The sequence below is a fragment of the Phascolarctos cinereus genome, unplaced genomic scaffold (genome assembly GCF_003287225.1).
Source record: "Phascolarctos cinereus isolate Bilbo 61053 unplaced genomic scaffold, phaCin_HiC Scaffold_2;HRSCAF=192, whole genome shotgun sequence".
Classification (NCBI taxonomy): Eukaryota; Metazoa; Chordata; class Mammalia; order Diprotodontia; family Phascolarctidae; genus Phascolarctos; species Phascolarctos cinereus.
The window spans coordinates 386171270-386243358 of record NW_027555625.1 but is presented as its reverse complement, the minus strand read 5'-3'; the positions used below and the strand labels follow the sequence as shown (position 1 = coordinate 386243358).

The 72089-nt window shown below is 36.0% G+C and overlaps 1 pseudogene; it reads right to left on the bottom strand.

The window, feature by feature from the left end:
* Positions 1 to 14239: 14239 nt before the first annotated feature.
* On the bottom strand, positions 14240 to 67185 carry LOC110202328 (eukaryotic translation initiation factor 3 subunit F pseudogene; annotated as a pseudogene).
* Between the last annotated feature and the right edge of the window lie 4904 nt (positions 67186 to 72089).

The window sequence follows — 72089 nt, the reverse complement described above, 5'->3', positions numbered from 1 at the left end:
ATGGGTCTCCCAGTGCCTTAGCAAAAATAAGGGAAGCAGCACTGCAAAGGGCCCCAGGTGGATAAGCATCCTGCAGCATTCATCTGAAAGGATCTGAAGAAAGCAACCTAGAGTCACCCTAAAGTTCCAGCCTTGCTGATTCCAGCCCAACACCAGGTAAACTGTCCAAAGCCTACAGCCTTCAGCTGCCAACCAGGAGCTCCTGAAGCCCAGGTGGTACAGCAGGCAAACACCAACACCTGGACCTGTGAGAGCATCAGTGAGGACAGGGGAACCAGGGGAAAGAGCTCAGAAAACCACCAGGTGCCTCAGTACAAAGGTTTAGGAAAAGAGGAATTAGGAATTTGGTTGTGAGGGGTGAGGAAGGGGGTTTGGATTAAGAGCAGCATGAGTTCAAGGTCAAATAGACAATTACGCTGATAGTTTTTCTAATATTGAACCAACACTGCATTCCTGGTATAAATCTTACCTGGTCATAGTGTATTATTCTTGTGATAAGTTGCTGTAGTCTATTAGCTAATATTTTGTTTAAAAATTTTGCATCTATATTCATTAGAAAAATTGGTCTATAATTTTCTTTCTATGTGTTGACTCTTCCTGGTTTAGGTATCAGCACCATATCTGTATCACAAAAAGAATTTGGTAAGACTCCTTCTTCACCTATTTTCTCAAATAGTCTATATAGTATTGGAATTAATTGTTCTTAAAATGTTTGACAGAATTCACATGAAAATCCATGTGGCTCTGGGAATTTTTCCAAGGGAGTTCATCAATGGCTTGTTCAATTTCTTTTTCTGAGATGGGGTTATTTAAGTATTTTACTTCCTCTTCTGTTAATCTGGGCAATTTTTATTTTTTGTAAATAAGTATCCATTTCACTAAGATTGTCAAATTTGTTGGCATATAGTTGGGCAAAATAATTCCTAATTATTACTTTAATTTCCTCTTCCTTGGTGGTAGCTTCACTTTTTTCATTCTTGATACTAGTAATTTGGTTTTCTTCTTTCTTTTTTTAACTTAATTTAACCCAAGATTTATCTATTTTATTGTTTTTTCTTAAAACCAGCTCTTAGATTTATTTCTTTAAATGCTTACACAAATAAAATAGAAAAAGAGATCAATGAATGAGTTGTACGATTAAAAATACTAGAAAAAGAATGAATTAAAAAAAACACTGAAGTAGAAATGTTGAAAACCGAAGGAAAAATTAATAAAATTGAAATTAAGAAAACTATTGAACTAATAAATAAAACTAAATGTAAATATAAAGCTTCACCTAAGAACTGCTTTTGCTGCATTCTGTAAGTTTTGGTATACTGTCTCATTATTGTCATTCTCTTAAATGAAATTATTGATTGAGCTCTGGTCTTTTTATCAGGAAAGTTTGGAAGTCCCCTATTTTGTTGAATATCCATCTTCTCCCTTGAAAAATCATGCTCATTTTTGCAGGATGGTTGATCCTTGGCTGCAATCCAAGCTCCTTTACCTTATGGAATATCATGTTCCATGCCCTGCATTCTTTTAATGTAGAAGCTTCAAGGTCCTGTGTAATCCTGACTGTAGCTCCATGATGTTTAAATTGTTTCTTTCTGCCTGCTTGCAGCACCTTCTCTTTCATCTGGCAATTTTGGAATTTTGCTATTATATTCCTTGGCATTGTCAATTTGGGACCTCTTTCAGGTGATGAGCGGGATATTCTTTCTATGGTTATTTTATCTTCTGCTTCTAGGACTACTGTGGAGTTTTGCTTTATGATTTCTTGAAAGATACTGTCCAGGCTCTTTTTTTTCATCATGATTTTCAGGTAGTCCAATGATTTTTAAATTATATCTCCTGGATCAATTTTCCAGGTCGGTTGTTTTACCGATGAAGTATTTTAAGTTTTCATCTATTTTTTTCATTTTTTTGTTTCTGTCTGACTGATTCTTGCTCTCTCATAGAGTTATTAGTTTCCATTTCTCAAATTCTAGTTTTTTACAGATTGTTTTCTTCTGTTAGTTTTTGTACTTCCTTCTCTAGTTGGCTAATTCCTGTTAAAAACACTAGAAAGCATAGATATAAATGGAGTCTTCCTTAAAATAATAAATAGTATCCATATAAAACCTTCATCAAGCATTATATGTAATGGGGACAAGCTGGAAGCATTTCCAATAAGATCAGGGGTGAAACAAGGATGTCCATTATCACCACCGTTATTCAATATTGTACTGGAAACCTTAGCTTTAGCAATAAGAGAAGAAAAAGAAACTGAAGGTATTAGAATAGGCAAAGAAGAAACAAAGCTATCACTCTTCACAGATGATGTGATGATATACTCACAGAATTCTAGAGAATGAAGTAAAAAACTCCTTGAAACAATGAACAAGTTTAGCAAAATTGCAGGCTATAAAATAAACCCACATAAATAATTAGCATTTCTATATATTACCAACAAAGCCCAACACCAAATGATAGAAAGAGAAATCCCATTTAAACTTAATGTAGACATTATTAAATATTTAGGAGTCTACCTCCTGAAACAAATCCAGGAACTCTAAGAACAAAATTAGAAAACACTTTTCACACAAATGAAGTCAGATCCAGTTGCTCATGGGTAGGCCGAGCTAATATAATAAAAATGACAATCCTACCTAAGCTAACTTACTTATTCAGTGCCATACTGATCAAACTACCAAAAAAATATTTTGTAGAGTTAGAAAAAATAATATCAAGATTCATTTGGAAAAACAAAAAGTCCAGAATATTAAAGGAACTAATGAAAAGAAATGCAGGGGAAGGTGGCCTAGCAATTCCAGATCTTAAATTTTTATCATAAAGCAGCAATCATCAAAACTGCTTGGTACTGGCTAAGAAATAGAGAGGTGGATCAGTAGAATAGGTTAAATATGCAAGACACAGTAGTCAATGACTATAGTAATCTATTATTTGATAAATCCAAAGACCCCAGCTTCTGGGATAAGAACCCACTCTTGGAAAAAACAACTGCTGGGAAAACTGGAAAAGAGTATGGCAGAAACTAGGCATAGACCCAAATCTCACACCATATACCAAAATAAAATCAAAATGGGTTCATCATTCAGATATAAAGGCTGATACTACAAGAAAACTGGGAGACCAATAAATAGTTTATCTATCAGATTTATGGAGAACAGAAGAATTCATGATGAAACAGGAGATGGAGAACATTACAAAAATTAAAATGGGTAATTTTAATTACATTAAATTGAAAACTTTTGCACAAACAAAGCCAATGCAACTAAGATTAGAAGGAAGGTAGAAAACTGGGAAAGAATTTTTATAACCAGTCTCTCTGATAAGGGCTTCATTTCTAAAATATATTGAGAATTAAGAGAAATTTATAAGAATACAAGTCATTCCCCAATTGATAAATGGTCAAAGGATATGAACAGACAATTCTTAGATGAAGAAATTAAAGCCGTCTATAGTCATATGAAAAAATGCTGTAAATCATTATTGATTAGAGAAATGCAAATCAAAACAACTCTGAGGTACCACATCACACCTATCAGATAGGCCAACATGACAAAACAGGGAAATGATAAATGTTGGAGAAGATGTGGGAAAATTGGCACACTAATACATTGTTGGTGGAGTTGTGAAATGATCCAACCATTTTGGAGAATAATTTAGAACTATGCCCAAAGGGCTACAAAAATGTGCATATCCTTTGACCCAGTCATATCACTTCTAGGGCTATATCCAAAAGAGATCATACAAATGGGAAAAGGACCCAGATATACAAAAATATTCATAGCAGCTCTTTTTGTGGTGGCAAAGAATTGGAAATTGAGAGGATGCCCATCAGTTGGGGAATGGCTGAGCAACTTGTGGTATATGAATGTAATGGAATACTATTGTGCTATAAGAAATGATAAACAGGCTGACTTCAGAAAAAACTGGAAAGACTTATGGTCTGATGCTGAGTGAAATGAGCAGAACCAAGAGAGTGTCATACACAATAATAGCCACATTGTGTGATGACTAATATTGATAAACTTAACCCTTCTCGGCAATACAAGGATCTAAGACATGTTTAGAGGCCTAGTGGTGGAAAATGCTATCCACATCCAAAGAAAGAACTATGGAAGTTGAATCTCTATCATTTTTTTTCTCTTCTGTTGAGCTTTGTTTCCTCTTTCTGATGCTTCCTACTATTGGTTCCAATTTTTACGTACAATTTCACTAATGTGAAAATATGTTTAATAGGAATGTAAATGTATAGCCTATATGAGATTGTGTGACATCTTGGGGAGGTGGTGGGGAGGAAGGGGGAGAAAAACTTTAAACTCGAAAACATATGGAAGTGATTGTTGATAAATTAAAATAAATTAATAAAATAAATACAAAAAAGAAACTTTAGATTGTTTATATTATTTGTTGTTTGATCTAATCATTTTTTAGGGTTAGATTGTTTAGTTTCCAATTGATTTTTAGTCTATCTTTCCAAGGTCCTTTATTATATATAATGTTTATTGCATCATGATCTGAAAAGGATGTATTAGGATTTAATATTTCTGCCTTTCTGCATTGGATTGTGAGGTTTTTATGCCCTAGTACACGATCAATTTTTGTGTATGTGCCATGTGCCACTGAGAAAAAAAAGCACATTCCTTTCTATACCCATTCAGTTTTCTCCAGAAGTCTATCATACCTAACTTAATCCACTTATTTGGATCCATTTAACTCACTTGATTAGATTTTTTTTAATCATTACATCAAAGTCAACTAGTATCTACCCCCTTTACATATACCTCTTTAACATGGTGTAATAACAATACAGTTCTCAGGAGCTGCAAGTGTCATCTTCCCTTGTCGGAACATAAACAGTCCGCCTTTATCAACAACATACTGTATCTTTCTGTGCCATTTACCTTTTTATGTCCTTCTTGAATCTTGTACTGGAAGATCAATTTTTTTGTTGAGCTCCAAGCTTTTTATCAGGAAGGTTTGGAAGTCCCCTATTTCGTTGAACATCCATCTCCTCCCTTGAAAAAATCATGCTCATTTTTGCTGGGTAGTTGACCTTCGGCTGCAATACAAGCTCCTTTGCCTTTGGAATATCATGTTCCTTTACCTGCAGTGTTTCAATGTAGAAGCTGCAAGGTGCTATGTTATCCTGACTGTGGTTCCATGATATTTAAATTGTTTCTATCTGCCTGCTTGTAGCACCTTCTCTTTCATCTGTTAATTTTGGAATTTTGTATTATATTCCTTGGTGTCTTCAATTTGGGATCTCTTCCAGGTGGTGAGCGGTGTATTCTTTCTATGGTTATTTTACCTTCAGGTTCTAGGACTTCCGGGCAATTTTCCTTTATGATTTCTTGAAAGATACTGTCCAGGCTCTTTTTTTCATCATGATTTTCAGATAGTCCAATGATTTTTAAATTGTCTCTTCTGGATTAATTTTCCAAGTCAGTTGTTTTACCGATGAAGTGTTTTATGTTTTCATCTATTTTTTTTTTGTTTTTTTTGTTTCTGCTTGACTGATTCTTGCTCTCTCATAGAGTCATTAGTTTCCATTTGTCTAATTCTAATTTTTAATAGATTTTCTTCTGTTAGTTTTGTACTTCCTTCTCCAGTTGGCCAATTTCATTTTTAAGGGATTTGTTTTCTTCAATGTACTTTTTTTCCATTTTGCCAATTGTGTTTTTTTAGGAAGTTGTTTTTTTCAGTGTACTTTTTTTCTAATTGGCCAATTGTATTTTTTAAGGACTCTTCTACCTCTCTCATTAGACTTTTAAAATCCTTCTTGAGCTCTTCTAAGAAGGCTTTTTGGGCTTCAGACCAGCTCATACTCCCTTTTGATGTTGCAGATGTGGGTTTGTGGACAATATTGTGCTCTTCACAATTTCTGTCTTGATCTTCTCTATCCTCCTAATATGAATCTATGGTGTGTTTCTTTTTACTCATGGTTTCTTTATTCCCTGGCCTTTTAAAAAAATTGAGCTCTCTTGCTGGGGAACAGGGGGCCCTGACCCAAGCTTCTTGTGTTGGGAGCCTAGGTCCTGGTCACTGGCTTTGTGTGCTGGGGCCTCTTGTGTTGGCAATTGGAAGCTGCAGGATTCTGGCAGCTTACCTTGTGTTGGGTTGGAATCAGCAAGCTGGAACTTTCAGGCAATTCTAGGTTGCCTGCTTTTCATTTCCTTTAGCTTTCTTCAGCTCCTTTTAGATGGGTGCTGCAGGGTGTTTATCTGCCTGGGGCCCCTCTCAGTGCTGCCTCCCTTGTTTCTGCTAATGCACTGGGAGATTCCTTTGAGGTATAGTGCCGAGGCACCTGGTAGTTTTCTGAACTGGTTTCCAGTGGTTCCCCTGCCCTCACTGAGGCACACTGGGAGGTCCAGGTGTTGGTGTTTGCCTGATCTATCACCTGGGCTTCAGGATCTAAAACATCTCCAGAGGCCTCATGATGGAAAATGCTATCCCCATCCAAAGAAAGAACTATGGGAGTTGAATTGCTATCTTTTTTTTTCTCTTCTCTTGATTTTTGTTTATTCTTTCTGATGGTACCTCCTATTGGTTGTAATTTTTACTTACAACATCAGTAATGTGAAACTATGTTTAATAGGAATGTAAATATATAGCCTATATCAGATTGTGCGCCATCTTGGGGAGGGTGGTGGGGAGGAAGAAGGAGAAAAATTTTAAACTCAAAAGCATATGAAAGTGATTGTTGATAAATCAAAATAAATTAATAAAATAAATTTAAGTTTTCTTTCCTCCCTTGTCAGGCTGAGATTTTTTTTTTACCTTTTTTTGTATCCACAGTGCTTAGCATAGTGCCCAGCACATAGTAGGTGCTTAAAAATGTTTATGATTCATCTTGTGAGTAGTGCTTATAAAATATATTTGTCCAAATATAAATCTTACTCTAACATAAGATGTCATGAGGTATTTGAAAGGAAAGTACACCCATGTCATATATGTCTATAAAAATTAAAAAAAAACCTTTGGTACACTGTCATCCTATCTGTAGAGAGTTTGGTGATTATAGGTAGAATATGTTGAATATGATATTAGAGACAGTGCCTGCATACTTTAGTTTTGCATAACATTTTCTTCATTAAATTGAAAGGTTCTATTGCATGTGGATTTAAATGAACATATTGGTAAGTGACTGTGTGCCACTTACATATTGGTACAATTGCACATTGGTACATCACTTGTGTGTCACAAAAGGCATCAATAAAATATACATATTTTTGAAGGGTGAGTCATAGACCATATTCAAGATTTATCCAGGGTGAACCTGTGGTCTTGAGGCTACATGTGGCCTTCCAGGACCTTTTGACTGAGTCCAGGTTTTACAGAGCAAATCCTTTCATTAAGAAGATTTGTTCTGTGAAGTTTGGTTTTAGTCAAAGGGAAAAACTTGCAGAGCTAGAGTGCCATATGTGGCCTTGGGCCTGCAGGTTCCTCACTCCTGGTTTATACAAATCACATTTGGGGAAAAACTGCTGTCTAGATTCAGATCAATTTGGTGAAGTTCAGCTTTCATGTCTTTCTACCTCCTTTTCATCATCCCTCAGTCACAAGCAGCATTTAACACCTTGCCCAGAGTTCCCAGTGTAACCCACCCAGGCCCATTCTGTATTGATTTCTCTCTCATACTATGCCAGTGTGTACGTATATCCCAATACAAATACATTTTTCATTGAATTCGTGAATTCAGAACTCAGTGGACTTTATTGACCCCAAAGACACTATCTTTCCTTTGTCAATGAGTTCAGTATCTGGCTCACAATTTTTCTCTCCACCTACCCTCATACTAGGAAGCATCAGCATACATACTGATTTTCCCTCAAACACTCTGGCTTCTCAGTTCCTCAATCCACTTAGCTTCCACAACTAAATATTTTACCCTACCTCAGCTAGATGTATAGATGGTCATACCCTTCATGTATGATGCTTCATTTCCTGATTCTTTTGCTTCACCTGATTTCCATGCATGGAATATTTTTCTTTTTATCTCTACCTCCTAGATACCTTTGAGACTTAGCTCAAATATAACCTTTTTCAGGAGACATTTCCTGACCTTGACATACCTTTCCATCACCTTGGAAGACTTAGCAAGCCACTATGGTGAAATAGTAAATGAAGAGGGCTAAGAATTAGGTCTTGCTTCTGGTTCCAATTTTTTCTACTTATTTTCCATGTAACTTTGGACAAATCATTTAACATGTCATAGGATTTTTTTTTGCTTATTTTTTAAATTTAGTTTATTTTTTTCAATTAACAGCAATTTGTTTTCTCCCCCCACCCAATATTGGAAAAACAGAAAAAAAAACCCTGTGACAAATATGAACAAAAAAACAAATTCTTGCATTGGCTATGTCCAAATCATATGTCTCCTTCTGCACATTGAGTCCATCACCTCTTTCAATAAGTGAGTAGCATACTTCATTAACTGCCCTCTGGAATTAGGGTTTAGAGTTATTCATTGAACAGAATTCTTAGTTCAAATCACATCGAGTCATTAAATATTTATTATAGGCACTGTGCTAAGTGCTAGGGATACAAAGAAAGACAAAACAGACCCTGCTCTCATGCAACTCACATTATAATGAGAAAGTCAATGTGCAAAACAATTGTGTACATGCAAGATATGTACAGGACAAATTGGAGGTAATTTCAGTGGACTATGAAAAGTTTCCTGCAGAAAATAAGATCTGAGCTGAGACTTGACCAAGTCAGGAAGTAGAGATGAAGAGGGAGAACATTTAAGTCATGGAGATAGGTTGGTGCTAGAGAAAAGACACAGAATCTGGAAATGGTATATTCTTTGAGAAGAACAATGAAAAGACCAATATCACAGGATCATAAAGAATGTGGAAGGGCTAAAATGCAAAAAAAAAAAAAAGACAGGAAGATTAGGAATGGGACCAATTTGTGAAAGACTTTTAAATGGCAGATAGAGGAGTTTACATTTGATCCTGTAACCAGTGATTGACATGACCAAATCTGTGCTTTAGGGTATATCTTTAAAATTTTGGTCATTATTGTTCATGAAATGAAATGACATACTGTTTCTGTGATTTGTACTTTGACCTATAAATTCATTAAGATTAGAGGTGTGAACTCCTTGAAGGCAGAGATTATCTTTGCTTTTTTGTATCATCAAAGCTTAGCAGAGTTCTTGTCATATATTAGGTACTTCATAATGATTCTTGACTAAGTTATTTAATCTACAAATAATTTTATTTATTTCTTCAACAGCCCTTTATTGAATATAATTTAATTGCATTTTCTTGTTTCCTTTTTTGATTTATTTTTTAAACTAATTTATTTTTAGTTTTCAACATTCACTTCCACAATATTTGAGTTCCAAAATTTCTGCCCATCTCTCCCCTCCACCCCAAGAAAATGTGCATTCTGAATACACCTTCCCCCAATCTGCCCTCCCTTCTATCACCACGCCCTTCTCTTGTTCTCTTCCTCTTCTATTTTCCTGTAGGGCAGGATAGATTTCTATACACTGTATAGAAATCTCTCCTGTATATCTCATTTCCCAGTTGCATGTAAAAAACAACATTGCTATTTTTAAAACTTTGAGTTCCAAATTCTCTCCTTCCCTTCCTCTCACCCACTCTCATTGAGAAGGCAAGCAACTCGATACAGGTTATACCTCTGTAGTTATGCAAAACACTTCCATAATAATTATGTTGTGAAAAACTAACTATATTTCCCTTCATCTTGACCCACTCTACATTTATTCTATTCTCTCCTTTGACCCTGTCCCTCATAAAAAGTGTTTGCTTCTGATTACCCCTCCCCAATCTGCCCTCCTTCTCTCATCCCCCTTCTCTTATCCCCTTCTCCCCTAATTTCCTGAAGGGTAAGATAGATTTCCATACCCAATTGAGTGTGGATGTTATTCCCTCCTTAAGCCAAATCTGCTGAGAATAAGTTTCACTCATCCCCTCTCACCTCCCCCCATTTCCCTTCCACTGTAAAAGCCTTTTCTTGTCTGTTTTATGTGAGATAATTTACCCCATTCTACCTCTCCCTTTCTCCTTCTCCCAGTATAATCCTCTCTCACCCCTTAATTCTATTTTTTAGACATGGTCTCTTCATCTTTGACTCACTCTGTGCCCTCTGCATGTGTGTATGCATATGTATGTATGTATGTATACATATACACATACACGCATATGATTATATACACACATATGCGCATATATACATACACATACATATACACACATACAGACACATATATACACATAAACATACATAGATATACATAAACATACACACACACACACACACACAAATATCATTTTTCCATGTAGGAATGTAAACAGTTCAACTTTAATAAGTCCCTTATGATTTCTCTTTCATTTTTACCTTTTCATGCATCTTTTGAGTCTTGTATTTGAAAGTCAGATTTTCTGTTCAGCTCTGGTGTTCTCATCAAGAATGCTTGAAAGCCTTCCATTTCATTTAATATCCATTTTTTTCCCCTGAAGGATTATGCTCAGTTTTGCTGGGTAAGTGATTCTCGGTTGTAATCTCGGCTTCTTTGGACTCTGGAATATTGTATTCCATGCCGTCTGATCCTTTAATGTAGAAGCTACTAAATCTTCTGTTATCCTGATTGTGTTTCAACAATACTTGAATTGTTTCTGGCTGCTTGCAATATTTTCTCCTTGACCTGGGAACTCTGGAATTTGGCTCTAATATTCCTAGGAGTTTTCCTTTGGGAATCACTTTTAGGAGGTGATTGGTGGATTCTTTCAATTTCTATTTTACCCTCTGGTTCTAGAATATCAGGGCAGTTTTCCTTGACAATTTCTTGAAAGATGATTTCTAGGCCCTTTTTTTGATCATGGCTTTCAGATAGTCCAATAATTTTTGAATTTTCTCTCCTGGATCTGTTTTCCCAGTCATTTGTTTTTTCCAATGAGATATTTTACATTGTTTTCAATTTTTTCCCCATTCTTTTGGTTTTGCTTTATAATGTCTTGATTTCTCATAAATTCATTACTTCCATTTGCTCCATTCTAATTTTTAAGGAATTATTTTCTTCAGTGAGATTTTGAACTTCCTTTTCTATTTGGCCAATTCTGCTTTTTAAGGCATTCTTCTCCTCGTTAGCTTTTTGGACTGCTTTTTTTGCTTTTTCTTTTTAAATATAAATTTATTTATTTTTATTTTTATTCACTTCCACAAATTTTTGAGTTCCAAATTTTTCACCCCATCTAACCCCTCCCCCACCCCAAGATGGCATGCATTATGAATATCCCTTCCCCTAGTCTGTTCTCTCTTCTATCTCTCCCCCCTACTCTTATCCCCTTCCCCTTCTATTTTCCTGTAGGGCAGGATAGACTTCTGTACACCATTTCCTATATTTCTTATTTCTCAGTTGCATGTGAAAATATTTTTTAAAAAAACATGTGTTTTTAAAACTTTGAGTTCCAAATTTTCTCTCTTCCTCCCTCCCCACCCACCCTCATTGAAAAGGCAAGCAACTCAATATCGTTTGTACACGTGCAGTTATGCAAAACACGTCCATAGTAGACATGTTGTGAAAAACTAACTCTATTTCCCTTAATCCTATCCTGGCCTCCCATTTATTCTATTCTTTCTTTTGACCCTGTCCTTCCTCAGATGAATTTACTTCAGATTATCCCCTTTCCCAATCTGCCCCCCTCTCTATCATCCCCCTGCTCTCTTGTGCCCTTCTCCCCCTATTTTCCTGTAGGGTAAGAGAGATTTCCATACCCAATTGAATGTGTATGTTATTCCCTCCGTAAGCCAAATCCTATGAGAATAAGATTCACTCATTCCCTCTCACAATCCCCATTTCCCCTCCACTGTAAGAGACTTTTCTTTTCTGTGAGATAATTTATCCCATTCTACCTCTCCCTTTCTTCTTCTCTGAGTATAATCTTCTCTCATCCCTTAATTTTATTCTCCAGCTATGACCCCTTAATCTTCAACTCACCCTGTGCCCTCTATCTATCTATATATACATACATAAAATTTTTTTCCTCCAACTACCCTAATACTGACAAATGTCTCATGAGTTACAAATATCATCTTCCCATGCAGGAATGTAAACAGTTCAATCTTAATAAGTCTCTTATAATTTCTCTTTCCTGTTTATCTCTTCATGTTCCACTTGAGTCTTGTACTTGAAAGCCAAATTTTCTATTCAACTCTGGTCTTTTCATCAAGAATGCTTGAAAGTCCCTATTTCACTGAATGACCATTTTTTCCCCTGAAGGATTATACTCAGTTTTGCTGGGTAGGTGATTCTTGCTTGTAATCCTATCTCCTTTGCCCTCAGGAATATTATATCCCATTCCCTGTGGTCCTTTAATGTAGAAGCTGCTAAATCTTGCATTATCCTGATTGTGTTTCCACAGTATTTGAATTGTTTCTTTGTGGCAGCTTGTAATATTTTCTCCTTGACCTGGGAACTCTGGAATGTGGTTATAATATTCCTAGGAGTTTTCCTTTGGGGATCTCTTTCAGGAGGAGATCAATGGATTCTTTCAATTGCTACTTTGCCCTCTGGTTCTAATGCATCAGGGCAGTTTTCCTTGATAATTTCTTGAAAGATGATGTGTAGGCTCTGTTTTTCATCATGGCTTTCAGATAGTCCAATAATTTTTAAATTCTCTCTCCTGGATCTATTTTCCAGGTCAGTTGTTTTTCCAATGAGATATTTCACATTGTTTTCTAATTTTTCATTCTTGATTTCTCATAAAATCACTAGCTTCCAATTGCTGTATTCTTATTTTTAAGGAAGCATTTTCTTCAGTAATCTTTTGGACTTCCTTTTCCATTTGGCCAACTTTGCTTTTTAGGGCATTTTTCTCCTCATTGGCTTTTCGGACTTCTTTTGCCATTTGGGTTAGGCTGTTTTTTAAGGTGTTATTTTCTTCAGTATTTTTTTGGGTCTCCTTTAGCAAGCTGTTGACTTGTTTTTCATGATTTTCTTGCATCACTCTCATTTCTGTTCCCAGTTTTTCCTCTACTTCCCTTACTTGCTTCTCAAAATCCCTTATGAGCTCTTCCAATGCCTGGGACTGATTCATATTTTTCTTGGAGGCTTTGGATGTAGGAGCTTTGATTTTGTTGTCGTCTTCTGGTTGTATGTTTTGATCTTCCTTTTCACCAAAGTAAGAGAATATAGTCTGACTCCTTTTGTGCTGCTTGCTCATGATCCCAGCCAATTACTTGAGTTTTACACTCTTTGTTAAGGTAAGAGTCTGCTTCCAATGTGGAGAATGTACTGTCCCAAGTTTCATGGGTTTGTGTAGCTGTTTTCAGAGATACTTGTAGGTACCTGTAAATTTTCGATTCTTCCAAGGTGGTATGATAAGGGGCGAGGTGTTTACTCCTTTCCTGGCCTGTGAGCACAAGTATTCCTTTCTGTCCTGTAACTGTGAGGAGGGGTTCCTCTCCACAACCACTCCAAGCTCCACCATGCCAGCACTCCTCAACCCAGCACCGCTGCCCGGAAATGTGACCCAGATCCAAACATGGGCAAAGAAAGAGATTCCTGCCTCAGCACTGGCAAAGAGATCCCTGCAATCCTCTCTGATCAGCCACTGGATTCCTCCTCAGTCTATGGGTCAGAAGCTTGGGAAGCAGCTGCCGCCCCCAGGGCCATGCTCTTGGCGAATGGAGCTGAGATCCCCCCTTCCTGTCTCAGCACCGCAGAAACACTTTTCCCACTGACCTTCTAAGTTGTCTTTGGCATTGGTGGATTGAGGAGTCTGGAAACCTCCACAGCTGCCCACAATTCAGTCCTCTAAAGCCTGTTCCAGTTTCCCTGTGGCTGCCCGCCCATGCTCATTGCGCTGTGCTTCCAGATCATCGTGATATATCTTTCTGATCAATCATCCAGGTTATCTTGGGCTGGAAATTTGTTTCACTGTGTCTTTTTGTGGGTTCTTCTGCTTCAGAATTTGTTTAGAGCCATTTTTTATGAGTATTTGAAGGGGTTTGGGGAGAGCTCAAGCAAGTCACTGCTTTCACTCCACCATTTTGGCTATGCCTCCTGGACCTCTTTTGCCATTTCAGTTAGTCTATTTTTTTTGTTTGTGTGAAAAGGTATGTCTGTGGTTTATTTGGAGTTATAAATAGCTCATCTGCAGAAACAGGCAATTTAAAAATGACAGTTCAAGAGAATCCACTTTTCTTCTGCTCCAAGGGAGAACTCACATCAGGTGGAGCTGCTGGCTGTAGTTGCTGCTCACTGGTTCCCTCACAGGTTTGCAAGTTTCTTGTTGAGAGCAATTTGTGACTGGCTTAGGGTGACAAGGTAAGTCACCATCAACAGGTCATTTTTGTTGTTGGTCAGTATAGTCTCGAAGTCCTCAGGGGCAACCTTGGGAACTTGGTTAACCAGGCCCATCAGGAAGTGGCCCAGTCTTGTCAGCTGACACCTTTCCAAACTGCACATCTTCAACCTTCTGCCGCACTGTACTTAGAGCATCCTGTATCTGGGCTGATGCCCCACCAACTTGTTGCAGATCACTGGAAAGGCCAATCACATAGTTGGGGCTGAAACATGTCTTCATGATCAGGTTCACTCAGTATCATAGTATACATAATTCACTGTCAGTGGAGTGAGCATCACTGCCATCATTTTTCCAGAAGCACCCTTGGAAGCAGTAACATAAGCTTTGATGCTCATTCGTCCATTCTGGAGGTTGGTGTCCACAGTAAATGAACAAGTTTATGGGCCTCTCGGCTGCAGTATGCGTGACTCAGCACTGTGGGTTCAGTGATGTCATGACCTGTGGCATACTAGCCCAGAATGAGCTTGTTTGGAGAGACTTTCTTGTTCAATTCATATATATTCTTAGCAAATTCCATGTCCACAGCAACTTCTTTCTCAGACTCATCATGTGGTACCAAAAAGTATTTAGTGACTTCTACAGAGTGCTTGTCAATTGTTGCCAGCAGAGTGTTGATGACTCAGCCTACACCCTCATTACGATGCTCGTAGCTGTCTATGATGGAGGCGAGGATTACTGGACACTGCCAGACCATGTGGCCACCAGGGAATGGCCTGGGAAGCCCAGGCCTGAGGGAGGCTCTTGCCAGTGCTGTCCTGGAGTTGGGACAGCTGGTGGAGGCACCGACACTTGAGCCTGGCCCTAGGCCTGTGGCTGGGCCAGGGCGGGAGCTGAGGTGGAGGCTGGGGTGGTATCTGGGGCTGACACCGGGTTGGGGTTGGGTCCAGGGTCAAAGTTGGGGAGGAACCTGAGACTGTGGTCACAGTCACCTTGTTGCTGAAGAGTGAAAGCTAGTCTGTTTTTTAAGGTGTTATTTTCTTCAGTATTTTGGGGGCCCTTCTTTAGCAAGTTATTGACTTGTTTTTCATGATTTTCTTGCATCACTCTCATTTCTCTTCCTAGTATTTCCTCTGCTTCTCTTACTTACTTTTCAAAATCCTTTTTGAGCTCTTCCATGGCCTGGTACCAATTTGTATTTTTCTTGGAGGCTTGGGATGCAGGAACTTTGACTTCGTTGTCTTCTTCTGGTTGTATATTTTGATCTTTTTTTTTTGGCAGTTGGGGTTAAGTGACTTGCCCAGGGTCACACAGCTTGTAAGTGTCAAGTGTTTAGTCTGAGGCTGGATTTGAACTCAGGTTGTCCTGACTTTAGAGCCAGTTCTCTATCCACTGCCCCATCTAGCTGCCCCTATTTTGATCTTCTTTGTCACCAAAGTAAGAATCTATGGTCCAAGTTTTTTGTGCTGTTTGCTTATGTTCCCAGCCAATTATTTGACTATAACTCTTTGCTAAGGTAGGGCTCTCCATTGTGGAGGGTATACTGTCCCAAGCTTTGGGGATTTTGTGCAGCTGTTTTCAGAGATACTTCTAGGGATCTGTAAATTTTTGGTTCTTCCAAGGTGATATGATGAAAGGTGAGGTGTTTACTCTTTTCCTGGCCAGTGCTCTGGTCTATGAGTGACCACAAGCACTCTTTTTTGACTTGGAACTGGGAGGAGGATTCTCTCTTCACTACCACCACAAGCTCTACCATGCCAACACTCCTCCTCACCCCAGGACCACCACCCAGGACTGTGACTCAGATCCAAGCATGGGCAAAGCAAGAGAATCCTGACTTGGCGCTAGCAAAGAGATCCCTGCAATCCCCCTCTGATCAGCCACTCGATCCCCCCCACTGTCTGTAGGCCGAGAGCCCTGGAAGTAGTCACTGCTCTGAGGCTGCACCAGGACTGGGGCCAGACTGTGCTTCTTTCTTACAGAGGTCCAATGGATCTTTCCTACTCAACTAAGTAGTCTTTGGTGTTTGTGGGTTGAGAAGTCTGGAAACCACCACAGCTCCCCTTGATTCAACCTCTTGAGGCCTGCTCCAGGTTCACTGAGGCCTGGTCTTTGCCTGAGCCACCCACACTGATCTGTGCTCCTCTTCTAGCCAGATGCAATAGACCTTTCTAATCAACCATCCAGGTTATCTTCAGCTGGAAATTTATTTCACTCTGTCTTTTCATGGGTTCTGCTGCTCTAGAATTTGTTCAGAGCCATTTCTAAGGCTCTAAGAGGTATTTGGAGGGGTTTAGGGGAGAGCTCAAACAAGTCACTGCTTTTACTCTGCCATCTTGGCTCTTCCCCTGCATTTTCAGTAAAGGGTAACTTTTCCTATATTTATGAAGTTTTTATGCCCCAATTCATGGTCAGTTTTTGGAAGGATGACATCCACAGTTGAGAAATTTTTACAGTTCTATTCTCATTTAATAACTGCCAAAAAAGGTATATCATATCTAACTTTTATGAAATTCTATTCAGGTCCCTGACTTTTGTTGTTGTTATTGTTTTGTTAGATTTGACTAGACCTGAAAGGAATTCTTTGAATTCTCCCACAGTTTACTCTCTATTTTCTCTAGAACTAATTAGCTTTTCTTTTAAGTATTTAGATTGTATGTTATTCATTGCATATATATTAAGCATTTATGTTAATTAATTGCTGTGGTACCTTTTAACATAATGGAGTTTCTTCATTTTTCTTTTTTATTCACATGTATTCTTTGCTGTTGCCTTGAGGTCATTATAGCTGTCCTTGCTTTTTTTTTTTAATTTTGTTTTATAATAGATTTTGCTTTAGCAAATTATTTGAACTGTTTGTGAATCTTTATTTTTCAAGTGAGTTTCTTGTAAAACAAAAACAAACAAAAATATATTTTTCAGTTGTGCTTTGTTTTACATTCTGGTAGCTTTTATGGATCAGTTAATTTCATTTCACATTCACAGTTATAGTCATTAATTCTGTATCTCCTTTAATCTTACATACTTTTTTTGCTCCCTGATTCCTGTCCTCTCTTTACAAAGAAGAGGATTCTGAAGGAGTAATAGTGTGCTCAGCAGTAGTGCTAAATGCTGGATCCAATCTGCTTCTACTTCCTTGCTCATTTTCTTTTCCCCTTACCCAGAACCATAACAGGCCCTCATTCATTATTTTATTTAAAACTACTCTTTGTGATCCACTCACTGATTTAAGTGTTTACTTGCTTATGACTAATTCTCTCTGAATCTACCCTAATCATTATTTTCTCCTCTCCCTATTCCCTCTTGTTTTCCTGTTGAGTGAAATGTGTGTCTGTATACCACTCCAACCAATTCAGATGAAAGGGAGATTTAAGTGTTGCCCACTAACCATGCCTCCTTTTTACATAGTCTTCTACTTGTGCACCCTAATCATGTGAAATTATTTACTACACTTCCTCCTCATTTTCCCTAATATGTTCCTTTGCTCCTTCATTTCCTTTCTTCTTCTTTTTAATAATCAAACCCTTAAAAAACCCCCCAAAAACAAAAACAAAAAAAAACAAAAATAAACAACCCCAAAAAACAAAACCCAGTCTCAGGCCCTGTGTCTTACTTAAGTCTCTAAATCACTGCTGATGCATGATAGAGCATTTATATCATCTCCCCTATCAAAATATGAAAACTCTGTCTTTGTGTATTTTCTTCCTGTTGCTTACTTGTATTTGCCTTTTTGTGTGTATGTGGTTGTTCTGACTTTTGTGTTCGCATTTTAAAGTTTCTGCCTAGCTTAGATATATTCATCAATAAGATTTGGAAGTCTTATTTCATTATGAGTCCATTATACCTTGGTATGATTACAGTTAGTTTTTTTTGGCGAAGTCATTTTTGGTTATACGCCTTTATGTTTTGCCTTTCAGAATATACTATGATGGGGCACTTGCATCATTTCCAGCATCAGAATGTGAGTATTCAATCTTTGTGTATTCTCTTCTTTTTGCTCTTATTGCCCAACTTCTTTGAATTCATCATATTCATTAGTTCTTATGGTGCCATCATATTTGTGTCATGAACTCTTTCAGCAGGTTAGTGAAATGTATGTGAATATTTTCCCCATGAATTCTGTGAATGTTTTTAAATGAATAAAATAGAATACATAGGATCACAAAGTCTCAGTTTCTTCATTGGTGAGATGAGGAGGCTGTATTCCAGAATCTCAAAAGACCTTTCCAGCTTTAAATTCTATGTTGTCAGGTGTCTTCAAATGCCAAAATTCAATGTTCTGTAGATTTCTTTGCTTGCCAACATTCCATAATCAAAGTTCTTTCCAGATTGCATACTCTATGTTCTAAAGTCCTTTTGAAATTTAATATTCTTTGATTTTGTAAGTGATTGGTGTCCAATTTCCCCCTGCTTTTGGCATTTGTGTAGTGCTCAAGGCTGACTTTTACAAACTAAAGTATCAAAGAAGAAATAAAATGACTGTATCTAGCCCATTTTAGTTTCTTCAAGGCTTGAGAAACAACGACAGTTTTAGGTGATTTAGGAGACATAGGAAACACCTCCCCACCAAGATATCACTCTGAAGTGAGTCTGAAAATGAGAGAAGCATAGCCCACATTATACCCATGACTTTTACAGTCATTTTTCTAGTGCATCAGTTAAATCCTAGAACTAAGAAGAGTAAACCAGCACAATTCCAAAATCAGGTAGGTCAGAAGTTTTTCCAATTCTCTCTTCACAGCAGAATCATAAAAACCCCACATCACTGTCCATTTTAATCCAGTGTTTCCCACTAACTTGCTGTCTTACCTGTAAAGAAACACATGAATCACTAGTCATTCTATTGAATAAACAAAATTTTTCCTCGTATCATGTCTTCATGTTACTTAGTCTTCCTTCTCTGGCTGAATTCTCTTAACTCCAAATAAGGAGAATATTTGAATGGTTAGAGTGGGAAGGACATGACCATAGTTTTCAGATACCTGAAAGGTGATTATAGGGAAGATGGATTAAACATGCTCTAATTGACCCCCAATGATGGAGGGGCGATGGGCAGAGTTTAAAGAGAGAAGGAAGTTTTAACTCAATCTATAGAAGAACTTCTGATGATTATGCTATCAAACAATGGAATTGGGAGGATTAAATTAATAGTAGGTACCTCATCCCAGAGGTATTCAAGGAGAGGCTCATTGATAGTTGTTGAAAATCTAGATCATGGTCTCCTAAGTCCAAGACTAGTGTTCTCTTTGAAAGGTAATGTGGTATAGCACAGTGATGTCAAAGTAAAATAGAAACAGGGGCCATTAAACCATATATATGAATTCTTGCAGCCTCATGCTGACTTAGAAAACCACATCTCAAAATTAACTATGTTCTATTAGATTTCTATTTATTTTGTTTAATATATCCCAATTACATTTTAGTCTAGTTTGGTCATACTTGGGAATGTTGCATGTTTGACACCTCTGGTATATCACACTGTATTTGTATTAAAAATAAAAACAAAAACAAAAACAAAAAACCCCCCTATTTTCTTGTCTTGTAAAATGTAGAAATTAATCCTTGACTTGCTTCTTTGAGCCTTATCCAGGGATGTTTTGCAGATCAAATAAGAAAATGTTTAGGAAAATGCTTTGTAATTTGTAAAACCCCGTACATAACAGATTAAGGGATTGGTAAATGATTAACCATTCTCTTTGTCCTCGTGAATCTGAAAAAAATGCATGGCTTTAGTACATACTGATTGTTACCAATCCCATGTGGTTAATTCAAAGTCATATGAATTTGAGTCATTCTTCATAATATTTAAAATTGGTAGGTTACATGAAATAGTCTCAAAGATCTCTCTATTCTGATCTTCTGTGTTCTAAGGTTTCTTCCAGGTTTATTATTCCACCATCTGAAGACCTCTGTAGCTCTAATATTAAAACCTTCATGTTGTAAATTTTCTACTGGCTTAGGTTTCTCTCAGGTCTAACAGCCTATGTTCCATAGTCCCTTCCAACTTTTACAGTGAGTATTATATGTTCTAAGGTCCATGTGAGCTTTGGCATGCTCTGCTTTGTAGTTTTTATCTTCTTTCCAACTTCAACATCCTAATCCTATGAGTCTAAGTTCATGATTTTAGGAGACATCATTTTTAAGATTTTTGGTATGAGAGCTCAAGCTGCTGAAACATGCAGAAATATTCCTGTTTGCTCTGCAACTCATATAATGACAGATTGCTAGACTGTTCCATTCTACTTAAGAAAGAATATGAATCCCTGTGTCATCTTGTAGCATCCCAGTGTACAGTAGCAACACATTGCTAAGACAGCTGAAAGATTCTGTTTTATCTCAGTTCTATAAACCTCCAAATTTCCCTGAAAAAAACATTAAGTACAATTTTGATTACAAAAGAGTCAGTTAAAATGGTATTCTGGTTTTTCATATTTATTCTCTCATGTTGCATTCTGTCTGAAATTGATCCCAGATTCCAAAATTATCATAATTTACTTACATAATTGACAGTGATATCCAGTCCATGTCTAGTGGTAAAACTCTAAGGTGAGCCTTTCTTTTTTTTTTTTTTACTGTACAGGTTCTAGAATCACCTGCCCCATTACTTCCATCATTTTTATGCCTTTTGTTCCTACATAGCTTTAATTTCTGAATATATCCCTTCTTTTCCCCACCCAGAAAACCACACCTTGAAACAAAGGCTTTAAAAGAGAAAAAAAGTTCAACGAAACAAACCACCACATCAACTGGGATCATGCATGTAACATTCTGTATCCTTAGTTCCCCACTGCAGCAAAGAAAGGAAGAATGTGGATTTTCTCAACTCTTCTAGAGTTTCATTCATAATTATAACTTATAATTTAGTTTTTAAATTTATTTTTCATTTCTGTTCTATCTATATTTTATAGTGATTGTATATACCTTTTCTTGGTTCTGCTTGCGTCGCTGTGCCAGTTTATCTAAGTCTTTCTCTGATTCTATGAATTAGTAATATTTTTCGTCTCCCATAGTGCAGTTAATGTTCCATTGCTTTTCTGTACCACATTTTGCATTAATAAATGCAAGTCTAATTTTTTTCTCAATTCTTTTCTACTACAGAAAATGATGCTATGAAGATTTTGGCAAATATTAAGATGTTTTTCTGCCTTTGGTGAGTTTGGGGTATGGATCTGGCAATGAGATGATTTATGTGGACAAAAATGTATGGGCATTTTAGATACTAGTTTAAATATAGTTGCAAATTGGTGTGCAGAATGTTTTAGCTAATTAACTCACATCTCTACTGAATATGAGCTAGTGTAATAGTCTTCCAATAGGCCCTCCTCCAGTAATTACATCCATCTTGCTTTGTCCATGCTTAGATCTGGGTCACAGTTCTAGCTTGTGGTTCTGGGGTGAGGAGGAGTGCTGGCTTGGTAGAGCTTGTCGTGGTAGTGTAGAGAAAATCCTCCTCACAGATCCCAGGTAGAAAAGAGCGCTTGTGGTCACTCACAGACCAGGAAAGGAGCAAACACCTTGACCCTTATCATACCACCTCGGAAGAACTGAAAGTGAAACTCAAGTAATTGGCTGGGATCATGACCAAACCTCACAAAAAAAGAGTCAGACCACAGAATCTTTTTTTGCTAACAAAGAAGATCAAAACATACAACCAGAAGAAGACAACAAAATCAAAGCTTCTACAGCTAAAGTCTCCAAGAAAAATATGAATGAGTCCCAGGCCTTGGAAGAGCTCAAAAAGGATTCTGAGAATCAAGTAAGAGAAGTAGAGGAAAAGCTGGGACTAGAAATGACAGTGATGCAAGACAATCATGAAAAACAAGTCAATGGTTTGCTAAAGGAGACCCAAAAAATACTGATGAAAATAACACTTTAAAACATAGCCTAACCCAAATGACAAAAGAAGTCCAAAAAGCCAATGAGGAGAAGAATGCTCTAAAAAGCAAAAGTGGCCAAATGGAAAAGGAAGTCCAAAAGCTTACTGAAGAAAATAATTCCTTAAAAATTAGAATAGAGCAATTGGAAGACAGTGGCTTTATGAGAAATCAAGACACTGTAAAACAAATCCAAAAGAATGAAAAATTAGAAAACAATGTGAAATATCTCATTGGAAAAACAACTGACCTGGAAAATAGGCCCAGGAGAGATAATTTAAAAATTAGTAGACTGCTTGAAAGCCATGATCAAAAAAAGAGCCTAGACATCATCTTTCAAGAAATTATCAAGGAAAACTGCCCTGATATTTTAGAACCAGAGGGCAAAATAGCAATTGAAAGAATTCATTGATCTCCTCCTGAAAGATATACATACATACATACATACATACATACATACATACATACATACATAGATAGATAGATAGATAGATAGATAGATAGAGGGCACAGGATGAGTTGAAGATAAAGGGGCGATATCTGGAAAATAAGATTAAGTGGTGAGGGAAGATTATACTGGGAGGAGAAAAGGAGAGGTAGGATGGGGTAAATTATCTCACAAAAAAAACCAGAAAAGATGGGGGAAGGTGAGAGGGAATGAGTGAATCTTATTTTCATCAGATTTGACTTAAGGAGAGAATAACATACACACTCAATTGGGTATAAAAATCTATCTTACCCTAGAGGAAAATAGGGGGGAAGGGGAAAAGAGAGCAGAGAGATGATAGAAGGGAGGGTGGATTGGGAGAGGGGGTAATCAGAAGCAAATATTTCTGAGGAGGGACAGTGTCAAAAGAAAGAGTAGAATAAATGGGGGGCAGAATAGGATTAAGGGAAATGAGTTAGTTTTTCACAACATGACTATGGAAGTACTTTGCATAACTGCACATGTATGACCCGTATTGAGTTGCTTGCCTTTTCAATGAAGGTGAGTGGGGAGGGAGGAAGGGAGAAAATTGGAACCCAAAGTTTTAAAAACACAAGTTTAAAAAAATGTTTTCACATGCAACTGGGAAATATGAAATATATGAAATGGGGTACAGAAATCTATCCTGCCCTACAGGAAAAAAGAAGGGGAAGGGGATAAGAGAAGGGGGGAGAGACAGAAGGGAGGGCAAACTAGGGGAAGGGATACTCAGAATGCATGCCATCTTGGGGTGGGGGGGAGGGGCAAGATAGTGTGAAAATTTGGAACTCAAAATTTTGTGGAAGTTCATGTTGAAACCTAAAAATAAATAAATTTTTAGAAAAGAACTAATCAGGACCTAGCAGTAGTTCCAAATTGTTTCTCAGAAGGGTTGGATCAATTCACAGTTCCACCAACAATGCATAAAGATGTCATCAGAAATATTTTCCTGAGTACAAACTGCCTACAGAGAGTTTCCTTCAATTTCTGACCATGGAAGGGGAGATGCTTTATTTTCTTTTTATTCTTGTATTTTATGTTTAAGTTTCAATTATTAAAGTAATTTTAATTGGGAAAAAAAGAAGGAACCTTAGAATGAAGAAAATAGGATATTAGAACTGGAAGAGTCTGTAGAATGCAGAGCACAGAAACTTAAAGGTAGGAAGAATTTTATCATCTCAGAACAGAAAAAATAAAATCTTGAAGCACCTTTAAGTAGAGAACACATAATTTCAGAACTAGAAGAGACCTTAGTACATAAAATATTAGACCTTGGAAATAGCTTATCGTGTAAATAAATGCCATTATTTTACAGAGGAGGAAACTAAGACATGAAGGGGCAAGTGACTTGCGTAAGGCTACATACAGTTAGTCATCACACATTAAAGTCAGTGGCAATGTTGGAACTAGAATCCAGTCTTCTGACTATCTCCCCCCACCCCATATAATGCATTTTCCAAACCACATTGTTTCTTGCAGAGCAGAGGATAAATAGTTGTTTTCAATGTACTATATTTACTAGGTAGGTAATCTTGGGTATTACCTATCCTTCTCTGGACCTATTTCTTCTCTAAAAATGAAGGACTTCATCTAGATGTCCCTTTGAAGTCTAAATCCTGTGATCCTAAAAATAGGTAATAATAATATTATATAAGGCCTTAAATGTTTCTGTCTGCTCTAGCTAGTTCAGTACTACAGTTAAAACTACTCATTTCTCATGAATATTCTTAGTATCCTATGTCTATCTGATTGGAGGGCTGGAGAGCAGAGTAAAGAACTCCCCTAGTTTCTATTTAAAGAGGGCTCTCAGATTAGCTATATCTTTATTTTCCACCAATTTGCACTCCTTGCAGTGTATTCCACATACTACTGTGTATCAGATATCTTCTTTTCCTACTTATGTATCTTATTTTCCATCCTAACTTCTCCTTACCCCCACTTTTCAGCTTTCTTTTTGCATGGTGTCTTCCACACTTAGAATATAAGCTCCTTGAAGGTGGAAGACAAATAACCAACTTTCTTTTCTCATATTTGTATCCCCAGGACTTAGTTGAGTGCCTGGAACAGAGTAAGCAGTTAATAAATGTTTATTGACTGACTGGAGAAAATTTAGTTACTGTTACTGCTCTGTACAAAGAGCTCATGTTCAAATTAAATAGTGGATTTTTATCATGCTAAGATGAATTCTTATGGTGCTACCATCATTCTGAGTTTGTGGAGTAAACTATGGAACTCATTATTTCAGATCTCTTATTATTAATGTTGATATTATTAAAGCAAGAAATTTCATAATTCAGTGGGCACTCGATAAATGCTTGTTGAGTGTTTCAACTGAATTAAATATTAGACTTTTATGACAACAAATGTTACCATTCTGGCTAGCACTAGCAGATAGAATTAGAATGATTATCTTCTAACGGAAAGAGAAATATTTAAGCCAAACCACTATAAGACTCCCACATTCTTTTTGGTGGTATATTTGACTTTCACACTGGGAACTTCTTGGATAAGTGAACCAATTTCAGCCTGCATTATCTATATTGGATCAGTTTAGCTTTATTAGGATTGTGGCTTCATCAGTAATATGAAGATACTTAATTATGTTTTAAATAGAGCTGATTCTCAATGAAATTGTGAGTCAATTAAGCAATCAACAAGCATTGTTAAAATGCTTACTGACATCTAGAAAAGAAACAGCATATTGTAGTAAGAAGAGAATATTGAATAGAGAATGTCAGCTTTGGAAAGGACCTTAAAACAGAGTATTGAATCTGGAAGGGAGCTAACAATAAACATTCTGGCATTACAAGGGACCTTTACACATAAAATTTCAGAGTGAGGAGAAGTCTTAGATATTATTTAGTTCAATCCCTTAATCCTTCAGATCAGGCAATTGAGATACAGACACAAAGGGAGACTTGTTTGAAGTATACAATTTATGGCAGATCCAGGACTCACATCTAAGCTTTCTGATTCCCAGTCCAAGATTCTTTCTACTACAACTGACCACCCACATAATCCATAAAAGAAAAATGGATATCAACAAAAGATTTAGATTTTCAGATTGCTATGTTGGATCCAAAAATTGGCTTCATCTCTGTTACTAAATGTACAAACATAGCTTTGGTATATTTGAAATCTCATTCAGTGAAGAAGAATGCAAATAGGCAAAAACAGTTCAATTTAAAGGATTTTGCCACCAACTCCTTGTGTAACCTTGGAAATATTTGCATCTCTGAGTTGTAGCTAACTCTTCAACTATAAGATGAAAGCCTTGTACTAATGGCTCTTAAAGCTCTAATGACTGATTATCTATAGTGTAGCATCTAAGTACTGCATGAACTTTCCAATTAATCTCTATAAGGCCTGGAATTCCCCTGACTGAGGAACTCTATACCCCTCTCATAACTGTGGGGTGAATTTGATACCAAAGGAAGAGGCCAAGAAACTCCAGACTGATTATAGCAATTTAATCAATCATTATAAATACTTACAAACAGAGGCAATCTGGGGCAGCTGCCAGACAATTCAATGGATCTCCACAAAGATCCCCCCAAATCTCCTGGATAATTAAAAAAATCAGGCAAAGGGAGGAGGAACCATAGGGTCCTTCATAGCAAGCTGGTGGATATTTTGGGTTTTTCTGCTTAGTTAGTGTTTTAGCAAATATTTTGGCTTATACTTAGTGTTGAACTCAGTTCCTAGACATCAAAGCATTTACCCAGCACTGTTGGGTAAATGCCCAAGCACTCAAGGTGGGTACTGGTCATGTACCAGTCATGTATGAGTCACGGTATCTGAGTTATGATTTCGTATCTAAGTTATGATTTTATTTTAAAAGGTCAACATGTCTGGACTTCCACCCTTCACAGAGTTTAAGTTAATGGCTTTTCACTTCTTACTGTGTATTATGACTGTTCCCCATTCTCTATAATCTCATTCAATTCAGTTCAGTTAAATTCAATAATCGTTAAATGAGTTTCTATTAGAAATACACAGTCATAGCATATGGGAGACAGAGATTTTAGAAGTCATCTTGTCAAGTCCCCTAAATATTACATGAATTTTCTTTAGAAGAAACCAACAACTGGCCTGATTGAAGTGCAGATGCTGCCTAATCAGCAAACCACAAACTCTGGGGTCAACTTCATAGGTGGCAGCTTCACTTCAGGAACTCAGATAACATGGGGGTCAGGTGGCGGAGCAGAAGAAGATTGCAGGGCCCTTCACTAGCTATCAGACTTTGAAGTATTCTTGAGGAAAAGACCAAAACTGAACAGAAAATGTGACCTACAAGAATGAGTGGAAACATAAGAAGATAAATATGAAATACCAATTGCAAAGGGTTTAGTAAGGTCAAACTGTTCACTTCTTAAATGAGAAAATGTTATCTGTAACTCATTGCCCTCCTCCTTCAATTAGTAGCATTTAGTTTTTTCCCCAATTACATGAAAGATAGTTTTCAACAATCACTTTTATAAGATTTTGAATTATAATTTTTTCCTCCATTCCTCCCCCCCTTCCCCAAGATGGCAGGCAATCTGATATTGGCTATACATGTACAATCATATTAAACATATTTCCACAGTAGTCATGTTGTGAAAGAAGAATCAGAACAAAAGGAAAAAAAAAGAAAGAAAAAAAAACAACAAAAAAGAGAAAATAATAAGCTTTGATTTACATTTAGACTCCTCTGGATGGGGATAGAATTTTCCATCATGAGCCTTTTGGGATTGTCTTAGATCATTGTATTTCTGAGAAGTGCTAGGTCTATCAAAATTGATCATCGCACAATGGTGCTGTTACTTGTACAATTTCTCCTGGTTCTGTTTACTCACTCAGGATCAGTTCTTGAAAGTCTTTTAAGGTTTTCTGAAATCTGCTTGTTCATCATTTCTTAAAGAACAGTAGTATTCCTTAACATTCATATACCACAACTTGTTTAGCTATTCCCCAGCTGATGAGCATCCCCTCAATGTCCAATTTTTTGCCACCACAAAAAGAGATGCTGAGCTATTTTTGTGCATGTGGGTCCTTTTCCCTTTAATGAGATATCTTTGGGCTATAGACCTGGTAGTATTATTGCTGGATCAAAGGGCATGCACAGTTGTATAGCATTTTGGCATAGTTACATAATTGCTGTTCAGAATGGTTGGATCAGTTCACAACTCCGTCAACAAAACATTAGTATTCCAATTTTCCCACATCTTCTCCAACATTGATCTGATCAATCACAGTCAGACATACTAAAACTTGACTCTAGCATAGAGATGTCCTTTGGTCTTCTTTGAGAATGAAGGGAAACCACCACCACCACCACCACCACAATATTAGCCAGTGCCAAATAGTTTTGATGATTGCTGTTTTACAATATAGTTTTAGATCTAGTACAGCTAGGCTACCTTCTCTTGTGTTTTTTCATTAATTCCCTTGAAATTCTTGGCTTTTTGTTATTCCAGATGAATTTTGTTACTAGTTTTTCTAGCTCTATAAAATAACTTTTTGGTAGTTTGATTGGCATGGCATTGAATAAGTAAATTAATTTAGGTTGAATTATAATTTTTATTATATTAGCTCTGCCTACCCATGAGCAAATAATATTTTTCCAATTATTTAAATCTGATTTTATTTTTGTGAAAAGCATTTTGTAGTTATGTTTGTATTGTTCCTGGTTTTGTTTTGGCAGGTAAAAAAATTTTATATTGTCTACTGTAACTTTAAATGGAATTTCTCTTTTTATCTCTTGCTCTTGGGCTATGTTAGTAATATATAGAAATGCCAATGATTTATGTGGGTTTATTTTATATCTTGCAACTTTGCTAAATTTGTTTATTATTTCAAGTAGTTTTTTACTTAATTCTCTAGGATTCACTAAGTATACCATCATGTCATCTGTAAAGAGTGATAGATTTGTTTCCTCATTGCCTATTCTAATTCCTTCAATTTATCATTCTACTCTTATTGCTAAAGCTAAGATTTCTTGTACAATATTGAATAATAGTGGCGATAATCAACATCCTTGTTTCAACCCTGATCTTATTGGGAAAGCCTCTAGCTTAATCCCATTACATATAATTCTTGCGTATGGTTTTAGATAGATGCTACTTATCATTTCAAGGAAAACTCCATTTATTCCTATTTTCTCTATGCTTTTTTTAATAGGAATGGGTGCAGTATTTTGTTAAAAAACTTTCTTCATCTAGTGAGATCTATTATGATTTCTGATGGTTTTATTTTCGATATAGTCAATTATGCTGATAGTTTTCCTAATATTGAACCAGTCCTGCATTCCTGGTATAAATCCCACCTGGTAAAAGTATATTATCCTCATGATAAATTGCTGTAATTTCTTTGCTAATGTTTCATTTAAAATTCTTGTGTCAATATTTATTAGGAAAATTGGTTTGTAATTTTCTTTCTCTGTTTTGGTTCTTCTATTTGTATCATAAAAAGAATTTGATAGGACTCCACCTATTTTTCCAAACAGTTTATACAGTATTGGAATTAATTGTTCTTTAAATGTTTGTTAGAGACTTCTGCTTCAGGGAGCAAAGATGATGGAGTAAAAAGGTAGTTGCTCTCACTCTCCCCTGACCACCTCTGAAAACCAAGAAAATATCACCCCAGAGAAAAACCCTGGGACAGCTGAACTAGAAGAAAGACAGGGAGCAGCAGTGCAGCAGCCCATCAAATGGGTCTCCCAGTGCTTCAGCAAAAATAAGGGAGGCAGTCCTGTAAGGGGCTCCAGGCAGATAAGTACCCTGCGGCATTCATCTGAAAGGAGCTGAAGAAAGCAACCTAAAGTGTTCCTAAAGGCCTGGCCTGCTGGTTCCAGCCCAACACAAGGGGAGCGGTGAGAGCCCTGCAGCCTCCAATTGTCAAACAGTAAGAGCTCTTGAAGCCAGGTGATAGAGCAGGTGAACACCAACAACCGGACCTCCAATTGCCTCAGTGGTGGTGGTGGGGGGAACTGGTGGAGGCCAGCGTGGAAAACCACCAGGTGCCTCAGCACTCTACATCACAGGAATCTCCCAGTGCATAAGTAGAAACAAGGGAGGCAGCACTGAGAGGATCCCCAGGGAGATAAATACCCATCTAAAAGGATCTGAAGAAAGATAACTGAAAGGAAAAGCAGTTAACCAAGAATTGCCTGAAAGTTCCAGCCTTGCTGACTCCAGCCCAACACAAGGTAAGCTGCCAGAACCCTACAGCCTCTAATTAACAACGTAAGAGGCCCCAGCACACAAAGCCAGTGACCAAGACCTAGGCACCCAACACAAGAAGCTTGGGTCAGTTCTCTCTGCTCCCCACCAGGAGAATTCAATCTCTTTAAAGGCCAGGGAATAAAGAAACATCATGAGTAAAACAAAATGTACCATAGATACATATTATGAGAAGAGTGAAGATCAAGACAGAAATTCTGAAGAGGACAACATTGTCAACAACTCACATCTGCAAAGTCAAAAGGAAATATGAACTGCTCTGAAGCCCAAAAAGCCTTCTTAGGAGAACTCAAGAAGGATTTTAAAAGTCAAATGAGAGAAGTAGAAGAGTCCTTAAAAAATACAATTGGCCAATTAGAAAAAAGGACACTGAAGAAAACAAGTCCGTAAAAAGCACAATTGGCCAATTGAAGAAGGAAGTAAAAAAACTAACAGAAGAAAACAATCTGTAAAAAACTAGAATTGTATAAATGGAAAGTAATGACTCTATGAGAGATAAAGAATAGGTCAAACAGAAACAAAAAAATGAAAAAATAGATGAAAACGTAAAATACCTAATCGGTAAAACAACCGACCTGGAAAATCAATTCAGGAGAGACAGTTTAAAAGTTATTGGACTACCTGAAAATCATGATGAAAAAAAGAGCCTGGAGAGTATCTTTCAGGAAATTATAAAGGAAAACTGCCCAGAAGTCCTAGAAGGTAAAATAAGCATAGAAAGAATACACCACTCAACACCTGAGATATCCTAAATTGAAGAAGCCAAGGAATATAATAGCAAAATCCCAAAATTACCAGATGAAAGAGAAGGTTCTGCAAGAAGCCAGAAAGACACAATTTAAATATCATGGAACCACAGTAAGGATTACACAGGACCTTGCAGCTTCCACATTAAAAGACTGTGGGGCATGGAACATGGTATTCCACAAGGCAAAGGAGCTTGGATTGCAGCCAAGGATCAATTACCCAGCAAATATAAGCATGATTTTTGAAGGGAGGAGATGCATATTCAATGCAATAGGAGGCTTCCAAACCTTCCTGATAAAAAGCCTGGAGCTCAACAAAAAATTGGATCTTCCAGTACAAGATTCAAGAAAGACATAAAAAGGTAAATGGGACAGAAAGATACAATATGTTGTTAATAAGGGTGGACTGTTTACAGCCCTACAAGGGAGGATGACACTTGCAACTCCTGAGAACTGTATTGTTATTATACCATGTTAAAGGAGTATACATAAAGGGGGTGGGTATTAGTTGACATTGATGTAATGATAAAAAAAAATCTAATCAAGTGGGTTAAATGGATCCAAATAAGCTGATCAATCTGATCTTAGAAAATGTACTGAGGAAGGAGGAGGCAGACAAGGTTAAATTACATTACAGGAAAAGCCACAAAATCCTATTACAAGAGGGAAAAGAAGGGGGGGGAGCATTGTTTGGCTCAAGAAGGGCATAACATAATCAGTTAGGTATAGAAATCTAACTTGGCCTATAGGCAGTAGGAGGTAAAAGGGGAAAGAAAAGAGAAGGGAGGGAAGAAGCAGTAAGGGTAAAAGGGAAGAAAAGGGAAAGGGATAATAGAAGGGGGGAGGGTCTGAAGAAGGCAGTGGTCAAAAGCAAAACACACTAGTGAGTGGGGGAAAGGAGAAAGGAGAAAGAAAAGCATAAATGGGGAGGAAAAGGATGGAGAAAAAGACACAGATAGTAATCATAACTGTGAACGCAAATGGGATGAACTCTCCCACAAAATGGAAGCAGATAGCAGAATGGATTAAAAACCACATTCTTACAATATGTCGTTTACAGGAAACTCATTTAAAAAAGAGTGACACATACAGGGTCAAGGTAAAAGGCTGTAGCAGAATATATTATACTTCAGCTGAAGTAAAAAAAAAAAAGCAGGGGTGACAATCCTGATCTCAGACAAAGCAAGAGCAAAAATAGATATAATCAAAAGAGATAAGGAAGGAAACTACCTTCTGCTAAAAGGCACCATAGACAGTGAAGTAATATCATTACTAAACACACATGCACCAAATGGTATAGCATCTAAATTTTTAGAGAAGTTCAGAGAGTTATAGGAAGAAATAGATAGCAAAACTATTCTAGTGGGGGACCTCAACCTCCCCCTCTCTGTACTAGGTAAATTTAAGCACCAAATAAACAAGAAAGAAGTTAAGGAGGTGAATAGAACACTAGAAAAGTTAGGTATGATAGACCTTTGAAGAAAACTGAATGTGGATAGAAAGAAATATCCTTTTTTCCCGGTAGTACATGGCACATACACAAAAACTGACCACATACTGACCTCACAATCCAATGCAGAAAGGCAGAAATATTAAATGCATCATTTTCAGATCATGATGCAATAAAAATTTTATGTAATAAAGAGCCATGGAAAGATATACTAAAAAAGTAATTGGAAACTAAATAATATAATCATAAAAATGATTGGATCAAACAACAAATCATAGGAACAATTAATAATTTCACTCAAGAGAATGACAATAATGAGACAACATACAAAAACTTGTGGGATGCAGCTAAAGCAGCTGTTAGGGGAAGTTTTATATCTCTAAATGGTTACATAAATAAAATAGAAAAAGAGGAGATCAATGAATTGGGTATACAACTAAAAAAAAAAAACTAGAACAAGAACAAATTAAAAATCCTCAATTAAACACCAAATTAGAAACATTGAAAACCAAAGTAAAAATTAAGAAAATGGAAATTAGAAAACTATTGAACTAATTTAATTGATAAAATTGAAATTAAGAAAACTGTTGAACTAATAAATAAAAGTAAGAGCAGGTTTTATGAAAAAAAAACAATAAAATAGATAAACTTTTGGTTAATTTAATTTCAAAAAAGACAGAAGAAAACCAAATTACTAGTATCAAGAATGAAAAGGGTGAAGCTACCACCAAGGAAGAGGAAATTAAAATAATAATTTGGAATTATTTTGCCCATCTATATGCCAACAAATTTGACAATCTTAGTGAATTGGATATATATTTACAAAAATATAAATTGTCCAGATTAGCAGAAGAGGAAGTAAAATACTTACACAACCCCATCTCAGAAGAATAAATTGAACAAGCCATTGATAAACTCCCTAGGAAAAAATCTCCAGGGCCAGATGGATTTACATGCGAATTCTATCAAACATTTAAATAACAATTAATTCCAATACTGTATAGACTATTTGGGAAAATAGATGGAGTCTTACCAAATTCTTTTTATGATTCAAATATGGTGCTGATACCTAAACCATGAAGAGTCAAAACAGAGAAAGAAAATTGTAGACTAATTTCTTTCAAGAATATAGATGCAAAAAATTTAAACACAATACTAGCAAATAGATTACAGCAACTTATCACAATATTTATGCCAGGAATGCAGGGTTGGTTCAATATTAGGAAAACTATCAGCATAATTTAGCATATCAACACCAAAAGCAACAGAAACCACATGATCATCTCAAAAGATGCAGAAAAAGCTTTTGACAAAATACAACACCCATTCCTATTAAAAACACAAGAAAGCATAGGTATAAATGGAATCTTCCTTAAAATAATAAATAGCATCTATCTAAAACCTTCAGCAAGCATTATATGTAATGGGGACAAGTTAGAAGAACTTCCAATAAGCTTGGGTATGAAACAAGGATGTCCATTATGACCATTGTTATACAATATTGTACTGGAAATGTTAGCTGTAGTAATATGACAAGAAAAAGAAATTGAAGGTATTAGATTAGGCAAAGAAGACACAAAGCTATCACTCTTTGCAGATGACATGATGATAAACTTAGAGAATCCCAGAGAATGAAGTGAAAAACTAGTTGAAACAATAAACAACATTAACAAAGTTGCAGGCTATAAAATGAACCCACATAAATCATAAGCATTTCTATATATTACCAACAAAGTCCAACAGCAAGAGATAGAAAGAGAAATTCCACGTAAACTTACTGTAGACATTATAAAATATTTAGGAATCTACCTCCCGAAACAAACCCAGGAACTCTATGAACATAATTACAAAACACTTTTCATGTAAATAAAATCAGATCTAAATAATTGGAAAAACATCAGTTGCTCATGGGTAGGCCTAGCTAATATACTAAAAATGACAGTACTACCTAAGCTAATTTGCTTATTCAGTGCGATACCAATGAACCTACCAAAAACTTATATTCTAGAGTTAGAAAAAGTAATAACAAGATTCATTTGGAAGAACAAAAGATCCAGAATATGAAAGGAACTAATGAAAAGAAATGCTGGGGAAGGTGGCCTAGCAATTCCAGATCTCAAATTGTACTATAAAGCAGCAATCATCAAAACTGCTTGGTACTGGCTAAGAAATAGAGTGGCAGGTCAGTGGAATAGATTAAATATGTAAGACACAGTAGACAATGACTATAGTAATCTATTATTTGAGAAATCCAAAGACCCCAGCTTCTGGGACAAGAACCCACTCTTGGAAAAAAAAACAACTTCTGGGAAAACTGGAAAAGAGTATGGCAGAAACTAGGCATAGATCCAAATTTCACACCATATACCAAAATAAAGTCAAAATGAGTTCATGATTTAGATATCAAGGCTGATACTCTAAGCAAACTGGGAGAACAAGGAATAGTTTACCTATCAGATCTATGGAGAACAGAAGAATTCATGACCAAACAGGAGATAGTGAACATTATGAAAAGCAAGATGGATAATTTTTATTACAATAAATTGAAAAGGTTTTGCACAAACAAAGCAAATGCAACTAAGATTAGAAGGAAGTTAGAAAATTGGGAAAGAATTTTTACAACCAGTCTCTGATAAGGACTTCATTTCTAAAATTTATAGAGAATTATGACAAATTTATAAGCCTACAAGCCATTCCCCAATTGATAAATGGTCAAAGGATATGAACAGACAGTTCTCAGATGAAGAAATGAAAGGTATCTATAGTCATATGAAAAAATGCTCTAAATCATTATTGATTAGAGAAATGCAAATCAAAACAACTCTGAGGTACCACATCACACCTATCAGATTGGCCAACATGACAAAACTGGAAAATGATAAATTTTGGAGAAGATGTGGGAAAATTGGAACACTAATACATTGTTGGTGGAGTTGTGAACTGATCCAACCATTCCTGAAGAACAATTTGGAACTATGCCCAAAGGGCTATAAAAATGTGCATACCCTTTGACCCAGCAATAGCCCTTCTAGGGCTATATCCCAAAGAGATCATACAAATGGGAAAAGGACCCAGATATACAAAAATATTCATAGCAGCTCTTTTTGTGGTGGCAAAGAATTGGAAATTGAGAAGATGCCCATGAATTGGGTAATGGCTGAGCAAGTTGTGGTGTATGAATGTAATGGAATACTATTGTGCTATAAGAAATGATAAACAGGCTGACTTCAGAAAAACCTGGAAAGACTTGTATGGTCTGATGCTGAGTGAAGTGAGCAGAACTAAGAGAATTTTGTACACAATAACAGCCACGTTGTGCAAGACTGATATTGATAAACTTAACCCTTCTCAGCATTACAAGGGTCTAAGATATCTCCAGAGGCCTCGTGATGGAAAATCCTATCCACATCCAAAGAAAGAACTAAAGAAGTTGAATCGCTATCATTTTTTTCTCTTCTGTTGAGTTTTGTTTTCTCTTTCTAATGGTTCCTACTATTGGTTTTAATTTTTACTTACAACTTCATTAATGTGAAAATACATTCAATAGGAATATAAATGTATAGCCTATATGAGGTTGTATGCCCTCTTGGGGAGGGTGGTGGGGAGGAAGGGGGAGAAAAATTTTAAACTCAAAAGCATATATGGAAGTGATTATTGATAAATGAAAAAAAAATTAATAACATTTTAAAAAAATTAATGTTTGTTAGAACCCATTTGTAAATTGATCTGGCCCTGGAGATTTCTTCTTAGGGAGTTCACTGATGGCTTGTTCAATTTCTTTTCCTGAAATGGGCTAAGTATTTTATTTCTTCTTTTGTTAATCTAGGCCAATTTACTATTTTTGTAAATATTCATCCATTTCACTTAGGTTATTAGATATATTGGCATACAGTTGGGCAAAATAACTCCCATTTATTGTTTTAATTTTTCCTTCATTGGTGGTGAATTCACCATTTTCATTTTTGATACTGCTAATTTGGTTTTCTTCTTTCTTTTTAAAATCAAATTAACCAATATTTCAAGTATTTTTTTTTCACAAAACCAGCTCTTAGTTTTATTTTGTAGTTTAATGTTTTCCTTATTTTCAAATGTATTAGTCACTCCTTTGGTTTTCAGAATTCTTATTTGGTATTTAATTAAGGACTTTTAATGTGTTTTTTTCCCTACCTTTCTTAGTTACATGCCCAATTCATTGATCTCATTTTTCCCTGTTTTGTTCATGTAAACATTTAGAAATCCCCTAGGAGCTGCTTTGGCTTCATCGCATAAGTTTTGGTATGTTGGCTCATCATTTTCATTTTCTTTGATGAAATCATTGATTGTTTCTATGATTTGTTGTTTGAACCTCTAATTCTGTAGGATTAGATTATTTAGTTTAATTTTTAGTGTATTTTTCATGCACTTCATTACAAGTAATTTTTATTTCATCATGATTTCTGCCTTTCTGCATTTGACTGTGAGGTTGTTATACTCTAATACATGGTCAATTTTTGTGTGTGTGCCATATTCCCCTAAGAAAATGTTATATTTCTTTCTGTCCCCATTCAGTTTTCTCCAGAGGTCTATCATATCTAACTTTTTAAAAAATTCAATTCACCTCCTTAACTTATTTCTTCTTTATTTTGTGGTTAGATTTATCTAGTTTTGAGAGGAGGAGGTTGAAGTTCCCCACTAATATAGTTTTGCTGACTTTTTCTTCCTGTAAGTGACTTAACTTCTCCTCTAAGAATTTGGATGCTATACCACTTGGTGCATATATGTTTAGTAATTATTTTACTTAATTATCTATGGTACCTTTCAGCAAGATGTAGTTTCCTTCCTTATCTTTTTTAATTAGATCTATTATTGCAAAAGCAAAAGCTTTGCCTGACATCAGGAATGCTACACTTAATTTTTTTTTAACTTCAGCCAAGCATAATACATTCTACTCCAGCCTTTCACCTTTACTCTGTATATTTCTGCTTCAAACGTATTTCTTGTAAATAACATACTATAGGATTATGGTTTTTAGTCCTCTCTGCTATCCACTTCTCTATTTTATGAGAGAGTTTATCCCATTCACATTCACAGTTATGATTACTATCTGTGTCTTTCTCCCCATCCTATGTCTTCGGATTTGTACTTTTCTCTCTCCTTTCAGCCTTTCCCTCTTCACCAGTAATTTGCTTCTGGTCACTGCCTCCCTCAATCTGCTTCCATTCTATCAGCCTCCCTGTTTTCTCTTCTCTTTCCTTTACTACTTCTGCCCTCCCTTTTCTTTTCTCTTTCTCTTCTTACTTCCCAATAGTGTAACATACATTTCTATACCCACCTGAATGTTTATGCTATTCCTTTTTTGAGCCAAATCTGAAGAGAGTTAGGTTTAAACAATGTTTGCCCTCCCTCCTTTCTTTTTATCTACAGTAATAGGTCTTTTTCACCTCTTCATGGGATGTAATTTAACCTATTCTGCCTATCTCTTTCCTCTTCTCCCAGTATAATCCCCTTTTCCCCCCTTAATTAATTTTTTTATATCATCACATCAAAGCCAACTTATACCCAGACCTTCTATCTATGTATACCCCTTCTAACTGTCCTAATAAAGATACAGTTCTCAAGAGTTATGTGTTATCTTCCTTTGTAGGAATGTAAACAGTTTAACCTTGTTGAATAATATGTTTTTTTTCTGTCTATCTTTTTTATGCTTCTCTTGCTGCTGTTTGTCCTTCTTATATCTGAAGATCTATAACTCTGAAGAATGTTATCATTATTAGGGTAGTTTGAAAGAGCATATATAAAAGACTTGGAGTTTAGCTGAGTATGATGAGAGGATCCTAAAATAACATTGGGTAGGGAGAAGTAAAATTGAGCAATTACCTCATACAAATGAGTCATAAATGGAAGAACTGTTACAGTAAAGAGAGGATTTGGAGGGCTTGGAGTGATTGAGCCTTATTCTTATCAGGACTGGGTTAAAGAAGGAATAATATATACATCTAGAAAGGTATAAAGGTCTTCTTAGCTATTGAAGAATTAAGAGGTGAGGAGAAAAGATAAGGGAGGTACTCTTAGATGAGTAAGATTAACAAATAAGAGGGCAAGGAGATAAAAGCAGGGAGGGGCTCTTAGAAGGCTATGCAGATTAAGAAATAGAATGGCAAAGGGAGAGAATGAGGGAGGGATTCTTAGAAGGGGCAAAGGTTATGGAGGCAGTGATAGAAGTAAATTAGACAACTTTGCAAGGATAGGGTAAAAAGAGAGGGAGAAAAGGATAAACAGTGAAGAAAATAGAATAGAAGGGAATGCATAACTAGTAATTATAACTTTGAATATGAATAAGATGGTCTCACCCATAAAATGGAAACAGATAGCAGAATGGACCAAAAGCCACAATCTGACAATATGTTGTTTATAAGAAACACATTTAAAAATGAGAGACACACATAAAGCAAAAATAAAGGTATGGAGTACAATATATTATGCTTCAGCTAATGCAAAAAAAAATAAAGCAGGGGGTAGCAATCATTAGAACTAAAATAGATTTAATTGAAAGAGATAAACAGGGCAGCTACATTGTTAAAAGGTACTATAATAATGAAGTTATATCAATACTAAACCTATATGTAACAAATGCTATAGCATCCATATTTTTAAATGAAAAAAAAAATAAGTGATTTAGAGGAAGAAATAGATAGGAAAACTGTAATAGTGGGTGACTTCAATGTTCCCCACTAAGATCTAAATCTATCTAACCAAAAATAAATAAGAAATAAAGGAGATGAATAGAATCTTATATAAGTTGTATATGATAGATATCTGTAGAGAACTGAGTGGGAAAAGAAAGGAATATGCCTTTTTTTCCAGTAGTACATGGCACCCTCACAAAAATTGACTATATATTAAGGCATAAAAACTTTATAGTTAAATGCAGAAAAACGATATATTAAATGCAACCTTTTCAGATCACAATATAATAAAATTATATTTAATAAATGACAATGGAAAAACATTAAAATTAATTGCAGACTAGCCCAATCTTAAAGAATGACAGTGTTAAATAACAAGTCATAGAAAAAATAAATAATTTTATTAAAGAGAATGATAAGAATGAGATAACATATCAAAACATATGGTGTGCAGGAAAAGCAATAATCAGAGGAAAATTTATATCTCTAAGTGCTTATAGGAATAAAATAGAAAAAGAGCAAATCAATGAATTGGTTATGCAATTAAAAACAAATTAGAAAAAGAACAAATTAAAATCCCCAATTAAACACCAAACTAGAAATCCTAAAAGTTAAAGGTGAGATTAATAAAAATTGAATGTAAGAAAACCATTGAATTAATAAATAAAAGTAGGATTTGGTTTTATTAAAAAAACAATAAACCATTAGTGTAAAATAGTATTTTAAAAAGAGAGAAGAAAACATAATCACTGGTGTCAAAAATTAAGAGTGAATATACCACTAATGAAGATGAAATTGAAGCAATAATTTATTTTACACAATAATATATAAGTAATTTAAAATTTAAGTAAATTGGAAGAATACAAAATATAAACTGCTCAGATAAGCAGAAAAGGAAATAGAATATCTAAATAAGCCTATTTTATAATAAGAAATTGGACAGGCCAACTCACTATTTGACAAAAACTTCTGGGAAAACTGGAAAATTGTATGGTAGAAGCTAGGCATAGACCAACATCTTACACCATATACCAAGACAAGAACAAAATGAGTACATGGTTTACACACAAAGGGTAATACCATAAGCAAATTAGGAGAGCAAGGAATAGTCTACCTGTCAGATCTATGGAGAAGGGGAAAAAATGACCAAACAAGGGAGAGAGAACATTATGAAATGCAAAATTTGATAATTTTAATTACATTTCATGGAAAAGTTTTTGCAACCAAGATTAGAAGGGAGGCATAAAGCTGGGAGATACTTTTTACATCCAGTGTCTCTGATAATGGCCTCATTTCTAAAATATATAGAGAACTGAGTTAAATTTATAAGCATACAAGTCATTCCACAATTGATAAATGATCAAAGAACATAAACAGGCAGTTTTCAGATAAAGAAATTAAAGGTATCTATAGTCATATGAAAAAATGCTCTAAATCACTATTGATTAGAGGAATGCAAATTGAAACAACTCTGAGGTTCCACATCACACCTATCAGATTGGCTTGTATGACAGAACAAGAAAAAGATAAGTGTTGGAGAAGACGTGGGAAAATTGGAACACTAATGCATTCTTGGTGGAGTTGTGAACTGATCCAACTATTCTAGAGAACAATTTGGAACTAGGCCCAAAATCCTACAAAACTGTGCTTACACTTTGATCCAGCAATAATCCCAAATAGATCATATTAAAGGGAAAAGGGCCCACCCATACAAAAATATTTGTAAAAGTTCTTTTTGTGGTGGCCAAGAATTGGATATTGAGGGGATGTCCATCATTTGGAAAATGGCTGAGCAAGTTGTGGTATATGATTGTAAGAGAACAGTATTGTTCCATAAGAAATGATCAGCAAGTAGATTTCAGAACAACCTGGAAAAACTTGCATGAACTGATGTCGAGTGAACTGAGCAGAACCAGCAGAACATTGTACATAGTAACAGCAACATTGTGTGATGACTGACCTTGATAGACTTTGCTCTTCTTGGCATAGCACTGATCTAAGTCAATTCTGAAAGACTCATGATGGAAAATGCTATTCACATCCAGAGAAGGAACTATGGAGTCTGAATACAGATCAAAGCATGCTATTTTTCTGTCTTTTTTGTGCGTTTTTTTTTCTCGTGGTTTTCCCCTTTCATTCTGATTCTTCTTTCACAACATGATTAATATGATTGTATATGTATAGCCTCTATCAGATTGCATGCCATCTCATAGTGGGAAGGGGAAGGAGAAGGGAGGAAATTCCGAACTCAAATTCTTATAAAAGTGAATGCTGAAAACTAAAAATAAATTAATTAAAATTTAAAAAGAAATAAAAAGAAATTGAACAAGCCATAATTGCCTGCCTTATTAAAAAGCATTAGGATCAGTTGGATTTACAAGTGAATTTTAACAAACATTTGAAGATCAATTAATCCCAATATGTAATGACTTTTTGGAATAATAGAGAGAGGAGTCTTGCCAAACTTCTTTTATGAAACAAATATAGTGCTGATACCTAAACTAGGAAGAGCAAAAACAGAAAAAGAAAAAGTATAGACCAATTTAACTAATGAATGTGGATGCAAAAATTTTAAGTAAAATGCTAGCTAGGAGACTAGAGCAATATTTCACAATGATGAATACATGGTGACCAAGTAGGATTTTTTCTAAGAATACAGGGATGGTTTAATATCTGGAAAACTATTAATTGATTTTATCAATAACAAAATTAACAAAAGCCATATATTATATCAATAGATACAGAAAATATGTTGACAAAATATAACACTCTGTCCTATTAAAAGCACTAGATAGCATAGATAGAAATGGATTTTTCTTTAAAATGATAAGAAACACCCACCTAAAACCACCAGTAAGCATTATTTGTAATAGGATAAGCCTTCCCAATAAGAGTAGGAGTGAAACAAGGATGCCCATTATCACCAATATTATTCAGTATTGTATTAGAAACTCTAGCAATAGCAATAAGAGAAGAAAAAGAAATGGAAGGAGTTAGGATGGTTAATGAGATAATAAAACTATCCCTTTTGTAGATGATATGATGATATATTTGGCAAATCCTAAAGCAGGGATGGGGAACCTGTGACCTCCAGGCCACATGTGGTCCCCTAGGATATGTTCTTTTGACTGAGTCCAAGTTTTATGTAACAAATCCTTTTTTTAAGGAGATTTGTTCTGGGAAGTTTAGATTCAGTCAAAAGGCTGCACTTGAGGAGCTAAAGGGCCACATGTGGCCTTGAGGCTGCAGGTTTCCCACCCCTGTCAAAGAGATTCAACTAAGAAAGCTAGTTTAGCAAAGTAGGAGGATATAAAATAAACTCACACAAATCATCAGCATATGAAATATCTTAAAAACAAAATCCTGCAAGGAGAGATGGTGAGAGATACTCCATTTAAAATAACTGTAGACTGTATAAAATATGGGGAAATGCCTATCAAAAGAAACCCAGGAACTGCATGAACATAATTATATAACACTTTTTATATAAATGAAGTCAGATTTAAATAATTGGAGAAATATTAATTGTTCATGAGTAGGTGGAGCTAATACAACAAAAATTACAATTCTTTCCAAACTGATCTACTTATTTAATGCCATGCTAATTAAACTAAAAAAAATTATTGACTTAGAAAAAAGTAACAAAATCCATTTGAAAGAACAAAAGGTTAAGAATATGCATAAATCTTTAGCATTTCTATGTACTACCAATGAAACCCAGCAGCAAAAGATAGAAAGACAAATTTCATTTAAAAGAACTACAGACAGTATAAAGTACTTGAGAATCACCTGCTAACACAAATGCAGGGATTATATAAACACAATTACAAACCCTTTTCACACAAATAAATACAGATCTAAATGACTGGAGAAATAGTAATTGCTGATGGGTGGGCTGGACCAGTAAAATTAAAATGACAATTCTACCTGAGTAATTTACTTATTCACTGCCTTACTAATCAAATCATGAAAGATCTTTTTATAGAGCAAGAAAAACATAATACCAAAATTCATCTGGAAGAACAAAAGATCAAGAATGTCAAAGGAATCAATGAAAAAATGCAAAAGAAGGTAGCCTAGTATTCTACATTTTAAACTATATTTCAAAGTGGTAATCATCAAAACAATCTGATTTTGTTCAGTTTTTTCAACAGTCCAACTGAACATGCCCAACATATCCAACTCTTCATGATCTTTTGGGGTTTTCTAAGCAAGCAAGGATATTAGAATGGTTTGCTATTTCCTTCTCCAGTTCATTTTACAGGTGAAGAAACTGAGTCAAACTAGGTTAAGTGACTTGCCAAGGATCACACAGCTAGTGAATGTTGGAGGCCAGATTTGAACTCATGAGGATGAGTCTCTTTAGGCTTGACACTTTATCCACTGTGCCACCTAGCTGTCTCTAAACAATCTGGTATTAGTTAAGAAATAGAATGGTGTATCAGTGGAACAAATTAGATACACAGTATTCAGTAGTAACATTTACAGCAGTAAATGATCATAATAATCTAGTGTTAGATAAATCCAAAGATTCAAACTTTCCCAGGTAAGATCTCATCATTTGACAAAAATTCCTGGGAAAACCAGAGAACAGTTTGACAGAGACTAGGCATAGACTACCATCACATACCATATACCAAGATAAGATCAAAATGGATAAATGATTTACCTATTAAGGGTGATATCACAAGAAAATTAGGGGAACATGGAAAAATTTACCTGTCAGTTCTATGGATAAGGGGAGAGCTTATGATGAAATAAGAGATAGAGAAAATAACAGGGAATAAATAGATCATTTTATTACATTAAATTTAAAAGCTTTTGCACAAACAAAAGAAGTTCAGTTAAAATTAGAAGAAAAATAGGAAACTAGGAAAATTTTACACCTATTTTCTCTAATAAAACCCTCATTTCTCAAATTTATAGGGAACAAAGCCAAATTTATAAAAATAAGAACCACTCCACGGTTGATAAATTGTCAAAAGATACCAACAGGCAGTTTTTAGGCAATTAAATCAAAGATATTAATGGTCACAAAAAATGGTCTAAAACACTATTTTTTAGAGAAATGCACATTAAAACAACTCTGAGATAGCAGCCCATGTCTATCAGATTGTCTAACATGACATAAAAGGAAAATGACAGATTCTAGAGAGGATGTGGAAAACCTTGGACAGCGAATTACTGTTGGTGGAGTTATGAATAAGTCCAACCATTCTAGAGAACAATTTGGAACTATACCCCAAAAGCTATAAAACTATGCATATCCTTTTACACTGCAATATAACTACTAGGTCTGTATCCCAAAGAAATCCAACAGAAGGTAAAAGCACCTGTTTGTGCAAAAATATTTGTAGCAGCTCTTTTTGTGATGGCAAATAATTGAAATCAAGGGTATTACCATCAACTGGGCAATGGCTGAACAAGTTGTGGTGTATGGTTGTTATGGAATACTATTGTGCTATGAGAAATGCCACGCAGGATGGTTTCAGAAAAAAACTTGGGAAGACATATGTTAACAGATACAAAGTGAAGAGAGCAAAATCAGGAGAACACTGTACACAGTAACACCAATGTTGTAAGGGGATCAACTGTGAAAGACTTGACTACTCTGATCAAGATAACAATCCAAGACAATTCCAAAGGACTTATGATGAAAAATGCTATCCACATTGAGAGATAAAACCAATGAACTCTGAATGCAGATTGAAACATGCTTTTTAAACTTCATTTTTCTTGTTTTATTTTTTTCTGTTTTCTTTTGCAATATGGCTAGTATGGAAATACATTTAGCATGACTTCACATGTATAACCAATATCAAATTTCTTGCCTTCTTGGTTGTGGGGGGAAGGGAGGGAGAGAATTCGAAACCCAAAATAAAAGTTAAAATTTTTTACATGTAATCGGTAAACACTTAATGAAATAAATAAAATTATGTTTAAAAATAAAGTATATGAAAAAAGAGATTGGTGTCATTAAAACTTTGTAACTTGTTATGTTTAAAATGAACAGTTTAAAATAGCTAATCTCTAAGGTCCTTTCACATATAAAATTATATGACTGCATCCTTAATTTATTTTCTAGTTTTTGAGATCTCCATCTAAAGAGATCTTCTACTACCCTTCAGCTGTTGGATTAAATATGACCCTTGATTCCAGTTCTAATTAACTAGAATTTCATGCTATGTTCTCTTCAATAGAAAGGTGCCCCTAAATACAGCACCTGAATAGGCCTCTGTAGAACAGAAATGGAAGTGTGTCTCAGCCAAATCCATACCAACAGTTGGTATTTTTCTTAAGCTTATGGACAGTTTCCAGAAAACACAAGACATCCTAAAATAAACTTCTTCACCAAGTGAAAATGCTCAGAGGGAAGAGCTAGGGAGAAAAAAAAAATAAAATGTTGCTTCTTAGAGCAATAATATTTCTGGTCACTGCAAAAATATCTTCGGTGAAGGTTCCCTAACACCATGAACAAAATAACCTTGGCATGGAGACCATTTGTATGACTTTTAAGATAAATAAATGCTCTGTGACTGAGGCTGTGGAAGTGGTATTGTGTTCATTTTATAGATGAAAACACTCAAAGAGGAAAAATAAGGGGTAGGATGTAATAATAGAAGGAACCACTAGACCACAAGTTCAGTAAAAGTCAACAATGTGACATGGCTGTCTCTAAACCAATTGGATGTTAAGATGAACAAATAAAAGTCTGGCATTTAAAGGAAGGGAGATGACTGTCATCTGCCCAGGGCATAACATATTTGAAAAACACTGTTCAGTCCTGCATACCACATTTTATGAAAAATGTAAAGAAGTTGGAATGTTCATAAGAATTCTATGGAGTTAAAACCATTTGATAGAGGAAATTGTTGAAAGAACTAGAGATGCTTAGCCTAGAAAAGAGGGGAAATAACTATTTACAAATCTCTGAAGGCCTTTTATAGAATTGAAGTATTAGACTTGTTCTTCTTGGCTTCAGGTATCAAAGATAGGAGTGACTAGGGGAAGTGAATTGAGTTGCAGTGAGATTGTTTTTGGCTCAGCATGAGAAAGAAATCCTTCGAAATTAGAATTTTCTAAGAATGCAAGGCATTTCTTTGGGAGACAGATTCACCATCTTGGAAATCTTTAAGTGAAGGCTTTCTTACATCTGATTTGGTCTGTTGTAGAAAGAATGCAAACTTCACGTAGGTACCACTGATGTCATTTGCATAAGTCACACCCCATGATTTTCTACAATTGGTTGCCTCTGGATAAATTCTTTGGGATCTCTGCCATGACTTCTCAGTCACTTGAATTCCTTGGCAGAATTTCAGCATTTTTCTTGTGGATAGCCAATATTTTTACTGAGTGGGAAAGCCACAGCCAATGAGCTCATTTGAGTTCAAAATTTATCGTTATTTCATCACTGGAAGAAGTTGCAAGCTGCCTCTCTGTTGTTAGAAACCTTAACGAAGAAAATAAAAGGCCATATATTCTTATCTTGAATATAACTTGGTCTGCCTTCAGTGCAGTGCCATCAGGAGAAATGTAAATTTAGACTTCCATATAACTGACTTGTGGACCTAGAGAGCATGACATTTTGGTTACAGGGATTTACAAAAGCACGAGACAGCTAAGGCAATTTGTCTAGAGGGCCTTTGACTTAAGTCAATTAGTAGGATACCAAAACTACTCCACATATCCCTCAACTTAAGTGCAAAAAAGCTTGAATTGTGTTACATGGAGAATTATTAATGAAAATCAATTGTTTTCTAAATAATTGCTTTTTTGATTGGTAAAATATAAAAGTAGAAAGTAAGATGTACTGTTATAGCTCACTAGGTAGTTTTGTTTAAATGTCTTTTTAAGAATGTACTTTGTGTGGGTGGTGGTTGTAGTGATGCTGATTGTAAAAAGCTAGCAACAGCAATAATAACAAAACCCAAAATTGCTTGTTTTGATTAATTTGATTGATTGAGTTTGTACATATATGTTTATATTTTTTCCAATTGGTTGCTATGTGATGAGTCAGGGTGATGTAGTAGAAAAGAGCACCATGACCAAAAGACAGTTACTTCCCTCCTTTGAGACTCAGTTTTCTAATCTGTCAAATGGGTATAAAATAATAACAATAAAACTTATAGCAACCACCTCACAGAAATGTTAGGAGGAGCCGGAACAAGTGAAATAATGTAAAGCAGTGCGCTATTATTAGCATGTGTGTCAACCTATTTCTACTGAACTGTTCCACTGCCTTGTCACAATATGGAGGTGACCCTGGATTCTCACAGACAAGACCAGTACAGTACAAGCCCTACTAAGTGGAAAAAATATTTGATTGTGTACCTGGTGATGGACTCTATGTACTTTGTTTGAGGACCAGGCGGGATAAATAGCTTCAGAGAGGCTCCTTACCAGGTTGACCACAGGATGATAAGATCTTTGGTCACAGTGATTCTAAGGATCAGCAGCTAAATCATTGAGGTATTGTTATTTGTGATTGGAGGGACCACTCATATGGGGAAATCATAGATCCTTGAAGTATTGATAGTTTAGACCAGGGCTGGCAAAGCCACCTGTGGCCTGAAGGCCACATGTGGCCCTCTAGGTCCTTGGGTGTGGCCTTTTGTGACTGAGTCCAAGTTTTACAGAACAAATGTTTTATTAAAATGATTTGTTTTGTGAAGTTTGGATTTAGTCAAAGGTCCACACTTGAGGACCTAAAGGGCCACATGTGGCCTTGGGCCACATTTTATCCACCCTTAGTTTAGACACATAGTCTTATTTGCAGATGTTTCAAAATATTTGGGTCCATAATCGTTTGCCATTACCCTAAATTAACTGAAGAAGGTATGAAGTAAAGTGAGGAAGGCATCAGACTTAGGGACTCTGAACTTGAAAGGCAGACATCTGTATGTGGCTCGTATGAATTAGCATTTACTAAACACCTCCTATGTGCTAGGTACAATGCTAAACACTTTACGAATATCTCATCTGATCCTCACAACAACCATGTGCAATTATTATCTCCATGTCATAATTGAAGAAACAAAGGCAGACAAAGGTTGAATGACTTCCCTAGGGTCTAAGAGCTAGTATATTTCTGAGGCTGGATTTGAACTCATCTTCTTGACTCCAGGACCAGTGTTCTATTTACTGTGCCACCTAGCTGCCTTTATAACTGTAAAATCCTTCACAGGCTATTAAAGAAGATGAAAATCCCATTGTGCTGGTGATTGGAGTTTGCTGTGATATTAAGATCCACTTCCAAAATGTATCTTTAAAAGAGCATGAAATTGTAATTGAATGAATGAATTGAAACATGTTTGTGTTTGCAACAAAGTGTATAATGTTGCTTGAATGATTAGTTAACACTGATCTCTGGAAGCAGAAGATTTGTTGGGTACATGGACATACATAGAACATAAGTTGATATACCCCTTATTCCGGAAAAACATTCCCATTGACACTTTTTCTTACCCTATAAGCTTCTTGAGGATTTAAGGAGCAAAGTCCACCAGAATTGGGTAATGATGACTCTATACTGTAAGATATTGACAACTATGCCCTTGAACATACCTTAAATACTCATTTTTAAAATTTTGTGGAGATCTGTGTTAGAGACAAAAGGATTCTTGCAGACAGAAGTCATAGAATTCTTACAGTAGGGATGAATTAATAGAATGGAAACTTTTTGAGGATAGGAGCTATTTTATTTTTATCCTTTATCCCCAATATCTGACACAGAATAAAGATGTAATTAAAGTTTATTGAATTAAGTTAAACTAATAGAAAACGGGGAGAGAGAGAGAGAGAAAGAGAGAGAGAGAGAGAGAGAGAGAGAGAGAGAGAGAGAGAGAGAGAGAGACAGCCAGAGACACAGAAACAGACAAATTGTAACAGAGACAGAAAGAGACAGAGAAAGACAGAAAGAGAGACAAAGGCACAGAAAAGCATAGGGATGGGTCAGCAGAGCTTCTTTATTTGACAGCCAATCAAGAGACTCGTTTTGAAGATGTGTGTCTCAAAAGGGGGAAAACTCCATTAGGAGATTTAGTTAACTCTTAGTGAATTGATAAAGACGTATTGATAAATCATCCTTTTTCCTTTGTTGTGTAAATACAGAGTTTCGGATTGAGATCTCTGTTCTAGATTGAAGGCAAATTTCTTGGAAGAAAAATAATACTGAGACTTTTCAATACACCCAGTGACTGGGCAGGATATTTTAGATCTCATAGGTTTTTTTTTTGATCCACTGAATCTAATTGCCTAATTCAATTCAATAAACCCATATTATGTGTCTAGGAGTTGGGCACTTAGGATACAATATAAAATAGTTAATGCAGGGCTGCTTCAATATTAGGAAAACTATCAGCATAATTGATCATATCAACACCAAAACTAACAGAAACTACATGATCATCTCAATAGATGCAGAAAAAGCTTTTGACAAAATACAATACCCATTCCTATTAAAAAACACTAGAGAGCACAGGAATAAATGACTATGATAACAACTCTTAAACATTTTGATAGTTTTAAACTTTAGTGTATCAGTGTGACCTCACTGATGTAGGTACTCATTCCAACATGTTCAGATCGCAACATATCTATGGTTTCTCATCTTGTGTGACTCTTGTCCATATCCTCCCATGAATCCTCCATAGAGGAGTCATCCAACATGTTGGGAGCCTTCCTCTAGATCTCTTGACGTTAAATTTATGTCAATATAGCACTTTTGCTTTCTATTGTTATCCCTCTGCTTTACTACATAATTGGTCCTCATTTTCTTGGCATATATCTCTCTGATGACACCCTTTATGCTGCTTCTCCTGTGCAATTCTTCATGAGTAATGGGTTTCAGTTTACTTTATCTCATAAAGCTCCTCTTCAATGCCCTTTGGCTAACCTTTTATTTTAATTCTTTGGAGACTACGGTTTCCATAATTCAAAAACCATACAGTATCAGTGGAAAAATGCCATGGTTAAAAAAGGTGGGTTTTTATTTCAGGAAGAAGTTTGTAGTTGCTAAAAAATGCCATGTAATTTCCAAAATTCAATCTAGCCCACAACCCTCTTCTTATTCAATTCTGGGCCATGTTCACTGTTCATCTGCTGTGTCTGTCCAAGATAAGGTGCTTCATGAGGACACAGTAATTGCAATAAAGAAAAAGATGGGAAGAACAACTGAACTAGGACATGTAAATCCCAAAGGCATAATGCTGGATTGACAGAAAAAGATTTTGGAAATAAGGGATGATGTTAAATGCTTGAAGAAAATTATGGATTTCATTATTACCTCCAAAAGACAATTGAGAAAACAGCAATAGCTACTAATCTATATGCCTATTTTCTCATTTCTACAACATCTTTAAGAGGACAATCTATGCACTAATCAAGGACATAATGGATGAAGCCATAGAAAGAGAATTGGTAACTTTTTACAAATGATATTGTGCATCAGATAACAACTTTGCTATTACGAAATTGAATTCAAGGCATAGGAAATACAAAATTCTACTTTGCTTAATGTTTGTTGACTCTAAACTAGTATTTAATTAGGTAGAACAAAATTCCTTTTAAAGGATACTACTCCCACTCCCAAAGATGGACTTCCGGGAGACAAGATGACAGAGTAAGAAGTAAGTCACTCTCACTCTCCCTCATTGACCTCTAAAAGTCCAGAAAATATCACCCATGGGAAAAAAAAAACCTAGAACAGATGGGCCAGCATAAAGATGGGGTGCAACAGTCTTTTAGCCCAGGAAGCTTGGGAAATTAATAGGAAAGGTCCCTCTTGCTCTGATGGAAGAGGAACAGAATAGGACTAGAAGCATCCAAGCAAGCCAGTGGCAAACTCCACCTTGGCAAACCAGCAGGAGATCCTTAGTTCCAGAATGGTCCAGTAACCAAGTACCAACAGTAGGGCCCCAAGTGACTTGGCACAGGCAGAGGAACTGGTAGACCCCAGCAGCCAAACTTCCTGGCACTTCAGCACAACTTAAGGAAACACTACTCCAGGCAGGCAGGTGTCCTTTGGCAGGCAAACCTTGTAGTTCTTCAGGGGCCAGACCCACCTCCACCTGAGAGCTTCAGTGTTGCTGACCCCAGCTTAGTACCAGGTAAGCTGCCAGACCCCTCCAGCCTCGAGCTGCCAGCATTTGAGGCCCCAGCAAAAAAAGCCAGTGATCAGGTCCTGGGCTCCCAGAACATGAAGCTTGGGTCAGTGCTCCCTGTCCTCTAGTAGGAGAGCTCAACTTTAAAAGCCAGGAAATCATGGCAAAGAGCAGATACAGAAAATGACCATAGATTCTTACTGTGCTGACATGGAAGGTCAAAACACAAATTCAGAAGAGGACAACATTGTCAATATACCCACATCCAAAACCTCACAGGGGAATATCAACAGTTTTCAAGCTCAAAAAACTTCCTTGGAAGGCTCAAGAAGGATTTTAAAAGTCAAATAATAGAGGTAGAGAAAAATAGGGAAAAGAAATGACAGGTATGCAAGAGAGAGTCAACAGCTTGGAAAAGGAAGGACAAAAAAAATGACTGTAGAAAACAAGTCCTTAAAACACCAGCCGGCCAAATGGAAAAAAAAGTACGCTGAAGAAAACAACTCCTTAAAAAGTAGAATGGGCCAAATGGAAAATGAGGTACACAAGCTAATTGAAAAAAAAAACAATTCCTTAAAAATTAGAATTGGGCAAGTGGAAACTAATGACTCTATGAGCCATCAAGAATCAGTCAAACAACATCAAAAGAACGAAAAAATAGAAAAAAATTAAAATACGTCATTGGAAAAACAACTGACCTAGAAAATAGATCCAGGAGAGATAATATAAGAATCATTGGTCTACCTGAAACCTATGATCAAAAAAAAAAAAAAGAGCCTGAACAACATCTTTCAAGAAATCATCAAGGAAAACTGCCCCAAGGTCCTAGGAACAGAGGGTAAAATAGTCATTGAAAGAATCCACCAATCACCTCCTGAAAATCCAAATTGAAAATGCGAAGGAGTATTGTAGTGAAATTCCAAAATTATCAGGTCAAGGAGAAAATGCTGGAAGCAGCCAGAAACAATTTAAATATCATGGAACCACAGTCAGGATTAAGCAGGACCTCGCAGCTTCTACGTTAAAAGATTGGAGCGATTAGAATATAATATTGTGTAAAGCAAAGGAGACTGGATTACAAGCAAGAATCAACTACCCAGTGAAATTAAACATAATTTTCCAGGGGAGGAAATCGACATTCAATGAAACAGGGGACTTCTAAACCTTCCTGATGAAAAGACCAAAGCCCAACAGAAAATTAAATCTTCAAATACAAGACACAAGAGAGGCATAAAAAAGTAAACAGGAAATTAAAACAACAGCAATGTGTTATTCAATAAGGACAAATTGTTTGCATCCTTACAAGGGAAAATGATACTTGAAATTCTTGAGAACTGTATTTTTATTAAGACATTTAGAAGGGGTATACATAGAAGGCATGGGTATAAGTTGACTTTGATGTGATGATAAAAATGTAATTAAATGGTGAAAAGAGATTTTATGGAAGAAGAGGAAAGGAGGAGGCAGAAAAGGGTAATTTATATCTCACAAATAGGTGTAAGGAACTATTACATTAGAGTGAAAGAAGGGAGGGAGATGAGCATTGTTTGAACCGTACTCTCATCAGATTTGTCTCAAAGAAGGAATAATATACTCAGTTAGGTATAGAAATCTAACTTACCTTATAGGAAGTAGGAGGGTAAAGCAAAAAGAAAAGGAGGGGGCTGGTAGAAGAGAGGGCAGACTGAGGGAATTGGTGGTCAAAAGCAAAACTCTAATCAGGAATGAAAGAGAGAAAGGAGAGAGAAAAGCAAAATCATGGTGCAAAATATGATGTAGAGAAAGACACAGTTAGTAATCATAATTGTGAATGTGAATTGGATGAACTCTCCCATAAAACAGAAGTGGATAGCAAAGTGGATTGAAAACCATAATCCTACAATATATTGCTTACAAGAAACATATTTAAGGTAGAGGGATACACTCAGAATAAAAGTAAAAGGCTGGAGTAGAATACATTATGCTTCATATGAAGTAAAAAAATAAAAGCAGGGGTAGCAATTCTGATCTCAGACAAAGCAAAAGCAAAAATAGATCTAATTGAAAGAGATAAGAAAGGAAACTACATCCTGCTAAAAGGAACCGTATACAATGAACTATATCTTTACCAAATATATATGCACCAAATGGTATAGCATCCAAATTCTTGGAGGAGAAGTTAAGGGAGTTACAGGAAGAAATACACAACAAAACTATGCTAGTAGAGGACCTCAAACTCCCCCTCTCAAAACTAGATAAATCTCACCACAAAATAAATAAAAAAGAAATAAAGGAGATGAATAGAATTTTAGAAAAGTTAGATATGGTAGACATCTGGAGAAAGTTGAATTGGGTTAGAAAGGAATATGCCTTTTTGTTGGTGGTACGTGGCACCCACACAAAAATTGATTGTGTGTTAGGGTATTAAAAAACCTCACAATCCATTGCAGAAAAGCAGAAATATTAAATGCATCTTTTTTAGACCATAATACCATAAAATTATGTGTAATGAAGGGCCATAGAAAGATAGACTTGAAATTAATGGGAAACTATATAACCTAATCCTAAAGAATGAATGCATCAAACAACAAAACACAGAAACAATCAATAACTTCATCCAAGGGAATGACAATAATGAGACAACATACCAAAACTTATGGGATGCAGTGAAAGTGGTTCTTAGGGAAGTTTTATATCTCTCAATGCTTATATGAATAAAATAGAGAAAGAGGAGATTAATGAATTGAGAATACAAATAAAAAAGCTAGAAAAAGATAGAATTAAAAATCCACAATTATGCACCAAATTAGAAATTCTGAAAACCAAAGAGAGAATGATGAAATTGAAAATAAGAAAATTATTGAACTAATAAATAAAACTGAGATCTGGTTTTATGAAAAAAATAGATAATCCCTTGGTTAATTTGATTAAAAAAAAAAGAAAACCAAATTACCACTATCAAAAATGAAAAGGGTGAATTCATCATCTATGAAGCAGAAATTAAAACAATAATTAGGAATTATTTTGCCCAACTTTATGCCAATAATTTTGAAAATCTTAGTGAAATGGATGAGCATTTATCAAAAAATATAAATTGCCCAGATTAACAGAAAAGGAAATAAAATACATAAATAACCAATTTCAGAAAAAGAAATTGAAGAAACCATCAATGAACTCACTAAGAAAAAATCTCCAGGGCCACATAGATTTACAAGTGAATTCTTTTTTTTTTAAATTTATAATATTAGAAAATTCAAATATCTAATTTATTCCTTTTTTTTTCAGTCTGTCAAATAAAAGGTTTTTTTAATATAAATTTACTTATTTTTAGCTTTCAACATTCACTCCCACAAAGTTTTTGAATTCCAAATGTATACCCCATCTCCCCCCTCCTCCCACCCCAAGATGGCATGCATTGTGAATATGCCTTCCCCTTCTCTATCCTCTCTTATATCTCTCTCCCCTCCTCTTATCCCCTTCCCCTTCTATTTTCCTGTAGGTCAGGATAGACTTCTGTACCCCATTTCCTGTATTTCTTATTTCCCAGTAGCATGTGAAAACATTTGTTTTAAACATATGTTTTTAAAACTTTAGGTTTCAAATTTTCTCTCTTCCTCCCTCCCCACCCATCCTCACTGAAAAGGCAAGCAACTCAATATAGGTTGTACACGTGCAGTTATGCAAAACATGTCCATAGTAGACATGTTGTGAAAAACTAACTCTATTTTCCTTAATCTTATCCTGCCCTCCAATTTTTTCCATTCTTTCTTTTGACCCTGTCCCTCCTCAGATGTGTTTACTTCTGATTACTCCCTTTCCCAATCTGCCCTCCTCTCTATCATCCCCCTACTCTCTTGTCCCCTTCTCCCCCTATTTTCCTGTAGGGTAAGACAGATTTCCAGACCCAATTGAATGGGTTTGTTATTCCCTCTTTAAGCCAAATCCTATGAGAATAAGATTCACTCATTCCCTCTCACCTTCCCCCTTTTCTCCTCCACTGTAAGACACTATTCTTTTCTGTTTTTTTTTTGTGAGATAGTTTACCCCATTCTACATCTCCCTTTCTTCTTCGAGTATAATCCTCTCTCATCCCTTAATTTTATTCTCCAGATATGACCCATTCATCTTGAATTAACCCTGTGCCTTCTATCTATCTATCTACATATACATACATATAATTTTTTTCCTCCAACTACCCTAATACAGACAAAGGTCTCATGAGTTGTAAATATCATCTTTCCATGCAGGAATGTAAACAGTTCAATCTTAATAAGTCTCCTATGATTTCTATTTCTTGTTTACCTCTTCATGTTCCACTTGAGTCCTGTATTTGAAAGTCCAATTTTCTGTTCTATTCAAGAATGCTTAAAAGTCCTCTATTTCACCAAATTATCATTTTTTCCCCAGAAGGATTATACTCAGTTTTGCTGGGTAGGTGATTCTTGGTTGTAATCCTATCTCCTTTTCCCTCTGGAATATTATATTCCATGCCCTGCAGTCCTTTAATGTATAAGCTGGTAAATTTTGTGTTATCCTGATTGTGTTTCCACAGTACTTGAATTGTTTCCCTCTGGCAGCTTGTAATATTTTCTCCTTGACCTGGGAACTCTGGAATTTGGCTACAATATTCCTAGGAGTTTTCCTTTGGGGATCCCTTTCAGGAGGAGATCTATGGATTCTTTCAATTTCTATTTTGCCCTATGGTTCTAATATATCAGGGCAGTTTTCCTTGATAATTTCTGGAAAGCTGATGTCTAGGCTGTTTTTTTTGATCATGGCTTTCAGATAGTCCAATAATTTTTAAGTTCTCTCTCCTGGATCTATTTTCCAGGTCAGTTGTTTTTCCAATGAGATATTTCACATTGTTTTCTAATTTTTCATTCTTTTGGATTTGTTTTACAGTGTCTTGATTTCTCATAAAGTCACTCTTCCAATTGCTCTATTCTAATTTTTAAGGAAGTATTTTCTTCAGTAATCTTTTGGACTTCCTTTTCCATTTGGCCAATTTTTCTTTTCAGGGCATTCTCCTCATTGGCTTTTTGGACCTCTTTTGCCATTTGGGTTAGGCTATTTTTTAAGGTGTTATTTTCTTCAGTATTTTTTTGGGTCTCCTTTAGCAAGCTGTTGACTTGTTTTTTGATTTTCTTGTCATCACTTCAGTTTTTCCTCTACTTCCCTTACTTGCTTCTCAAAATCCCTTTTGAGCTCTTCCAAGGCCTGGGACTGATTCATTTTTTCTTGGAGGCTTTGGATGTAGGAGCTTTGACTTTGTTGTCTTCTTCTGGTTGTATATTTTGATCTTCTTTTTCACCAAAGTAAGATAATATAGTCTGACACTTTTTATGCTGCTTGCTCATGATCCCAGCCAATTACTTGAGTTTTAAACTCCTTGTTAAGGTAAGAGTCTGCTTCCAATGTGGAGAGTGTACTGTCCCAAGCTTCAGGTGTTTGTACAGCTGTTTTCAGAGATACTTGTAGGGACCTGCAAATTTTCAGTTCTTCCAAGGTGGTATGATAAGGGGTGAGGTGTTTACTCCTTTCCTGGCCTGTGAGCACAAGTATTCCTTTCTGTCCTGTAACTGTGAGGAAGTGTTCCTCTCCACAGCCATGCGAAGCTCCACCATGCCAGCATTCCTCCTCACCCCAGCACTGCTGCCCAGATCTATGACCCAGATCCAAACAGGGGCAAAGCAAGAGATTCCTGCCTCAGCACTGGCAAAGAGATCCCTGCAATCACTCTCTGATCAGGCACTGGATTCCCCTTCAGTCTGTTGGTGAGAAGCTTGGGAAGCAGCTGCCCCCCCTCAGGGCCAGGCTCTTGGGGAATGGAGCTTAAACCCCATCTTCCTGTCTCAGCACCGACAGAAACAGACTTTTCCCACAGACCTTCTAAGTTGTCTTTGGCATTGGTGGATTGAGGAGTCTGGAAACCTCCACAGCTGCCCATGATTCACTCCTCTGTGGCCTACTCCAGGTTTGCTGTGGCCTGCATGCCCACCCCGTGCTGTGCTATGTTCCCAGCCTGGCGAGATACACCTTTCTGATCAATCATGCAGGTTGTTTTGGGCTGGAAATTTGTTTCACTCTGTCTTTTTGTGGGTTCTGCTGCTTCAGAATTTGTTTAGAGCCATTTTTTATGAGTATTTGGAGGGGTTTGGAGGAGAGCTTAAGCAAGTCACTGCTTTCACTCTGCCATCTTGGCTCCACCCCTACAAGTGAATTCTCTTAAACATTTAATGAACAATTAATTCTAATACTATAAAAGCTATTTGTAAAAATAAGCAAAGAAAGAGTCCTACAAAATTAATTTTATGATTAATATGATGCTGATACCTAAACTGAGAAGATCCAAAACAGAGAAAGAAAATTATAGATCACTTTCCCTAATTAATATAGATGCAAAAAATTTAAATAAAATACTAGCAAAAGATTACAGCAATTTTTCTCAAAGATAATACACTATGACCAGGTAGGATTTATACCAGGAATGCAGGACTGGTTCAATATTAGGAAAACTATCAGCATAATTGAGATAATCATGTGGTTTCTGTTAGTTTTGCTGTTGATATCAACAGCAAAACTAACAGAAACCACATGATTATATCCATAGATGCAGAAAAAGTTTTGGACAAAATGCAACACCCATTCCTATTAAAGATAACAGAGTGTAGAAATAAATGGAGTCTTCCTTTAAATTGTAAGCAGCATTTATCTAAAACCATCAGCAAGCATTATATGTAATGAGGATAAGCTAGAAGAATTTCTCATCAGATCAGGGGCAAAACAAGGATGTCCTTTATCACTGTTGCTATTCAATATTGTACCAGAAATGTTAGCTTTAGCAATAAGAGAAGTAAAAGAAATTGAAGAAATTAGAATAGTCAACTGGTAGGAGAGGTAGAGAAGAATCTATGTAGTGCCTTCTGTGTGCCAGGCACTGTACTTAGCACTTTTTTTTGACTAATATTATCTCATTAGATATCATTTATCTCAGCTGTTTCCACAGGTGCTACAGTCCTAGCCTCCTCAGCATCTATAGTTACTGAAGTCTCAGAAAAGAAAACCTTCCACCTAAGATTATTGCAACAGTCCTTAGCATAATCTAATTGTTCAACATCAGAACACCATATGATTTTATCAATGTAAATTAAATTAAAAAAGATACATTTTATCAGCCTTGCTACTGTACTCTAAGGAGCACTAGGATTTTTTTTATCTGTTCTGCACCTGAAATTTCATCCAAGTTGTCTCCTACATTAGACTGTGAGCTCCTTCATAGCAGAGACTATATTGCTTTACACTCTGAATAGCCAATTCTTAGTGCAGTGCTAGGGAATGATAATAAGTAAGTTATTTATACACAATATTTAATATGAATAGTTAGCATTTATATAGTTATATATTTATAAATGCAAAATGATTTACATTTATATCTGTTATCTCATTTGATCCTCACAACAACCAGGTAAGGGAAATACTATTATTATCTTTATTTTTGCAGGGAAGAAAATTGTGGCTTAAAGATGTTAAATGCTTTAACCAGGCAGGGTCTTTCAGCTATTAAGTATGTGAGGCAGCATTTTAGCTCAGTATTTTTTGACTCCAAGTTCAACTCAGAGTTAACCCACTGTATCAGCTAGCTGCTTAATACTTTTTCATTCATTCATTCATTCATTCATTATTCATTCATTCATTCATTCTTTTGTTCATTTAGTTGTTTATTCCTTATTCACTCACAATCTTTGGCCTTATTCAAGGCTTATGTCAAATTGCATCTTTTACTTAATGTCTTTCTTGATTCTCCTGGTGCTAGGTAGGGCCTCCCATTTAAGTCCCCAGGCACCTTTTGTATGTGCGTAGATTTGTATGCATTCCTTCCCCATCTATACTGCAAGCTTCTTGAGGGCAGGGGTTGTTTCATTCTTATACTTGTATCTGCAGTGCCTAGAACCTGTCTTATAAGACCTTAGTATCACAAACTATAAAATAGGAATAATATTGTCTGATCCTACCTATATCTAATGGCTATTACAAGGATTAAATGAGATACTGTGTATAAAGTAACTCCAAATACCTATTTAGATATTAGCTATTATTAGTAGTAGGTAATACATCTGATTAAATTAATTTAGACTGAGGTGTGAATGATTGAAATTTGAGTTATTATCAACTTTCCCAGTAAAGAAGATGGGGAAAGGAATAGACATGAATCAAGGTAACTTAGGGTTTTTTTTGTTAGTTTCTTTGAGCATCATTCATCAACAGGAAGTTGCTGAGGTACTAGGACAATCTAGATTAATCTTTTCCCTTAAATGTTTGACTTTCCTTCAGTAATATTCAAATAATGAGAAGAAAAACATACCTAAAAACCATACAATTTCTATTTTCTGAGGTGAAGATTTAGTATAATAACTTCCAGCAAATCTTTTTTTAAAATAGTTTTAGGAATTATTAACAATTCCATTTACGTTAGTTCATGGTCAAGTACATTAATTGAGTTCAAATATACCATAAAGAATAAGAAATATCTCAGTAGGAAGATGAAAGTCTATTGGTTTGTGCAGGAGCTATTTAGGGAAAGGGGCAAATATCAGGAGTCACAGGTTTGTTTTCTCTTGAATATTCTGGATTTAGTTAGGGCAAGGTCATTGATGTAAGCTACTTTTTTCTTGTAAAATTCATTAATAAAACAGTTTCCAAGTGAAATAGTTTACAAGCAGAACTTTCCCTTAGGATATATTATATTTGTACTCGCATATATCTGCATATGCAGCTCGATTAATTTTTAAAATATGTTTTCTATGCAAAGCAACTTGGCCAATTCTGTAGTATAAATTAAAATGTCTACTTGTTTATACATAAAATCATTGTTGCTAGAAACCAATGTGTGCTGGCCATCAGAATAATAAATTATAACCAGTGTCACTTTCAAAGTATTCCTCAGCCCTGATCTATTCCAGGGATGAGGCCATTTGAAAATCTATAGAAATCATAGTGTATCAGAATTAGAAGTTGCCTTAGAACATGGAACACAGCATAACGGAATTGATAGGCACATGAAAACAAGAAACCTAGAATGTCAGAATTTGAAGGGGACTTAGAATACAGAATGTCAAAGAGAGAAGAAGATATAGAATATCTGAGCTGGAAGAGATCTTGTAATACATACTACTGGAGCTGAAAGAGGTGTTAAAATTTAGAACTTAAAAGTTAACCATCTCAGAAAAGATTTTTTAACTTCTTTTCTTCTCTCTTCTCTTTCCATAGCATGTCTTGTAACCACTTCCCTCCACTTATCCAGCCACCATCCTAGCCTAATCCCTCATCACTTCTCACCTGGACTGTTGCAATATCCTTCCACAGTGAGGAAGCTAAGGACCAGATTGAAGAAGTGACTTGCTCAATGCACATACAACTAGTTTAGGAGCAGAGCCTCTTGATTCCCAATTCCATTTTCTTTCCAAAGAAGCATTTGATATCTGTCTGGAAATTCACTGTCTCCTATCTGGCAAACTCCTAGACATAAAGAATAGGTATGCTCCCGACAGCCCAGTGTAGGTTGCCAACTCCCAAATGGAAGAAGAAGCCAGTGGTTTCCAACAAGAACAGATCCCTTATCATAGCTATGCTGCTATCAGGGGGAAAGTGCACTTATATTCCACACTAGGTAAACATCTTTCTCTAGCCAGAGATTCAGATAAACATACACTTTCAAAAGAAAAATCTGCTCCAGCATTTCTTCCCCCTCTAATTATGTAAATATGTATTACTCTGCTATCTTTTCTTATTCCTGCTGCTGGCAGCCTTTATACTATCCATGGTATGTTTTATTCAGAAGAACAAAACAGGCAGGGACCTGAGATTTCAGTGAATAATAAATTGATTCTGATGTGGCCTTTTAGCTCATTATGAATCTTTAAAATGGTGAATTGTGTCTCTGTAGCAATCCCAAGCCAGTTGTAGGCTGGGATAGGGTAAGGGAAGTAACCAGGAAAGATAGAAATGAGAGAAGGCTCTGAGTTTCCATTGGGAAGATGCAGTTATGAGAGATGTTATGTCACAGTTAGCCAATGTGATGATATGGGATCTGTTACTGGGATGGCCCACTAAAAGTTTAGGGGTGGATTCACTGCTTTCTGTGCATAGAAGTTACCTTTACCATCTGGGCTGGGTCATTTATAAAAAAAAAATAAAATATTATAGCTAGAAGAGGTCATAGAATATACAGTAGAACATAGAATGTTATAGGTGGAAGTGATCTTGGAATAGATGCCACAGAACATTAGACCTGGGAGGGATCTTAGAATGAAGAATATTAGAGCTGAAAGGTACTTTCGAATATAGAACAAAAAGTGACAGAGATATGAGATACTTCAATGTTCCTAGTCCTACCTTTTCTTTTAAAAGGTGAGAAAATAAAGACCTAGAGAAGGGCTGTGACTGCTAAAGGACAGTAAGTGGCAGAGCTGGGATCCACTTTCAATATACTTATTGTAGCCTCCTCTCATCATTGTGATGTAATTGAAATACCCAGATGAGAAAATCCAATCATGCAAATTTAGCTTCATACCTATTTTGCAACTAAGAGTCTTATGTTTCTTTTTTGATAGTATTTTATTTTTCCTGTTACATGTCAAGAAATTTTTTAGCATTCCTTTTTACAAGACTTTGAGTTCCAAAATTTTCTCCTTCCCTTCCTAACTTGCCCTCTTCTGAAAAAGTAGTACTTTGATATACTTTATACATGTGCTGTCACGTAAAAATATTTCCATATTTGTTACAGTTCTGAAAGAGGAAACAGACTAAAAGGCAAAAATGAAAAAGAATATAGGAAATGACAAAAATATGATTTGATCTGCATTCAGAGTCCATCAGTTCTTTATCTGTATACGCATAGCATTTCCCTTTGTGAGTCCTTTGTACTTGTCTTGGATCATTGTGTTGCTGAGAAAAGCTGAGTCATTCATAGTTTATCATCACACGATATTGCTGATACTGTGTACAATGTTTTCCTGGTCCTTCTCAATTCACTCTGCATCAGTTTGTACAAGTTTTTCCAGGTTATTCTGAAATGGAATACAATAGTATTCCATTACATTTCTATACCACAGCTTGTTCAGCCATTCCCCAATTGATGGGCACTCTCCCAATTTCCAATATTTTGCCACCATTTAAAGGGCTGCTATAAATATTTTGTACATCTAGGTTCTTTCCCTTTTTTTTTTTTATTATCCCTTTGGGATACAGACCTAGTAGCGGTATTTCTGGTTCAAATGGTATGCACAGTTTGGGCATAGTTTCAAATTGCTCTCCAGAATGGTTGGACTAGTTCACAACTCCACCAAAAGTGCATTAGTGTTCCAATTTTCCCATATCTTCTCCAACATTCAACATTTTCCTTTTCTGAAATATTAGCCAAAATGATAGATATGAAATGGCACCTCATAGTTGTTTTAATTTGCATTTCTGCAATCAAAAGTGATTTAGAACACTTCTTCATATGCCTATAGAGAGCTTTGATTACTTCATCTTAAAACTGTATTCATTTTCATTGACCAATTATTAATTGGGGAATGGCTTAACAGAAGCCATTTCTTGTAAATTTGACTCAGTTTTCTCTATATTTGATAAATGAGCCTTTGTCAGAGATACTTGCTGTAAAGATTGTTTACCATCTTTCTGTGTTTCTTCTAATCCTGATTGCAATGGTTTTGTTTGTACACAAGTTTTTTGATCTAATCAAAATTATCTATTTCACATTTTGTAATGTTCGCTATCACTTGTTTGGTCATGCATTCTTCCCCTCCCCATTGATCTGACAGTAGACTATTCCTTGCTCTTCTAATTTGCTTATTGCATCACCCTTTATGTAAAAATCATGCCAAAGGTCTGTCATATCTAACTTTTCTTAAATTCCATTTACCTCCTTACTTTCTTGCTTGTGTATTTTTTGGTGGATTTGAGTTCTGACAGGGAACAGTTGAGGTTCCCCACTAGTATAGTTTTGCTGTCTATTTCTTCCTGTAACTCATTTAACTTCTTCTTTAAGTATTTGGTTGCTATACCACTTGGTGCATATGTTTTCATATTGCTTCATTGTCTATGGTACCTTTTAGCAAGGTGTAGTTTCCTTCCTTATAATTAGGTCTATTTTTTTCTTTTACTTTGTCTGAGATCAGGATTACTATCCCTACTTTTTTTATAATTTCAGCTGAAGCATTAATAGATTCTATTCCAGCCCCTTACTTTTCCTCCGTGTGTGTTTCTTTGATTCAACTGTGATTATAGTAAGCAGCATACTGTTTTTTGATCCACTGTGCTATCTGCTTCCATTTTATGGAAGAGCTCATCACATTCACATTATAGTTATGATTACTACCTTTCCTCCATCCTATTCTTCCTCCTGTCTGTCTTCTTTCTCCTTTCACCTTTTCTTTCCTCACCAGTGTTTTTCTTCTATCACCTTTCCTGATTTGCCTTCCCTTCTGTCAGTTTCCACCCCCCCCCAACTTGATCTCCTCCACTCCTACTTTCCTGTCAGGTACAATAGATTTATATATACAACTGATGGTGTTTATGATTCTCTCTTTGAGCCAATGCTGATGAGAGTAAAGTTCAAGCAATGCTTGTCACCTACCTTCTCATCTTCCCTTCCACTATACTAAATCTTTTGTGCCTCTTCATTTGAAATAATTTACCCATTTTACTTCTCCCTTCCTTCCGCACCTATTTTCTTATCCCTTTTTCTTATCTCTTAATTTTTTATGTCATTCTCTCAAATTCACCATATACCTGTGCCCTCTGTTTATGTATATTCCTTCTAATTGTACCATTAGTGATACAATTTCTCAAATTACAAGCATCATCTTGTAAATAGGGATGTAAATAGTTTAACTCTATTGAAACCCTTATGCTTTCTTTCCCTCTTTTTACCTATTTATGCTTCTGTTGCATCTTGATATTGGAGGTCAAAATTTTGGTTTATTCCTGTTTTTCTCCTTATGAAAACTTGAAATCCTTCTATTTCATTGAATAACCATTTCTTCCCTTGATGTATCATGTTTAATTTTGTGAGACAAGAGATTCCTGGTTGTAGTCCTAGCTCCTTTGCCTTCCAGGATATCATATTCCATGACTTCCGATCTTTTAATGAGGCTGCTGCCAAGTCCTGTGTAATCCTGATTGTGATTCCCTGATACTTGAATTGTCTCTTTCTGGCCACTTGCAGTATTTTTGGCTTGACCCGATAGTTCTGAAATTTGGCTGTACTGTTCTTTGGAGTTTTTATTTTGGGATCTTTTTCCTGAGGTGATTGGTGCATTCTTTCAATGCCTGTTTTGCCCTCTGGTTTCAGGATGTTAGGGCAGTTTTTCTTGATAATTTCTTGAAAGATGTTTTTCACTTCCTCCTTTTGATTATAGCTTTCAGGTAGTTGAATGATTCTAATATTTTCTCTCTTTGATCTATTTTCCAGATCAGTTGTTTTTCCCATGAAGTATTTTACATTTTATTCTATTTTTTTCATTCTTTTAAATTTGTTAGATTGATTCTTGATGTCTCGTAGAGTCATTAGCTTCCATTTGCCCAATTCTAACTTTTAATGTATTGTTTTCCTCAATTAGCTTTTGTAATTTTCCATTTCACCAATTGTACTCTTTAAAGAAATTGTCCTCTTCAGTGAATTTTTGTATCTTTTCGATTTGGCCAATTCTACTTTTTAAGCAGTTTTCAAAGCTGTTGCCTCTTTTTTCATAATTCACTTGCATCACTCTCAATTCTTTTCCCATTTTCTTCTACTTCTTTTATATGATGTTCAAGCTTCTTTTTGAGCTCTTCCATGATCTTTCTGGGCTTGAGACCACTTCCCTTTTTTTTGGGGGGGGGTGTATGCCCATAGGTGCTTTGACATTCACTTTCATGCCAAAATATCTTCTAAACAGCCCAATGTTTTCTTGTCTCCTTGCATTTGGTCAAACCATTCCTTTGAATAAAACAGCCTTCTTCCTCTTCACTTTATTTTCTACAACTCTTTTTAATCCCAATTCAAAAACCATTTCCTACTGAAGTTTTCCCTGAGTCACCCTGTCAGTGATGACCTTATCCTGCATGAAGGGAGAGACATTGTTGCATCTAAACTTTATATCTTCCCAAGGTATATATGCTTTGCATATAGCAAGTGCTTACTACATGTTTGTTTTATTTGAGTTATGTTTCACAACTCAAAGTTTAATCATATAGAGAAAACCATGAAGTACTTTGTAGATATAAACTGTTACATCTATTTACTTCTCTATCCATTCTGTAGCAATGACAAGAGAGTTGGATCAAAGCATTACTCATTGACAGGTAACTTTCAAGGCTATAACATAAATCTATCATGTTCATGGAATCATTAGCTTTCCCAAACTAGTATCATAGAATTCCTAGCAAGGAAGGATCTTAGAACACAGAATGATGGTGCTTGCAGGAACAGAGAATAACAGTGCTAGAATGGATTTTAGAACACAGAGCAGAGAATATTATGGATGAAAAGGAGCTTAGGCACCACTTAGTGTAATGCCCTCTTTCTACAGAGAAGAAAACCAAAACCTTGAATAAGCCATGACTTGCTCAGTGCCATACAATACATTACTAATAGATCCAGGACTAGAACTCATGTTCCTGGACTTCCAAGGTAGTGTTTTTTTTTTCTGTTGCACTACACTTTTTGGATCAGCTCCTGGAAAATGTAAGCATGAACTGACAACTTTTTGCAAAATCATTCCCAAGCATCCCATATTTTTCCCAGCAGGAACTGGGGTATGCAATTACTTACAAAGCAGAGCAATTTGCCGCTGGCTTTCAAACAGCTGAGTAAGTGGATCTAAGAAGAAAAGAGAGAGGGGGCAAAGAGAGCCACTCGGAAATAACTTTCTTTGGTAATTATACCCTACGTGACCATGGTGTCGGGTGCGAGCACAGATGTTTAATTTTTTCAAACACTGCCTCTTCTGTTTTCCTGGCTGGCAGCAATGTAGATTGAATTTAGCTTTTCAATGCCATCTTCTCACTGCCACAATTAAGACTCAGCACCCTACTTGTGAAGTTCCTCTTGCTGCTAGAAACAGGAGGAAAGGTGGCTCCAAAATCAGTTAGTTTATAAGTTGTCGAATCATTGGCAAATTACTAGGCCGTTTGGGAAGAACAAAAGAAGAGAAAGATAAGGAAGGTTATTTGTGAATTTTAGGGAAATAGGTATATGGAATCTTAGAGCTTAGAGAAAGACCTTGTAAGCTACAATGTTGAATGTAAAAACTGAAAAGGACCTTAGAGAATACTGGACAAAGAATGACAGAGTTGAAAGGGACTTTAAACTATAGGATGATGGTCATGGACACTGGGAAAAAAATTGAAACCTGTCTGTATTTCTTCTTTCCTCTCCTTCATTATCTGTGGTGCTCAATTCCTTTTTATAGATCTCATTATTTTGTTTTTCAGCCAAAAAGGAATCTTTTAATGTTCATAGATTCTGGCATTTCCAAATCAAGCAGACTCTTTTTGTAAATGGCTTTTCTCATGTTCTCACATACTTTTCACTATTTTCCCCAGCAATATCTTTTAAGACTTTGATGATAGCAGGGCCACAACATTGTCATCACTTCCCCATTCAAATGACTCACAGCACGAAGACATTTAGGGACAGTTTCATTGTTTGCACAAATATAATGACTGACTAATGAAAGAATTGACACAGGCTTTTCTTTTTCAAGGTGATATCCAGAAGAATGAGGGGCAACTTGGTGTCTTGGATAAAGTTGGCCTCAGACTCAAGAAGATCTATATTCAAGTCCTATCTCTGATTCATCCTAGCTGCATGACATGACGCAAATCACTTAACTTCTCAAGGTCCCACCAACTCTTGAAGACAAAATATTACAGAATTATAGCTGATCTGTATTAGAAGATGGAGTTTGCAATAGCAATGAAAGTATACCCTCCAAAAATATAAATCCAGACATATACTTAAGTCCTTGGCTTTCAAGCAAAGTTTGGCAAAGGTGGTTCCCAATTCAGCCCATGAACAATTTATAATTTGTAAGTCTTTGTGGGGCTTCCCTACTATTTTAGCAGTAGTGGAGTGCAGAGAATGTTGGACTGGGAGGCAAGAGAAGCCATGAGTTGTGTTCTCTATTCTACCACTTATGCTATGGGGCCTGAGGCCATTCACTTCACTTCTCTGGCCTTCAATTCCTTCTATAAAATGAAGATATTACCTTCTAGCTTTAACATTCTTTGTCCTAAGAATCTTTTCAAATTTAACATTGTCTTTCTGAGGTTCTTTCCAGCTCCCACATTCTATGTTTTGTGTTCTGAGGACCCATCCTGCTGTGACACTCAGATGCAGCAATTGACATTTTTCTTTATTCATACCCGCATTCATTACACTTTTGTTAGGTGCCAACTAACACAAATTGCTATGCTAGGCACTGGAGTAGATACAATGGTAAATAAAAACTAACCTTTGTTCTCAAAGAGTTTTCAGTCATTCACAAAACATTTAGTAGTAGCCATTATTAAGAAGATATCATATAATGGACATTGATATAGAACTGTAGATATGGAGAAGATATCATAAAGCAGCCCAAAAGGCAATGCAAAGACTCAACATAAGCATAAACAGATCATAGTTTATTACCAATTAAGAAGTGTGTGAGAAGAATCACAAAATAAAAACATTAATAAGCAAGAGAAACACTGGAAAAGAAAATAAGTAGTCACTAAGCAAAAATAACCGCAATACCTATAGCCAAAGGGGTGCCCTAGGCAACTCCAAACTCAGTATCCTGAAAGAATCCCAGGAGATACTTGAGAGAAGCATTGATAAGAATCACAGAAGATGAAAACGTGAGGCATCATTGTAACTTCCCTCTACTGAAAATGTCCGTATCAATGAAATCAAAGATTTATTCATGTAAGTATTTGTGGTTACAGAGTGCATTATTTGTGCAATATAATTGGAAGCTTATAATAACTATTTGATAAGATACAGAGTATTGTATCCCCTAGTTTACAGATTTGAAAATTAAAATCCAGAGAGGTAGAATAACTTGCACGAAATTATACAGATATGAAATACTAGAGCTAGAAATTTGACCCAGGCCTTCTAACTCTAAATTTTTGCAATAATGAGGCATTGTTACTAATCTTTTCATATTGTTAGTTATCTTTTTAAATCTACATTTATCTCATTTCCATAACTAACCCAAAAGTCCTTCATAGACAGAAACTATCTTCTTCCTAGCATCCTCCACAAAACCTAGTATAGAATTGTTTTGCATATGGTAAAAATTCAGTAAATAATAGTCTATGAACTGAAAGGGAGAAAATGACTGGTAGGAGAGGCAAGAGAATCAGAATAAGCATTCAAAGTATGACACATCCACATTTAATACACATATTCCAGAGATGATGTACTTGGAGGAGATGAATGAACATGACCTGTGAATTTCAGCCAGAGGCATCAGCATTGATAACACAGTACTGTGGGAGATGGATGTCTTGCTGAAGGGAACAAAGATGGATTTATGTAGGCAAAGTGGTGAGGGGTAGCATGTAAGAAAATGACAAAAAAATCCACAGATACATCAACACATATGAGGCATAAGTCTGTTGCCATCCTCTCCTGATGCAAATGGGTTCTAATTACAAACAGAAGTTGGTTGATTGTGGGCAGATTTTATTTATGATCAGATCTGATTAGACAAATGATGACAAATGAGAGTTAGGTCATAAATAGCCCAGTGATAAATTCTGTGTTGCTAGGAAACGAACCAACATGATTTCCTGACAGATCCAAACAACAGAGGATATGAGAATCAAATTATGTGAGTCTTTTTTTTCTCTTTTTGTGATCTTTGCTGTTAACTATAGGGGGATTGTCTCTGTCTCAAAAACTCTCAATTCTGTGAAATCCAAGAGGACATGTTGCAACCATACTCTTAGATGCAAATTTTGCTAGCATAGTTTGGGAACAATTCTCATTGATTGCTGCCATCTTTGGTAACTTGACCAAAGTTCAGACTAGTCCCAGACAACCTCCTTTCAGCTGAAGATTCAAACCAGTGGGACCCCACTCTTATGTTGACATGGCAGATATAATCTATTTCCTTGGAACTAATTCTGTCTCCTTATAACCACAGAGGAAGCATGAACATTTGTTAAAAAAAGGATAAAGTTGAGCTTCCTGATGCCTCGGCATTGTAGCTCTGGAGCTCTTCAGGCTACTAGGCTGTACACAAGTGTGACTTTTTATTCACATAGAGTCATCCCTACACTAACTGTAAAGGGGCTAATCAAATCATCAATGGCAGAAATTCCTCAGTACTAGTTTAAAGAATGTCAGCAGCAGTTTTAGTGGTACCAAAGACTTGGAAATTGAGGGGAAGCCCATCAGTTAAGGAATGGCTGAATAAGTTGTGGCATATGATTGTGATGGAATATTATTGTGCTATAAAAATGACAAGAAAAATGTTTAAAAAAACCTGGGGGGCATCTAGGTGGTGCAGTAAATAGACCTCTGGCCTTGGAGTCAGGAGGACCTGAGTTCAAATCCAGCTTCAGAGACTTAACACTTACTAGCTGTGTGACCCTGGACAAGTCACTTAACCCAAATCGCCTCACCAAAAAACAAAATGAAAAACACACAAAACAAAACAAAACAAAAAGACCTGAGAAGACTTTTATGAATTGATGCAAAGTGAATTGAGCAGAACCAGAAGAACATTGTACACAGTAACAGCAATATTGTACAATGATCAACAGTGAATGGTTTAGTTATTCTCAGTAATGTAATAATCTAAGATATTCTGAAGGACTCATGAGAAAATAATGCTATCCACTTCCAGAAAAAGAACTGTTGGAATCTGAATGCATATCAAAGCACACATTTTAAAACTGTAGTTTTTTCATAACATGGTTAATATGGAGATAGGTTTTGCATGACTGTATAATCTATATAAAATTGCCTGCTTCTCTGGGGGGAGAGGAGAGGGAGAGAATTTGGAACTCAACATGTTTTTAAATGAATGTTAAAAATTGTTTTTACATGTAATTGGGAAAAATAAAATATTTTAAAAATAAAAATAAGATATTTTTAAAGCTACTGAGGTTAACTTTTTAATGTTCAAATAGAATTTATCCATCTTAGGCAAAGTGAATTCCCAGCTTGGTCTGACACAGGTCAGCAATAGTTTCAACTGATGGAGCAGTTCTTAAATTTGTCTCTATTTAACTATGGATTCAATCTTTGAAAGACATAGCATACACATTCAACGGTGTGGTCATGTGGAAAGGGCATCTGATTTTAAGTTCTTGCTTTGAGTCTTGGTTTTAACACTTACTAGATGTTTAACGTTAGCCAAGTCCCTTCTTTGAACCTTAATTTCTTTATCTATTAAATGTGGATAATAACATACCCACTTTTCAACCCTTTGCAAACTGGTATCTGACCACATGACTCAATTGAAATTGTTCTCTCCAAAATTACCAGTGATCTGATACCTAAATTCAAAGGCCTTGTCTCAGTACTCATTCATCTTGAACTTTGTCAAGCTTTAGTCTTGGTCAACCATCCACTTGGACAGTCTTTCCTCTTTTGCATCCTCTAAGACTGCTCTTTCTTGATTCTCATTCTACCTATCTCTAGTCTCCTTTTCTAGATCATCACCCATCTATCACTTAATTTGAGTGGTATCCCCAAAGGTCTGTCTTGGACCTCCTTTCCCCTTTCATCTCTTCTTCCATCTTCTTTCCTTTTCTTCCCTCCTTTCCCCTTTCCCTCCTTTCTCTATCTATGAGCTTTCCTTTTGTCATCTCTTTAGCTCTCATGGGTTCAAAAATCACCCTCTGCATGTAACTTTCAGTTCCTTACACTCAGTCCTAATCTCTTTCCTCAAACACTGTTCCATGTTATTACCTGCTAGAAATCTCTACTTGAGATCATTCAATAGTGATTTCAAACTCAACATGTCCCAAACTTAACTTATTATTATAAGCCTGCATGAGAATCACTCTGAAGATGGAAAAAAAAGGTTTAAAAAAAAGTAAAAAGGAGGTAGAGAAAAAAAAAGGAGTTCATTCTCTATCTTGATACCATGTAGATTTCATAGAGTTGAACATTAATGTTCCTTTGCTTTTCCCAACAAAGATCCTGACAATTGTGCTTTGGAACCCCTGATGTAGTTGTTGGTGGAACCATGGGCAAGGTCTTGGATACAGAAAGACTGTTGCATATTGAGTGATTGGTGAGATTCCAGATTTTTCTTCAAAGTTGTGAACAATGCACCTAAAGTAAATGAGGTGTTCCTCTGAGATTACTTGCCTCTTTCCCATGAGGCAGGGAAGGGAAAAGACACTAACTGGAAAATCACTCCCAGCTTTCATCGAAGCATCTGGCATTGGCTGCTATTATTTCCAATGAACAGTGCTTCTCATATCTTTTGGTTCACTCTTCTTCCATCCTCTGTTGTCTGTTTATCTTTATATAAAAGAAAATAATCACCACTAACCATTGTTTTCTGTTTCATGTTAGCTGCAGCAATATAGGCTTGGGGAAGCCAATCTGGAAAAAAATAGAGACATAGTCTCCCAGTGAGAAAAGCAGGGAAGCGACAGAGTACTAATGATCACCCATGGGGAGTGAAAAATCTCAAACCTGGTTGGGTTACTCTGATATTGTATTCCTTAGCCATTTCAAGGTTATTTACAGGAATATAAACAGAATATAAACAAAGAATGTTTAATAAGCTGAAGCAAATAAAAAAAATCTTCTAGACTAGAGGAAGTAAGGACCTTGAGGTAAATGTGAGTCAACCTAGAAAAGAATAGAGAGAGGAGGTTGCTTCTACGGATACTGTTGGTGCTTGTTGAATCCTTTATTGAGGGTACACTTGGATTCTCCTCCTGCACCTGTCTTTGTTTTCAGAGATTACTGGTGAGTGCAGAAATGTACAGAGTGAGGAGCTCCCCTTAATTCCCTCCCAGAGTACTCATACCCAATCACTGGTATATACATTAGATGGTTTGGATTCTTCCCATGTAAGTATTATTAGTGTCTCCCAAGGAGACCAATAATCCATTTCAATCTAACACTCAGGAAACTGAAAGCAAACTTTAATATGCTTTTAACTCATATTAAATATGTTTTCCCCAAAACTCATCATTCATCTAATCCTCCCCATTTCTATTAATTCTACCAGTCACCCAGGTTCACAAGCTTGAAGTCATTATTGACCTCTCCCTCTCCCTCAACTCCCATAGCAAACTGGTTGCCAA